A 60,948-nucleotide genomic window follows, 5' to 3' on the forward strand; every position below is an offset into this window, starting at 1 on the left:
TGGAAATATGCAGTTGTCCTTCTGCAACATGACTATGGAGCTTAACATCTTCAACATTGCCAAACAACCTCACGATGCAGATGATGGAATTGTTGATATGGATTTAAAAGAAACAATAGTTGATAACACTTTTCTTTCAAATCTTAGTGATGATCCTTTACAAACATGTTTAACTCACTTTGGTTTTGATTTTGATATTGACAGATCGATTGATGAGGTCAACGCCCTGCTTGACTCAGCACCATCTATGGACACTAATAAATGGAAGTCAAGAGTTGAACAACTAGCACCATCATAGAAGAAACTCATCCCATCATCAGAATCACTACCGAAACTTGAGCTCAAATCATTACCCAACACTCTGGAATATGCATTTTTGGGAGAAGAAAGTACTCTGCCGGTAATCATATCATCACCCCTAAATGACGAACAAAAAGGTAAGTTGTTGGATGTTTTGAAAGAGCACAAAGGGGCATTAGGATGGACCATAGCAGACATAAAAGGTATAAACCCAATAGACTACATGCATTACATTCACCTTGATGAAAATGATAAATCTACTAGGGAAATGCAACGTCGGTTAAATCCTAACATGAAAGAAGTTGTTAGAACTGAAGTCCTTAAGCTATTAGATTCAGGTATCATTTACCCAATTTCTGATAGTTCATGGGTCAGTCCTGTACAAGTTGTCCCCAAAACGTCAGGAGTCACAGTAGTTACGAATGCTGATAATGAATTGATACCCACTAGAGTGACTACAGGATGGCGTGTATGCATTGATTATAGAAAGTTAAATTCTGTCACACGTAAAGACCATTTTCCTTTACCATTTATCGATCAAATGCTTGATAGATTAGCAGGCCATGAATTTTATTGCTTTCTAGATAGCTACTCAGGATACAATCAGATCCCCATAGCACCAAAAGATCAAGAGAAGACAACTTTCACTTGCCCTTTTGGCACATTTGCATATTGGAGAATGCCATTTGGATTATGTAATGCACCTACTACATTTCAACGATGCATGTTAAGCATTTTTTCTGATATGGTTGAACGATTCCTTGAAGTCTTTATGGATGACTTTTCTGTCTTTGGTGATTCGTTTGATCAATGTTTACATCATCTAACACTAGTTCTGCAGAGATGTATCGAGAAGAACTTGGTCTTAAATTGGGAGAAATGTCATTTTATGGTAAAATAAGGTATTGTTCTCGGTCACATTATTTCGAGCAAATGTATTGAGGTTGACAAAGCCAAGGTGGATCTTATTTCTAATCTTCCTTCACCCAAAACAGTCAGAGAAGTAAGATCTTTCCTTGGGCATGCTGATTTTTATAGATGTTTCATTAAAGATTTTAGCAAAGTTTCTAGACCTTTATGCAATTTACTTGCTAAGGATTACCTTTTATCTTTGATGATTCATGTCTTGTGGCATTTGAAAAACTAAAGCAGTTGTTGACATCATCACCCATCATTCAGCCCCCAAACTGGAGCTTACCATTTGAACTCATGTGTGATGCATCTGATTATGCAGTAGGAGCAGTATTAGGACAAAGAGTTGATCGAATTCCCCACGTTATTTACTATCCTAGTATGACATTGAATGATGCACAGTTGAACTATTCAACTACTGAAAAAGAAATATTAGCAGTAGTGTTTGCATTAGAGAAATTTCGATCTTATCTCATTGGTTGTAAAATAATTATATTCACAGATCATGCTGCTCTTAAATATCTTCTCAAAAAGGAAGATGCAAAAGCTAGACTAATTCGTTAGGTGTTACTTTTGCAGGAATTTGACTTGAAATTCAAAGATAAGAAAGGGACAGAAAATGTTATGGCGGACCACCTCTCTCGTCTCCATTTTGACACAATTACAAAGCCATTAATATTGAATGAGTCATTTCCAGATGAACAATTAATGAATGTGGAAGTATTACCTTGGTATGCTGATATAGTTAATTATCTTGTTACAGGTAAACTTCCAGAGTATTGGACCAAGCAAGATAAGGCTAAATTCTTTGCACAGATAAAGAATTTCTTTTGGGATGACCCGTATTTGTTCAAGTATTGTGCTGATCAAATTGTTAGACGATGTGTCCCAGAAAATGAAATTCAGAATATTCTTTCATTCTGTCATGAACAAGCTTGTGGAGGCCATTTCAGTGCTAAAAAAACAGCAACTAAAGTTTTACAATGTGGTTTTTATTGGCCAACTATATTTCGAGATGCTTACACTTTTTGTTCTTCATGTGATAGGTGTCAACGAATGGGGAGCATTACACGAAGGAACATGATGCCACTAAATCTAATTTTAGCGGTTGAGATTTTTTATGTATGAGGTACTGACTTCATGGGACCCTTTCCCCCTTCTTTTGGCCATCAATACATATTGGTTGCTGTTGACTATGTATCGAAATGGGTAGAAGCAATTCCATGCAGAACCAATGATCACAAGGTGGTGATAGGATTTTTGAAAAGTAATATTGTCTTACGCTTTGGATTTCTTCGAGCAATAATCAGTGATGGTGGTGCCCACTTTTGTAACAAAGCATTCAAAACTCTTTTAACAAAGTATTCAATCACTCATAAAGTGGCGACCCTATATCATCCGCAAACCAGTGGCCAAGTTGAGATATCCAATCGAGAAATAAAGTACATATTAGAAAAGATAGTGAGGCCAGACAGAAAAGATTGGTCATTAAGACTTGATGATACATTATGGGCATATAGAACGGCTTTCGAGACCCCGATTGGGAGGTCACTCTACAGGTTAGTGTATGGAAAAGCTTGCCACCTACCTGTGGAACTCGAGCATCGTGCGTATTGGGCCATCAAGAAATTCAACTTTGACATGCAGCATGCCAGCTCAGAAAGAAGATTACAACTGACAGAACTTGAAGAAATTCGCAATGACGCATACGAAAATGCCAAGATTTACAAGCAACGAATGAAAGTCTTCCATGACAAGCAAATTATGAGAAAATCTTTCACTCCAGGTCAGAAAGTGTTTTTATTCAATTCTCGCTTGCACTTATTCCCAGGTAAGTTACGCTCTCGTTGGTCTGGCCCATTTATTGTACATACTGTTTTTCCACATGGGGCAATTGAAATTAAGGACCCAAAGAACGGTGTCACGTTTAAAGTTAATGGTCAAAGATTAAAGTCATATTTAGAGTACAAACCACATGAAAAAGACATCGAAATAAATTTGAGTGACCCACCAGATTTAATTGATTTTTTTTTCTTTTCGGTGATTTGATATTTTTTTTCTTTATATTATTACTTTGCTAATTGAAATTATTTTTGCCTAAGTGTGTTTGTTTAACTATTAAGTTTTCTCTTATCATTTTTAATTATGAGTACCTTACTTAGACCGTTGCTCCTGAACATTCTTAAACCACTTCAACGTGTCAAAACTCATCTCAAAAGACAGATTCAATTGTGTAAAACACATCGCATTTGGGCTCTACAGCCACCAGAGTTAGTAGCCTATGTTGAGGGTTTAGAAAGCCAACTCAGAGACATTGAGAGAAGTGTTTACGACATCCAGTTGGAGCTTGAGGTAAATTCAATAAGAGGACGATTTTAATTTTCTTTGTGTGTTTTAATGTGTTTTTCTGTTTGTGTGCTTTAGTTTGTTACCTCGGTGAAGTGGCGGATAACGGTACTCCGTGACAATCAAGTCGGTTACTTCAGTTTCCCATAATAACTGATATTCTAAAGCGAAGGTATGGACAGAAACGAGACTCTAGCGAAGCGTCACAAGTGATTCCCTTCACTTCCTCAGAATGCCCTCCTTACGATCTATAAAGCTCGGTCCGAACGCATGCGATTACTCATGAGGAATAACATACCTGCTGACATCCGTTTGTTAATCGAGGCTAAAGTACGATCGCCAGGTGAGTTACCTCCAAAATTTATTGCATACATGCCTGGTTGTGGTAAAGGAAATTATGCAAGAAAACGACGAGCTCGAAGAATTTCTATTGCTTGTCATAAGTGTGCCAGAATGAGTTGCAATAAAAACCCATGTTCTTTAGGAATGGTGTCTGATAACAGGGAAGATAAGATTCAATTCATTAGGGATGGCTTGAATAAGGAGTCATTGGATGATATCCTTTTGTCTCTTTAAACGCATCCCAGTGGATATGTGCAAGGAGTGATTCTCCAGTTATGGCCATTATTCCAGAAAGAGCATGCACGATATAGTCTTAGGAATCTGACTATAAACAACCCTGTTTGCCAGTTTATAAGAAAACTGGATAGGAAGCCTATCCTCGACCCATAGAGGGCGTTCAAGCCGTTTCTGTACGTAAAACCAGAGGAAGATGTGAGCCACAGTCGCAACTATTTGTAAATATCCTTTCACTTTAATGTTATTTTATTTCACTATTGTTTTATTGTGTGCATTATTGTCTTTAATAATTTTATTACTGTTTGCTTTTTCCTTATTACTGTTTCCTTTTTGACTCGCGAGCCACATGCTTTACGCGTTATTTGACACTGACATGTTACCTCATACACAATTGTGACCCACTGTCACCAAGACTCTTAAATGTGATTTTTTTTGTCAAGCACTCACAAATTATTTTTTTGATAAGTATCCCAATGGCAGCTACTCCAAATAGACAATTCAAGAACATTTGTGTGCTTTCTGAATTTACCTATGGCAAACATAAAGAGTTCGTTGAGGCAGCCATCGATCTTGGTCGAAGTATAGCAGAGAGAAAATTCACTTGGTGTATGGAGGAGATAACCGAGGGTTATCAAAAATGGTCTCTGAAGCAGCTTTTGTCAGAGGAAGTCAAGTGTTAGGCATCATCCCAAGTAGGGTTGGCAGAAAAGCCCGGGCCGGCCCAGGCCCGGGGGCTTTAAGCCCGGCTTGCAACTTGAAATTAGGGATAAGGGCTCATAATTGACAAAGCCCATAACATATGGGCTCAGTCAAGGCCTGAATGAAAAGCCCAGGCTTTATAATAAATAATATATATTTAAAAAAAACTGTATAATACATTAATACTATAATCTATTAATATATCATAAAATTGAAATTAAAAAAAAAAACTATTTTGTAAGTGTAATAGCAAAACAATTTATAATATTGACAAAATCCCTAAATCGGTAAACGTAAATCCCTCATTCCCTCCCTCACTTCTCACTCACCTCTCAATTCTCACTCACTGTCACGGCGTCATCGTGCTGGCGTCTCACTGTTCTCGCCGCCAGCAGCCAGCAGCAGCGAGCATCTCCAGATTCTAGCAGCGTCCAGCCAGCATCAGCCATCAGCGACCCACCGTCCAGCAGCAGCAGCAACAAATTCCAGCAGCAGCAACATCAGCCACCGCCCAGCGACCCACCGTCCAACCACCCAGCAAGGCAGCAACAACATCTCCCGCGTGTCCAGCAGCGCCTCCTACCCACCAGCACAGCCGCACGATTATCTAATTTTTACAGAAAGCTCTTAAGGTTTTTGTGTTCTTATTTCAAATTTTTACTTCTTCAGATCTTGCTATGTATGAAAGAAGTTGTTCAATGTGGTTAAACTTTGATTTGTGCTTAAATCAGATATGTTTAGCAAAGCAATAACATGTGCACTAGTTTTCGGGGAAACAAAATTTAGGTTGTGGGATTGTGGAGACTGGAGGCTGTATTGAATATATTACCTAATTTATTGGAAATGGTGGTGTTATAATTTTTCACTCTTTTTTTATTTTTGTTCTGTCAAAGTTTTAAGTTACTGAAATGGAATGATTCGGATCAACACATATCTTTACATGCTTGATTTTGTTTTTTTTAAAACAATCATTTGGTGATTTCTGATGATAATTTAATTCACAATTACGAATCATTACAAGATTACAAATTTATTGTCAATTACAAATCATTTGGTGATTTCTGGAGTTCTGGACATTTTAAATTTATTGTCCTGTCACTGCTGTGCTTGTAAATGCAGTATGCGTTTACTGCATTTACACTTAGCTTAATTAATTTATTAATTTAATATTTTATCTCTTTTAATTTTTGTATAGGTTTATAATGGAAAATGTTTCTGAATCATCTAATTTGCCTTCAAATCCATCTGTGGAATCGGAAAATGTTCAAGAAGAAATGCGGACTAATAAAAAAAGAAAACATAGGGTTGTTTCAAATTGTTGGGACCATTTCACAAAACTAAATGTTGGTAGTGTAGCAAAGGCAAAATGCAATCATTGTGGAACGGTTCTTTCTTGTGGATCGGGAACCAGTCATTTGAATAGTCATTTGGATTAGTTTTTTTTTTTATATATTAGTGGTTGATTACTTGATTTGTATGTTGTGTATGGTACTTGTGATGTTAGTATTTTTTTATTTTGTGTTGGCTAATCATGTATCAGAGGATTATGTTTAAGTTTTTAGCCTATTGTAGTATTATGTATTGGATAATTATGTTTTGAACATTTATAGGTTTATTTAAATTTTTTTTGAAAATTCGTAAAAGCCCAGGCCCGGCCCGCCCAAAGCCCAGGCCCGTCAAAGCCCGCCCAATTTGGATGGGCTTTAAGAGGGCCTGGACTTTTTAAACATTATATTGGTCTGGTCCTGGGCTTGGCAAAGCCCAGCCCAGGCCCTTAAATTGCCAACCCTAATCCCAAGAGTCCTAAAACCATTGGACAGTTCGTCTGACTCATCAACTGGAGAAGAGTTAGTCGTCTCAGGTATGCAAGAAAGAATAACTGAAATGCTTAATCATGCTGATGCTTTTATTTTCCTTCCAAGAGATCTTGCAACACTAGAGGCACTTATCACACTAGCATCTTGGGTCCATATGCACATTCACCAGAAACCCATCAGTTTGTTAAATGTCAATAATTTTTATGATCGCTTTATCACATTTCTTAACCATGCAATAAAAAACTATTTTGTTCCTTCCAATGCCAAAAAGCTTTTTATTTGTGCTCACACTGCTAATGAGCTACTTGATCTGTTACAAGCTTATAGACTGGAGCCAGACCCCTGGACCTTTGTGTTGGAGCGTCCAAATAATGACGGTAATAGTAGCTGCAGTAAGAAGTACAAATTAGATTTAACTCTCCGCTTGTAAATATTTTCTTCTGTGTTACACCACACATGTGATGTCTTCTAAACTCTACTTCTTTCCTTTCAAACATTGAGAACAATGTTTCGTTCTGGTTGGGGGAGGGAATAGTCGATAATTGTGGAATCTTAGTTAAGTTTTTACCGATTTTTTGTTGTAGAAACTAACTGTTGCTAACTTTTTGTTTTGAAGATAGCTGAATATGGAGTGTAGTTACTCTAGAAACACATCTTCATCGTTTGAAAAAAAAACAAAAAAAAATTCAAAAAAAAATTTAGACATTTTTTTTCTTTATTAAGTTTTGATGTTCATTTTTCTTCTTCTTTTTAATTTCTCCTTTATAAATATATTCAAATATTTGAGTCGAAGATGGCTGAATATGAAGTGTAGTGCCTCTAGAAACGCATCTTCTTAGTTAAAAAAAAAACATTTCTTTTTCTAATTAATTTTTCTACATCATTTTCACATTTCTGCATGCATATTTTCCTTTCATGTTTAGAATGGGTTGGGGGGTAGAATGTTGTTTAAAAAAAAATTGTGTTATTTGTTTTAACATTAGATGACATGATTAATTTTAAATTTTAGTATTTGTATTATCTTTGATCTTAAGTGATATTACGCTATGTTTGCTATTTTATATGTTGATGTCGGAGACAAATATGAGTTGCTTGAATTGAATGAATGAACATGTCATAAATAAGTGCTAAGTGAGTTTTTGAGCCTATCATTTTTCTTGGAGAGTAACCTTTTGCACATTCTTTATACAGCTTAGCAGTTTATTATTTTATATACGACCTCTAGATTTCTTTTGAGTTAACCCTTAAAAAAAATAATTGTAAAATAAAAAAAAGAAGAAAAAAAATGTGTGTTGCTACATTAGGAGACCCATATAACTAGTAGATATGGATGATTATTTAGAGCCCTAAAAGACGATGGAAATGCCATCTTTGATCCGTTTGAGCCTTTCTAGCCATCCATTTTATTAAATATCCATAGTTACCCCTTTTGAGCCTTTAAAAAAAAAACCTTTTCTTTGTCAACTTATCATCTTGACCCACTCCGATTTGGAGTATTACCCGATGTCTTATAAGTTCCATCACCTATTTATATTTGAGAAAATGTAAATAATTATTTTGTTCAGTGAAGTTATGCCAAATAAAAGCAAAAAAAAAACAACAAAACAAAAGTTATTGTTTCAAAAGAATAAAAATAACAACAATAGGTGAAATACACCTTGCAACTTCAAAAAAAAAATCTCTGCATTTTTCTCAAACATACACTTTATTTTCCTTATTTCTCTTCTGTGTTAGCCATGTCCCTAACCTACGTTACGTCCTAATAAAAGTCTCTCTTGATTTTAGGGAACTATAGTTTGAAGTAGAAGCTAGTTATGTGGGCTAAAAAGATGTAGTGGTCCATAATAATAAAAGAAAAAGAGATAAATAAAATGGGTTTACTAGCATTTTTGTTTGACTTGAGATTGTATTATTTCTAAACTGAGGGCATATTTCTTTCATCTTGGTGAGAGCATGTGATATCACTTCTTTATTATTTTCTCTCAATTACCATTCATTGGAGTGACTATTTTTATTGGGTTTAATTTCTTTATGAGAGTGTCACTATTTTCAGTGAGATTTTGGGGTTTGACATGTCATTCTTGAAAGTAGCTATAATTAAGTCTACTGGGCTGATTCATGTGGATGGTTGATGTGGGTGTGATGTTTCTTTAGACTGGAGATAATGCTTGTACTTTTATTTGATTGCTATCATTAATCTGATTGAATAAACACGAGTGTTCTTAAAAAAAAAATCATTTTGGATTTGAATTTCATTTTCGCTTTATTTGCTAGGAACTAGCAATAAGCTGGTTGGGGGGTGTGTTGAGTGTTAGAAAATGTATATTTATAAAGGAGAAAATCATCATTTTACATTTCAAGTTTTACTAACAACCCTTACTTTTATGTATTTAAGCTTCTTGCAATTTAATTATGTGTGTTTGATTTTAATTAAGTATTTTATGTATTTTAGGGGCATCATGGTCATTTCACAATAAACTAGAGATCAGACGGCAAAACAGACATCACTTTTGAACTCAGGACGGTCGAAAACCTTAGGAGGAGCACAAAAGGAAAAATGGCACTATTCACATGTGCGATACTATTCACGTGTACGGTACTGTCTACGTTACTGTTCATGAAACTGTTCACATAGACGGATCAATGACGTGGCATTGACCGATGATGTGGCATTGACTGATGAGGTGTCACGATCCTGTTGGGTTAAAATTCTTATGTACTGTTGATGGTGACGTGGCAGCATATTAGTGGATGAAAAATCTCGCGTCCGGTACATGCATCACACAGGATTATTGTCAACCAAACTGCGTCATTGTTCAACCTGGGTCATACCGTGTTACTGTTCATCCGCGTGATCAAACCGCAGACTGTTGACTGATAACGTGGCGCAATCCTGAGCGTCCAAACTATTTTTAATCCGATGGCCATGATTTACTCCATGTATCTATAAAAAAAAGGGCCTCTCCCCCCTAATTTGATATCTCTGAATCCATTTTTGGGATCCATTTTCTGTAATTCCTTCTCCATCTTGTATTTTCTACGTATTTTAATAAATTCTCATTTTGCCCCTAGTTCAATTATGAGTGGCTAATTTTCTTTCAAGCTTGGGTTGAAGGTAAAGTCTCAACATGTGTCATGAGCTTTATTTAGTAAATTTATTTTCTATTTCCCTCAAATTTTTGTGGATGTTTTGACTTCTCGTCGATAAATAATACTAATCTTGTCTAGTACCGCCTTGGTTTCACCGGCTCCCTAGTACAAGGTTATTATTATTTGGCACGATAAGCCCTTAGCACCATATTGATTAGAGCGTGGTTCATGAAGTGTGATTCCCCCCTCATGATTAATTGGTATTAATAACGAATATTTAGCCCATGATGCATGTTGATACGAATTCAGATACCCAAGTACGTAATTTCAATAGATTTCTCTTCAATTTATTCTCGTCATTTTAATTCCAATTTTAGAATTTATTCTCGCCATTTTAATTTAAGTTTTAGCATATTCCAAATCATTTCCACCACAAATCCAACCACCCATTTCCAAAATTAATTCTACACACAATTAAAATTCACCTCCTTATGGGATCGACACTCGTCAATATTGATCTATATTACAATAGATTCGTGCACTTACGAGTTCAATAAAATTTGCACAATTGTTTTTTATTCTTTAAAGCTAGTGTCCAGGAAGCTCATTTGATGAAGACTATCTTATCTCTTTATGGGGCTGCCTCGAGTCAGAAGGTTAATTACAACAAATCATCTATTTCATTCAGTGCAAATGTTAAAAATGATATTGCTCACCCGATTTGTAATCTCCTTGGGGATCAGGCCACTGTTGATCATGGCACTTATTTGGGCCTCCCTTCATTTATTGGTAGAAGCAAGTCTGTTGTATTTAATTATATTCATGATAGAGTTTGGCAGCGTTTACAAGGGTGGAATCAAAAATTGTTATCAAGAGCAGGTAAAGAGATTTTGCTTAAGACAGTTGCACAAGCAATGCCCAACTATGCCATGAATATATATGTCTTTCCTATTGATCTTTGTAGAGAGTTAGAAAGGATGATGAATTCTTTTTGGTGGGGCAGTAAGGGGAATGGCAGTGGGGGTATTATTTGGATGAAATGGGATAGGCTATGTAAACCTTAGACTTATGGGGTTATTGGTTTTAAAAGATTGCGTTTCTTTAATGTTGCAATGCTTGGCAAGCAAGGATGGTGTCTCCTAACCAATCTGAATTAAAACATCTTTTGTCGAGGCTCTGCTGGACAGTAATCCTAGTTATGTTTGGAGATCAATTTTGGCTGCACAACCGGCTATTCTACGGGGTAGTCGTGTTTAAATTGGAAGGGAACATCAAATGGTTATTGGCAGTGCCCCTTAGTTACCTAACAATGATAGTGGCTTCATCACTTCTTCTATACTAGAAAATATCCAAACTACAACAGTTGACAGCCTTATGGTTCCTAACCATCGTCGTTGAGACTACGATGTTGTGGATGATATCTTCAACAGCAGGGACCACGATCGTATTTGCCAGATTCTTGTTGGTTCTAAACTTGACAATGATGTTTGGTTTTGGTTGTCTGATTCTAAAGGGTTGTATACGGTTTGAAGCTGCTACCGAATACTAGATACTATGCATTCTCCTCCTACTAGCAGTGCTTGGTGTAAGTTACGGCAACTTCTTGTTCCTGCAAAAGTTAAAAACTTTCTTTGGCGAGCAATGGCTAATATTGTTCCAACTACTGACAATCTTTTACAGCGTTGATCAGAGGTACAAGCTCTCTGCCCCATTTGTAATGCTTCACCTAAAACTGTGTATCATATTTTGGTTACTTGCCCTTTTGCTAAAACTTGCTAGATATCCTCTATGATTGGGTTTAATGGGAGTTGTTTGAGTTTTGTTCACTGGTTGGAGGATTTGTTTATTCGTTGTAATGTTAATCATTGTAGTTTTGCTGCTATAGTTTGTTGGGGACTGTGGTTGAACAGAAATAACAAAGTCTGAAAAGATTTCAATGGGAGGGTCCAATATGTCCTAAATCTTGCTGGGTAGAATTTGTTCCTTTGGAAGCAAGCTCGCAAGAGTGTTTATTTTCCCCAAGTTTCTGGTACAATTGCTCATGGCTTAGTTTGCTGGAATAGGCCTTGTCAAGGGTGGTACAATTGTAATGTTGATGCAGTTATTTTTCGTTCTAGAGGCATGATTAGTAATAGGGCTGTCATCCGGTCTTCTGGGGGTGACTTTATTGCGGCGAAAAGTGACATCCTTCCTGGTAGATTTGAAGCGCGTGAGGCTGAAGCCATCGGTGTAAGGGAAACTCTTAACTGGCTTAAGAAGTTTTCCTTTTATGTCTATTGTTTTAAAGATGGACAGCTTAAAAGTCTTTAATGTTTTACATGATAAGGTTGTTTATCCTAATGGTTTTGGTACTATTATTGTTGATTGTAGAGCTTTAGTTCAATCTCTATGAGAAGTGACATTCTCTTTTGTTCTCAATCTGCGAACGTCACTACCCATACTATTGCTCGAATGGGGGGTTCTATGTCAAGTCGGGATGAGTGGAGAAATGTTCCACCTCCCTCGTTATTTAATGCATTGTCTGATTAATGAGGGGAAATGAAGCCTTCTATTTATAGGCTTCATTTCCTCTTCTTTTTTCAATTAAAAATAATATTATTAATATTTTATTATTTTTCTTCTTTAAAATTGGTGGCTGTCAAAGCCGTGTTCCACCATTTCTCTCTTACACTACTAGAAAAATGGTATTTACTGACTTTAGAATAGTGTTAGAAATTACTTTCACTGACACTTGTTAATTTTGTCAGTAATCCGGGAGTCAAAAATATAGTGACACTTGTAAATGGTGTTAGTGATTACTATTACTACAATATCACTGATATTATGACACCATAGTGTTAGTAGTTATTGATATTTTATTAGTGTCTATGATTATTGTTACCATGGTATCACTAGTTAATTTATTTTTGAAAAATAAAAAATTGAATTGGATCATTGCCTATTGATTTATTGGTAAAATGAAAAGGCACCACAAAATAACAAAAAGAAATTGATTTATATCACAAAAGCTTTCATTTCACATTTAAATATTATTAGTATATATTACAAATTCCAAAACTTCAATAACAAAATATGAGATATCCTACTCTCATAACTAAATAATCCAAATTCAACACATAAAAATTTCTACCATCCAATCAAATGCCTACTACTTGTGGCTAAATTTAATAAATCTAGAAGCTAAATTAAAAAGGATGACTGTCTTTCACTCTTTGAATATGAGTAGTATAGTTGCGTTATCACACCAGCAACTTCTCCATTTAATAGACTATATGGGTTATGATATAAGTGAAGTTGAGGAATAAACACTTCAAACACATTGATCAAATCTGCATATCAATACATGGAAAAGAAAAAAAAATTAGCTGCCAATATTCAGCCATTAGAGAAACAACAATTAACAGAAATAAATTTATTTTGTCCGAAAGAAAAAAATATTCATAAGCTATTTATAAATAAACTCAATTATTCTCTTTTGTTAAAGGTTATATATATAGCAAACTATAGCAGACAAGAAGTTTTCAATGTAATATCTACTTTCAGCACAAGCATGTTACTCTATCTACATATATCAAATGATTTTTGTGCATAGTTAAAAGCTATTACAAATGCTCTATTATAAATAAATCACCACTCATTTCCTCAATTTATTCATTCTAAAAGCTTATTTAACAAGGCAAAAAATAAGTCCTCAAACTGCAGTTTCCTTAAACTGGGCATAAAATAACTATGAATCTCCATATTTATATTAGGCATAATAAAGTTTGGACATAAAATATTTCAATAATTTGAGGGTTCAATCCAAAATTATTACTACTAAAAGAAATAATATTTGCAAACTTAGGTGGCGTTTGTTTTTTTGTCTGAAATCTGAATAGACCTGAATTAGTCTGAATTCTGAATAGGTTTGAATGTCTGAATCTGAATAATATATTTGTTTTTTTGTCTGAATCTCGGAAAATAAGTATTAAGTTGTTTTTTTTTCAACTTAAAAAGCTGAAAATATGTACTTTTACATTTGTATCCTTATTAAATTTGAATGTCAAATAAATAATATATTAAATACCACAATATTTTAACATTTATAAGTAAAACTATATTCAAGTGAATACATAATTATTTTGGAATTTAATATATAAATACCATAAATTTCAAATTTTATCATATATAATATAAGAAAGAAAAAAACATGGATATTTTTATGTGGGGTAAATATCTATAGGTGAGTTTTGGGATAGACATGAAAAATAAATTATAAAACAAGGATATTTTTGACATTAGCAAGTAATTGACTTAATTCAGATTTCTCCATTAAATAAAAAGACAAATAAATTAGCTTATTTTATTAAGTCAAAATTATCTAAAAAGTCTCATTAAGTTATAAAAACAAACACTTCTAATTAATTTAATTAATTAAGTTAAGTCACTTTAAGTCATTAAGTTAAAAAAACAAACGCCACCTTAGTTAAGCCTTTATAAAGTGAGTATGAAATTTATTATACTACTTAAATCTATTCATATGAACCATTTAAAGAATATCACCCTAAATTGTAATTAAGTATTCATTAATTTTGCCTAATTATAAAACTTTAAGAAAATAAAAAAAAGTAGAATAAAAATATAATCATTATATATTTCCACTCACAAGTAATGTTACTTTAACTTGATTGACATCATAATCCAAAATCACTTTAAACATTTTTCCTAAACCTAGAAAGGGAAAATAAAACAAACTTCAAAATATAATTATTATATATTAAGACATGCATATATAACATAACCATTTACTAGAATATTCATGGAATAATCCATAGTTCTTAAATTTAATATGCTACACTAAGTATATATTTGATACAGTAAATTAATTTTCAAACTATTACTCGTATGCTCATCATCCAAAATCATTTCTTGGAAGCCTTCAAAGTCTTAAATTAGGATGTCAAACTCAAATCAATCGCAAACCATAGAAATCAATAATCGGGCTAATATTTAAGTTAAATTAGTTCAATTAAAAAGAATAGCTAACAAGCTCCTAGCTTTCTGGAACCACCATGCTGGTCCTAAAACCATTCATTTTTGGGCTCCAACTACAGTAGTAATTGGTACTTAAATACATATTTATAAAATTTAAGATACTTAATACATTGGATTGATATTTTCCAGTTTTTAACAACACATATGAATGAACAACATATTAAAATTTGAGGTTATTATGATATTATTATGTTGGTGTTTTGTAAGATCAAAAGTTAATAAATAGTTATGTCAAAAGAACTTGCTGCAGAGCAGCAGAGTTTAAAACATCATTAAAAATAACCTGCAAGTTCAATCAACATAAAATTTTTCAGATTTGAAGTATGCATATAGAACTTTAGTTTCTCCTAATTTCAGCTTATTCAAATATGTTTAGACTATCGTTTTGCACCACCAAACATGATACATGAGTAATTTATGAAAGATTGGACAGCAACCAACCATTTTGAAAAAACGATTAAAAATCAGTTATAGACCCAATTCATTCCAAAATTTCCAGAACTGAAACATACACATTTAACTTTAATTATTTCAAACATGTGGTAAAGTTTGGACAAAATATTTCAATAATTTGAGAGTTCATTCCAAAATCATTACTTATAAACAAGTCTTCTGATTTTGGCCATCAATCATATAAATATAAATAAGAAAAATTAAACAACTGAAGTAGATATTGCCTTATTATGAACATAAAAATAAATAAGACAAATCTAATATTCCCTTAGTAATGAACTGAAGAAACAAAATTTTGTTTTGCCCTGTAAACAAATCCATTAAAGAAATGATAAAGACACCTCATTTCTCAACCTAAGCCACATACTTCAAACTTTTCCTTTGTAAAAGCATCTATTTGATAGTTTGTAATAAGTAATCATCCAATGAGACTATTTATAGCAAATAAAAATTGAAATCTATTCGATATGAACAAAATTAAAAAATAACAGCCGAAAAAAAATGAAAAGATTGCTTTTGAAAAAAAAAACTAATAACACATGAACAAATGGTTAACAAGCAATAAGTTATATCAACATCAAACCACTATGAACCAATATAAACCATTAATTTTAGCATAATCATGCTGCTCTTAAGAATTCCTAAATTAGAAAATTTTAGGGTTTTAGTGTAAAAAATGTTTAATGTCGTTCATCAGCGAAATAAAGTTAACCTTATAGTGACGATCACCCTAAACACAATATTTTCCAAAGTAGATATAATGAAGGCTATTTGGTGCCAATAAAAGAAAAAAAAGTAGCAGAGAAAAAAACACAATAAAAGATAAATCTTTACCTTCTTGTTTCTTCCAAGTAGTCAAAGAAACAATACCTTCTAGTTTCTTCCAAGTAGCCAAAGAAACATAGAAACTCTTCTCCAAATCACTTATTTAAACCTAAAAGAACAATTAAAACAAAAAAAAAACTCAAGATCTAATGACAATAAGAGAGACCCGAAATCATAAAATAAGAAAAGAAATAAAAAGTTAGGATTTTGAAGGCAAATGGTGAACCTATGCCACCGGTTTGACAGGATCATGGCTGAGCACTTTTTGACAATTTGGATGTTAGGGATTTTTCAGATCTGGAGAGCTTAGGAGGGAACAAATACTTTGGTAGAGGGAGTTAAAAAGTTATATTTTGGATAAGATAAGACTTGTCCATTTGTTTTGTTTTTATCCACTCAAAAAGCACAACTCTAAAAAAATTAAAAATAATTCGTAACCTAGTGGTCTTTTGATTCAGTGTAGAAGCTTTAGGTTTAAGAGGTCTTGGGTTCGAATTCGGACTAAAACAAAATTAAAATGATAATTTTTAATTGCTGATACCTAAGCGTCATTGATCGCTATTACTAAAGTTATTGATACTTCAGTATTAGTACTTAGTGATACATATCTGTTAAACTCGAAAAATGATCCAAATATATGTATATACTGATACTTTTAAATAAAGTGTCAGAAGATAAGTATCAGTAAAGACCATTTTTCTAGTAGTGCTTAGTAGAGCTTGTGGGAGTTAATTTAGAGAGTTGATACAAGGAATTCAAGAGAGCTCAATGAATAGCTTTGATGAAGTTAAGTATAGCTTTAGCGAGCTTATCTGGGGATCTTACTAGAGATCCTAGGATAACTTAGGTCAGCTCAGATATGAAATGTGATATGGTCATCAAAACCATCATAATAAAAAAAAGCATAAACAATATAGAGCACGTAATTTTTTTTTGTGCTTAGGCCTTTTAGCCTATATTCACGTGAGTAATCATCTCCATTCCACTAGATATGTGAAATATTACATCATTCAATTTATAATATCAAAAAACAATTATTAGAGGTTGTTTATGGTGAATAATAACATCAAGGAGAAGTGTATCTTATAAAGATTAGAGAGTTGGAATAAGGGAAAAGGGTTATTTAAGAGATAAGATGGTCAATATCTTCCTTGAAAGTGTTAAAATAGAGGAAGAAGAAGAAGATAAAACAATCTCTCAAAAAATTAGATCTAAAAAAAACTCCCAAGAGTTGATAGAGCAAAGAGAGAGAGAGAGAGCAAGAGAGAAAGAGAGATTCACATCAAATTTGAACATATAGAGCTTATATAGGAGTGTTTTGAGGATATTTTGGTAACTTTGGCCAGTTGGCGAATTTTCATTATTTTGTCCTCCACAAGTGAGGTTATTTTAGTATTTTTGTCTTTTGTCTTTTGATATTGACATCCATAAGCTTAGGAGGCAAGAAAACCTTTAGCTTTCTTTTAGTCTCCATAATTGGGCACATGGTAGCCTTTTAGCCATGTGGTCGCACTGCTTCTTAGAGGATAGCAAAGGATAACTGACGTGGTTCTCTCCTATTGTTTTCCCTAAAGAATTTTATTCCTACTGGCTCCTTATTCTTAGCTAAAAGAAAGATACTTTATTCTTTCTCATGATAGCATGCATTGTTCACATGCTCATTCTAACCACCAAAATTTGAGTTTTGATAATACTCCTTGATGTTGGGCATATTTACCAAAGTTATCTATTTCCTTAGGGAGCTTATTTTCTGATCATTTAGAGCTATACTATCGTTATGTCAAGTGATCTGACTTTGTTTGGTTGACTTTCTTTACCACGTATCTGGCAGTATTGTTAGGGTATAATAAATTTAAAACCTTACTAATGATATAAACAATTAACAAAACAAGTAAGGGTCGATCTTACGAAGACTATGCTAGTCGTATTTATTATCAATTCTAAAGCAAAGACTTTAAAAAATTAATAATAATAATAATAATAATAAAAGTTATAAATTAATCTAAATAAAAAAATGCTAACCATAAATAAAAGAGGGGTTTATGAATTTTTAACTAAATAGTAAGAAATAAAGAAACTAAAATTATGAAAATAATAATTTAATAGAAACTTTAATTAAAAAAGAAAGAAATAATAATGAAAACTTTTGTCAAGGATCATTCGTCATCACCGAACATGCACATAATCAATATATCAATTCTATCATCAATTTTTCTTGAAACTATCAACCGTAGATAATAATAAGCTCTGTTAATCTTTATCTTTCCTTAATGAGTTGTTAGACAAAACAAGTTTTTTACCTAATCTCTAACTATTAAATAATTTAAAACAAACTCTTTAAATTTAAGATAATTGAAGCATTAAGTAGAGAAAGACATTACGTTGATCTAGGTAAGAAACACATAAGATCTAGCTCGGATAAGTTAACATATGTTATGTTCTCTAATTGAAATCAATTATTCCAATTTGCTACTAATGATTAAAATATCAAGACAATTACAATCAATAATTTTAACCTAGTAATAAAATTTATTAAAATCCTATCTAATTGACTAATTAAATAAGATGAGAATAAAATCATAAACATTAATTACAGAAGAACATAAACAATTTCAATTAAATAAATTGAATAATAGAAATTGAATATTAATCATATGACATATTTTAAATTTTGAATTCACCCTCAACCAAATAGAAAATCTAGCTAACATGATTGAATTGGAAATAAAAGAGTTGACCATGCAATTATTTGCCGAATCCTTATAGGATTCTAATTCATGTTTTAGATTAATTTGCTTTCCATAATATGCAATGTCATGCGCATGCAATTGCCAATTGTTACAAGGCCAAAAAGGGTAAGCCACCAAATTAGATTCAATTTCTTTATTAATCTCCACGTGATAAGCTTTTTTGTCTGTATGTGCATGAATTAATTTTATTGGCTTTGGTTTGATCGGCTTGAATTCCACTTGCACAGCATATATGCTTAATTGCTTCCTAGTGTTCCACTTGAATGCATGCATGATGGGTAGTTAAATTGCATCTTTCTCGATTTGTTTTAATTAAATTTTTTTATTCCTTTCCATTCTAATTCTTTCAAGAATATTTTTTTAATGTTCCCATTTAATTCCACTTTAATCACAGAATATACCTAAAATAATAAAATATAAAAATTAACATAATAAAATATAATTTAACAAAATAACTAAGTAAAAAATTAACTAAAACAATTAGAATATTTAAGACCAAAACAAGAAAAAGATGGAGAAATTAATTATTCAAATACAGAAAAAAAAATATGCACTTATCGATGTCATCAAGTCATTAACCCATGTCAGCATCTAAACTTCCCCTAACATGATTAAATAAGCAAGTTTGGTCACTAGATAAACATACCAAATATGCAGAAAGTCATAGAGTTTGAAAACAACATAGATTTGGATTATATAATGCACATGCTAAACCAAAATGTAAGTATTTTGAAATTCAAATTTGAAATACCTATATTTTATATATTTACTGTTAATTAGGTGTTGTTAAATTCAAATGTGCAATGTTTGTTTCGGGTCTTTGTATTTCATGTATCCCCTATTTATATTAAAAAGGGGTAGGTCAAAGATATTTGGAGTTTAGGTGAATTTATAGTGGTTTGAAAATTTAAAAATTAATAATTTATTAGTCATTTGTTACATCAATACAAAATTAATTAAATTTATAAAAAAAAAGGAATAACACAATTAGAAAATAAAATATTTAAAATGATAGCACTTTGAGATGATGATGACTAATTTTTATACACATTAATTGAGACTTATAAGATGTCAAAATTATTATGATTCTAATCAAAGCTTTTATGATTCTCACTTAAATGTTCTATTAAGTATACATGTTATTGCTTGGTAATTATACATGTTATTATTCACTTTGCGTATATGTAAATTTTAATTATAAAGTTTTTGGAGACTTCTGTAAACAAAATCTTGAAACTTTATATCATTTATTTATAAGAATGCTATTATAGATTTTTCTATAAATTTGGACCTTCTAATATGTGGGGCTTAGGCAATCACCCAATTTCCTTAATGATATAAATAGATCTAGATGAAATTGACATTGAAGCTTTATAGAGAAAGTTGTTTCTTAAATCTGATCAACCCAGCATAAGTAAGGTATGGAAGCTTAGTATTCCTACTTGCTGCTCAAATTTTAATCCACCATCTGAAAGGTTCAATGTCTTTATAGGGTAAAACTAAAGTAGATAACTACATTATTGCAAGAAATTAAAATAGAGAAGGGTTTGGCTAAATTTCAAAAGCAATTCCAAAGAAAGTTATAAGAAAGTCAAACAAAGACTTCTAGCAACCTCTGTGGTCAATGAACCTAAATATTAAAGTAGAGAAAATGATAAGGAGGCAATGCTTTAACCATTATTAAAGGATGCCTTGCAAAGCACATGATAAGGAGACAATATTTAATTATTATTAAAGGATGATTTAATGAGTACTAATGGAGTCTCAGTTCTTCCTATAATAGGTATAGGGGGGTGGGCAAGACAACTTTTGCCTAGCTTGTCCGCAGCGATCTCAAAGTGAAAAATAATTTTGATATTGAAAACTAGATTTGTATTTCTAAAGATTTTGATGTTTTCAGGATAATCAAGACAATTGTACAGTCCATTTCTATCAAGATTGTTCATGATAACAATCTAAATTAACTTCACGTAAAATTGAAAGAGAAGATGTTGCAAAATAAGTTTTTGTTGTTTTAGTCTTTCAGATTATGTATGGAATGAGAATCTAGGTGAGTAGAATGCCCTTTGCTATCCATTTAAAGCTGGCTCACAAGGAAGTAAGATTATTGCTACAACTCGCAATCTAGATGTTTCATTAATGGTAGGTACTCTTCCAGCTTACAAGTTAAAAAAAAAGTTTGTCAGATGATGATCGCTAAGATCAAACTTTAACATGCATGTGCACTTGATGGAAATTAGAAAGAAAATAGTGAAGAAGCACACAAGTTTGGCTTTGGCAATAGAAACACTCGGTAGCCTCTTACATGGAAAAGTAGACCGTAACAATTGGAAAGATGAACTAAACATCAAAGTATGGGATTTACCTGAAGCGAGAAGTGTCATTATACCAGCTCTTAGAATAAGCTACCACTATCTTCCTCCACATTTGAAATGGTGTTTTATTTGCTACTTATTATTTCCAAAGGACTACTAAATTTAAGGAAGAATAGCTTGTCTTGTTGTGGATGGCTCAAGGTTTCTTGAGGCATGAAACTAACGAGAAACCAACCATAGAATTAGGCCCAATAGGCCAGCTCTAGAATAATGGGAACCTTAGATGAAATACTTTTCGGAAAATTATCAATCATTTACTTTCAATTTACTATAATGATTTACTTTATTGGTGTGTTTACTTAATAGAATTAGAATGAGGTGGAATGGGAATGAGATTATAATATTTACTTACCAAAAATAAATGGGAATGAGAATGTGTTAGAATGCCATTGATGTGTTTACTTGGAAAAATAAATGGGAATGAGGAATAAGAATGAAAATCAATTTACCAAACTACCCATATTATTAAATAATGTAATTTTCATTAACTAGATACATGTATAAATATTATTATAAAAATGATATTAATTAAAAAATAAAATTAATAATAATAAATGTTAATAATGATAACATTAATAAAAATAATAATAACAATAATTAATAATAACTAAAATAATAAAGGTAATAAAATTCATTAATAATAATAATAATGACATTTAAAATAATAAGATTAATTGTGATTTGAACGAGAGTAATTCGGGAGATATAAAAAAATTAGAGGGATACAAAAGTCAATTCAGGAATGGGAATCCTCATTCTCAACCCCCCCATGGGAATGAAATTCACATTCCTTATTCCCAAATTGTGTGAGATCCACATATTTTATTTTCATTCCCAAATTACATTTTGCCAAATAAACACAGATTTCATTCTCATTCCCTAAATCCTGAAGTAAACATGCCATAAATTTACAATATTATAAAAAATATTTTAAAAAGTTTGAATTTGTTCAAATTTTCACCCTAAATTTGTAATTTTCACCAATCATCCACTAAAAATGTTAGAAAATTGAGCTTCCTCCCAAGGTCACTCCAAGCAATTTGTCAAGCAACAAATTAACAAAAAAAAAATAAATGAAGAATACATCAATCACACAACACAAGATTTACTTGAAAAACTCCAAATCCAGAGAAAAACAATGGCCATTGTCACAAGACAACCAGAGAAAAATATTCACTATATGAAAAATTATTACAACCACATTCTCAAAAATAATTTTCTCTTACCCAAGCCTCAAATACATAATCCCGCGAAATATCTCTTAACAAAACAAACCCGTAATACTCATATTGAGAAGCCAATTGCTCGTTCAATATAATTATATGCTTAAGAACATTTCTCTCCTATATTGGAAGCTCTTAATGCTTCTCTTACATCCACCAATTGAATGCTCTCAATTGGATTGCTTCTTTCCATGGCCAACATTTCATGACCATTTTCTTGAGCAATGTTGAAGCTTATTGCTTCTCTAGGATTTGGAATGCCAAGCTCTCAAATGAGAGCTTCCTTTTTATAGGCAAAATTTTGCCTAAAATCAAGCCCACCAATCTTGATCAGATCTGATGGCTTAGCCACCAAATTTGATCAACAAATTTGATCAATAAATTTGGTGGTTATGCCACCAAATTTGAAGCCACAATTTTTGACCTTTTTTTAATCACATTTTCAACAAAAAAGACATAATTACTCTTGCAAAATGACAAAATAAAAGTAGAGACAACTTACGTAGTAATTATTTTATAAAGTCATTTTGTCTTTTTAGTACATGGTTGATACAAATTACAAATATTGGGTGAAAAACTAAATAAATTTAAGTTTTTATAGTAATTTTTAAAACATGGTAAATTTAAGGTAGACTAATAATTTCCTTTTTTAATAAGGATTCTTTACATTCCGTAACTTCAACTATCAAAGAAAGATAAAAGAGCTCAAAATTTAATTAATTTTAATTATATCTTGAATTTCAACAATAATCAACAAGACACTGACAAACTTTAGAAAAAAATAGTCAAGAAAATATCTTTCTTATTTCCTTTAGAACCATTATTTTAACAAACTATTTTTTTAACTTCAAAAAATAAGCTAATAAATATATAGAGAAGAGTGCAAAAAATTTTATAATGGTCAATAACTAATTTGTTAAAATTAGAAAGATAAATAATTTAATTTTTTTGGGAAAAGCTAATAATGAATTAAAGATTAGACATATTATTTATTAATTATAGCCCTTTAACAATAAGGTTATCAAATTGATAAAAATCTTAGGATAATTGTTAAAGATTAGGCTGCTTCAACCAAGCAACAAAAAGATGGCTAATAACTTAAGATAAATCTTATTAAAAGGGCATTTATGAAAGCTTCCGCGTCCAATATGCAATATTTACTCTATTGGGTGGTTTTATTTAATTGAATTTTAGCATAGCCGTCGGACAAATGACACATAATCATCCTTTTCTTGGATAGTTGATGGACATGTTGAGTACATAAAGGCACCAGGTCGGCCATGCTACTGGTTCCGCCCCGGCACGGATCGTTTCAGCTATATGGTACGAGCAGAACACGGGGTTAAACAGGAGCCGACCCGAGATGAATGCGACCAGGAAAACATACCGACCAGAAGTATACGTCGAGCCGATACTCATCCCCAGGAAAGCGGGAACACGATCTCACAAAATCGCGGTAGTTGCGCTTCTCCCAGAACGGTTGAAGGACACGCGAGATCCACGTTTGCCCACAATCTAACAATTAGAGTCCCATGAGGGGCTACCACCACCCGAAAAAGGAGGGATAAGGGGCAAACGAAAAACGTGGGACAAAGGGCGGCTATAAAAGAGAAAGACATCGAAGAAGACAGGACAGAAAAAATTAAAAGAGGGAAAACACTGCCAAATTGCAACGAGACTATTTTCTTACAGATCTCGAACAAACTTCTTAAACCCAAATTATATTGTTTTCCCGTAAACACCTTGTGCTAACTTAGGCATCGGAGGGTTTACGCCGGCAAAACCACCGGCGTCTCTGATCCATTTTTGGTGAACGCAGGTCTAGTGAGAGAAAGGAGGGTGATCCCGGCCTTAGTGGTTCGAGCAACAGTCGATAACTTAAGCGTTGGTGAAAGAATCTGGTCGGTCCAAGGACGAGCAGATCTCAGCATCAACAGGACAAACCACACTTTTAAGATACAAAACAATATCAAGGGATTTGTCGGAGAGTGACTTATAAAAAAAACGTGAGTTTTTTTTTTAAATTTTTTTTACCTTTTATTAAAAACTAAAACAGCCACTAATACACCGTTACAAGAATCGGATATATAATATCAGAATAAACTTAAATATAATAATACTTGGGAGAACTTAGGACTCGAGCCCTGCTCACTACAAACTTTTTCTTTATACTCCAAACTAAAAGTAGTTTCACTCTCTATTTTTGCTATTATATCTTTAGTTTAAAACAATAATAGCTATTTGCAAAACAAATGTCTTTAAGAACATAATACCAAAAAAATATATATTCTTCATGTTTAATATCACCAAATAATATACAAAAAATTAACTATTTAATTCTAGGCACCAATATCATTGATTAAAATTTTAGGATTAAAAAAAAGATCATAAAAAGAGAATTACTTACTTGAAAAGACGCAAATGCTCTACAAATTTTACAATAAATATTTAGGAATTTTAGGGTTTGTCATAACTAATTGAAAAGTTAGGGTAATTCTTGAAAATAAATAAATAAAATTAATTGACAAGTGAGGGTTGTTAAGATAAAACCAGTGTATCACTATTCAGCAGTCATAATTTTTCAATCTTTTATTGTTAAGGGAAAAAAACTTTTAAAAAAATAAAAATTCGGCCAGTCCCAACTTGTTGGGCTCAAGCCCATACAAGATAGGCCATGATTTTTCATAGTTTAGGCTATCCAGACAGTTGGACTATTGGCACTCCTCTAATCTCCTCATAAAACCTCATTTTTAGTTATATTCATTTTATTTCTGAAAATGCCCCTTTTTTTAGATACACTTTTCTAAATTTTCAATTTTCATTTGATTTGTTCTATTGTTAAAACTCAAAGTATTATTCTGCTATTTTTTTTCATTATTTTCAATTTTATTATTACCCTACACACAAATTAAAAAATTATATGGGTGACAAGTGTTTGTGGTTGATTTTGAGTTAATAAATAAAAAACCACAAAACCAAGCTAAGAACAAAAAATTTCTTTTTTGTCGAGGAGCGGGGTGCCTCTCTTGTTCGGCGTGTGTGGACTGTTTAGGCTTTTTGTGGAGTGAATGAGGATTGAGATGGCGGTGGATATGGAGGGGGTCTGACTTCAGGTGCGGAGGACTGGCAAAAATCGTCTTAAACCTACAAAACAACCAAAAAAGAGATCAGAGGTGGAGTCGGGGGTGACCAGCGACCACACTCCGACACTCAAGTCAGAGTTGGGTTATCTCAGGTTAGAGAGCTTGCAAGCTCTCAGTAATAGAGGTTTTGAGATTGAAGAAACCTTAGTTTTTCGTGGTCTCTGTGTTAATTTCTTGATAAAAATTAAACCTGAGTATTTATATGGTGTACCCCGGTCATCGTGCCACCTGGCATTATATTATCGGCGTTCCCTACTGTCATATCAGAAATATTCTTATTTTCATGCGTATGGCGGCTTAGGCGTTTCAAAAATATTCGTGGAGAGCAAGTTTGAGGCGTATTCACGTGCTAGGCGTAGTGGAGTGGTCTCGCGTACCTATGCAATTTCGTTGTAATTTTGCAGGTGTGGCAGGAAAGGCTGGTGGTCCCAACTATCATAATATCAAACTTTTGGTCAATTCGCTGGCGTGACAAGCGGTTGTCTCCTCTTTTGTAGCACGATATTTTCTCACCGATTCCTTATTTTTTGACACGTATTCAACAGATCTTTTTTATATTCGAGGCCCACCTATCCCTTGACATTTTTACAAAGACTTTCTATATCCTTACATGGTGTACCCAAGGTACCTAGGGTACCGGGGGTACCCAAGATAAGCTAATTTCTTAAATATTGACACGTAGTGCTTCATCGTTGGCCTCATGTTTCCTTCCCAAACAACATCTCCCTAGTTTCTTTGTGGCAAATGTAATTGAGGCACAATAAACTCTTGAAGGAACTGTGCGTAATACGTAGCGATATTTACTATTTTTTTAACAAACACTGATATGATATATGTCTTCACGTCTCTCTAGCTTCTCTTGGGAAGTGGTAGTCGCCTGACACCTAATTTGAATTTGAAAACACCCCTCTGCAAAATTATTTGACCTCTCCCTTTATGAAGTACGATTTGTCAGGTTTAATTAAAATCTATTTCACTCCTTTTATGTTACCACTTTATTTTGAAAATCATAAAAAATTTCCCATCAAGTTTAATTGCTTCAAGTGGCTTCTTCTTGCTTCCTGGCTTTTCATCTTTTCCTTTGCTTTATTTCCTATTCTTTTTGGCTCCGTCTTTTTCTTTAGCTTCTCATCTTCTCCTAGGCTCTATTAACATTCCATAAACAGGTAAAAAGTCTTCATTTACTTCTCTTTTTCCTTTTTTTTAAATGTCTTTTCATGTCTACTTTTCCCTAGTTTCTTTCTTCTTTTCCATTTCTTTCTCTTTTCTTTTTTCTTCTTTCGGTCTCCTTTTCCTTTTTTTTTCTTCTCTCTCTTTTTTTTTCTTTTTCTTTTCTCTTTCCCTTTTTCCTTCCCTCTCGGCTGCACTTCTTTTTGCGCGTTTCTAGTGGGCTCTTGGAGGTTGCTGCGGCGGTCTCTGGTGCTTGATCTGTCCGGCGCACAGCCATGTCTCGCGGCTTCCAGTGAGATCTCCTTCCAGCAAGTTTGGCGCGGTGCTTCTCTCCCCCACATTGTCTCTTCACTTCTTTTTCCTCTTCTCTCTTTTCTTCCTCTACTCCGTTTTCTTTGGCTTTTTTTTTATCATCCAGACTTTTTTTTTATTATCCTGACTTCTTTTCTTTCTTTCTTTTTATCCATGCTCCCTTTTTTTTTATCATCCAGGCTCCTTTTTTTTATATCATCCATGCTCATTTTTTTTTATCCAGACTTCCCTTTTTTTTTTTATCATCCAGACTCTCCTTCCTTTTTTTTTATCATCCTAACGGCTTCCTTTTTCTTTTTTATTTTTTTGAAATCTCTAATGGATTTCATTGTGCCCATGACAGTCTCTGCACAGCTCCATCTTTTAAGCAATTTCTAGCGATCCGCGATTTCTCTTGGCGATTTATAGTCTATTCATCTCCAAACTCGCTTTTTTTTTTGCGACTAAAATTTGCTACTCTCAGTGAAATCTAGGTATGAATTTTTATACCTATTTTTGGATTCTTTATTTTGAAAAATATTGTTGTGGCTTTGTTTCTGGACTTCATGCAAAGTGTTGGTACTTTTTCTTTTTGTTTATGCTTTTATTGGTGGATGTTGGTGTTTGGCTTGTGATGGATGAGGTTTGAAGTTGTGGGGGCATGTTTTGATGTGGAGATTTTCTTTTCAACTTGTGCCTTGTGTTTTTAGGGGAACGAGATGGGGAGAAAAAGAGTTAGGATAAAGGGTCGAAATATTGTTGATGATTCGGGTGGTGAGGAGGCCCCATGCTCTGGGTCAACCCCTTTTGTGTCCATTAGCGATGACGATGGGTCCCTTTCGGGTAGCCCCAAATTGTCCCGAACTTATCCTCGTAGTAAATCTAAAACTAGGGGGAAGCAACCAGTTAGGGCAGGCTGTCATAAAACCCGTGCAAAAAATTCCAGATCCAAATCTCCTGCCCCTGTCAGTATCCCAGATCCTCCCCTGGTCTCCCCCTCTGTCTCTGTAGCTCGTAGGCTAATTCACTAGGGGGTAGGCCAGCTATTCCAAGAGATTTAGAATGATGTTGTGCAAGTTCGGAACTTCTTTAATGAAGATAGTATGTATTTCTTTCTTTCTCTCTCCCTTTTTTATGTATACATACATTTCTCGCATGAATTTTCTTCTTATTCGTTGTTTCTTGGGACTTTTGTAAACATCACTTGGTCTAAAGGGACATGCCCAGTTCATGAAGTGGGGAGAAAAGTGAGTGGTTTCATAAAGAAGTTCCAGTCTCTGCAGAGTGAGGGCAATGTTATGAGCGCACTACCCGGCTGGCGAGAGCTGGTTTGATTAAAGAGAGCCTTCCATCTTCTTCGGGAGCGATTCACGTATGGCTATGTGGTGTTGCTGGGGTACCCTACCTTCACTGGTTTTGTGGGGTGCCCCCATCATTTGCACAAACTTTTTTTTTTTGCGACCATCTCTTATTTTTTCTTAATGTGTCTTTTTGCCAGTGACGATTCTGATGTTTATTTTTCTGATCCATCTCTTTTTCTCACTTTTTTTTTTGCTTGATGTTGGATAGATAATAGAAGTTACGTATAAAAATAAATATCAAATAATGAATCTTAAAAATTAATAATAAATTAATTAAATAACAAATGTTAAGAACAACCCTACCTTCTTCTTCCCAACCTAAATCGTTTGCAACCGCTATTGCGGGCTTTTCGCTAAACCTGTCAGCCTAAACCAATTTCTTAAATTCATGGTCGGATAAAGTATTTTTTCCAGAAAATAATTTCAAAGTTTAAGTAGATTCATGTACAAAATATAAGAAAATGAACATATTGCTTCTGCTTGATTCTTCATAAGCAACGCTAGAATATGAGACGAGAACTTTATTCAATCCACCGGCAAAGCTTCCAGAAAGGCGAGTCAGCATCTAATTAGAGGAAGCATCTGAGAGTTATTCAATAAGCTTCTTGTCCATTCTTTCCATCACCATGTCCCGCATATCATTACCTACGTGCTTTAGGCGTCCGTGAACGGCTTTGTGAATGTGATACTGAACATTTCCTATAATTGTTAGTATTGCCAGTATGATGCCCAACGGTAGTAATCCTTCAAATATTATCCACAACATGATCTGGGTATGTTTTGTGTTTTTACCTCTATTTTTTTTTGTTTGATTTAGGTATTATGGGTAGTAGCAACCCACCAACAGTTGGTGGTCGATTTTGTAAGCGAAATACGTCAGCCGTTTTTGTGTGTTCAATTCAAATGAAAATTTTAACCCTATGATGTCAGTGATATTTTAACGAGATTATAACAAGAGTGGAATAATGATAACTTTGTAAACTTCACATGGATTGTCGCAAAAAAAAAATATTTTTGATAAAGTATGAAAAATCAGGTAGTCAGTAGATAATTTTCCTTCTATTTTTATATATAAGAATGGAAAAAAATACATTTACATCCCAAAGTTTGAAAAAATAATCATTGAGAACCCCAACTTTTTAAAAAATGACACTAAGACTCCCTTTTGACCATAGTACCCTTTGGCCTTATTATCCCAAAAAATTAACTCGAATGTTTTCGAATAAATAAAAATATAATATTAAAATAAATGTAAAAATATATACATTTTAAAATAATTTCAATATTTAAAAATATTTTAATATTTTAAATCTATTAGATGTATTTTATTATATTAAAGTTAAATTTATAATAAACATAGTATTAAATTAAATGTATTAAAATTTAAATTATTTTGAATATTATGTAAAATAATAACTTTAACAATATTAGTATGTGATATTTTTTTATTGTAAAATGTATTTAACATAAAATTTTATTTAAAATCTCTACAAATAAGTATAAATATTTTTTAATATAAATATAATAATTTGAATATTTTTATTTTATTTAAATATTAAAATATTTAAAAATTGCTAGTCTAGATAGATTACATCATTTATGTAATATTTGGATTTATTAAAAATCTTAAAGTCAATTTTTTATTTACTATATTTAAAGGGTATTATAGACAAAAAAGGATCTTAGTATCATTTTTTTTAAATTTAGGAAATTTATATGACCATTTTCTTAAATCATGGGAGCGCGGATGTTCTTTTCCATAAGAATATATCAACATGATATTCCTTGTTTTATTTTTCGTTTTCTTTCCCTTTTTTATTTTTTCTTTTATGTAATGATGTCATTTTCTACTCTATTATTGCAATGATATGACATAATCTTTATTGCATAATTTAAAACTTTATTGTCATTAAATAAAAAAATAATTTTTTTAATGTTAACAACTCATTATTTATTTGATCTTCAAAAAAAAATTATTACACTTTTAATAAATAAATAAATTATAAAGTCGATCTTTCTAGACGGGAGGATTTATAACGTCATACTCATTGATCAAGTTGTATAAATGGAAACGTTATCCTTAAAGATTCTTTATATTATTTATTTGTAGAATGATTATAGTATCAAGTTTCACGTATTCTTAACGCATGATTCATGAAATATAATTTATAATTTCATCTTATCTGCACAGATATGAGCAAACTTTTTGTTTTGTTCCAAATTTTGATATTTCACTTATAATGTTTAAGTTCCACATGTATATGCGCGTGCCAATTTTTTCAAAATTGAGTAAGATTTGACTTATCACAAACTTAGGTATTTGACTAAGGATAGATAGTATAATAATACTATTATTATTTAATCAAACTAATAAAGTTCTACAAAGTTTAGGGACAATTTAGTAATGTTATAATTTTTAAAATATTTATTATTAGTTGTGGTATAGAAATAATTAACTGTAAATAAAATCATTAAAGTATTGGTAATACTTTTTAAAGTAGTACTGAGAGTTTTAAAAACAATTATATGTGTTTGGTAAATCTTATTGTGAAACTACTGTATGAATATAAATGACTGAAATTTATATAATGTTAAATAGAATTTATTTACACATTTGTAACATTTGTAAACATGTACATAAAATATTTTTTTATTGTGTATATATAATAATTCATAACTAAAATAAAAATTTTAATTATTAACTTTATTTTTTATTTTGTTATCTTATTATAATTGGTGGTGGTGGTGGTGGTAGTAGTAATAGTAATAATAATAATAATCTCTTAAAGTTAATGATTTTATTTTCTAATTAATATGAATAATTTTAGATTTTTATAATATACGTGAGAATATACATAGAATTATATTAAGTATAAAATTGATTATCAAAATAAAATTTTAAAAAACTTATTCTTCTTTATTTTTTATAAATCAATTCTCAAAATCAAATTTTAAAAAGTTATTTTTTCTCTATTTTTTAAATCTATTGTATGATAAGGTGATTTTGTCAAAAATAATTTCTAAAAAAATTTACGAGATATAAAAATTTACTTTTAACTTTTTAAAAGTAATTCTAAATGAACCCTTAATTATAAATATTGAGAATAATTTATAATAAAAGAATTAATAATCCAAGAAGATGATTTTATTGAGATTTTCTCGTAAGCTGGTACACGGGGAATATTTTGATTGTAAACCATCGCCTTTGATTGCTACTAAACATAAAAAGTCAAAAAACTATGATGAAGACGAGACCTCATGACAAACATACCACGTTTCCCCGCACGTTATAAACATCCCTCTTCCACCCTTTTTATTTAATTACTTTTAAAATTTTTAATGGTTTATTTATTTTTAAAAAAAGAGTATTAACAATTTGATCCTTTAATTTTACAAATATCATATATAAAGATAAATTTTATAATCTTTTTCACGTTTCCCTCTTGCCAGGTTCCATTAAAAATCCATTAGTAAAATAAAATCCGTACTAAGATCTGGCTTGAGATTGAAATGCTGTATCTTCTAACATATAACTAAAAATAATTATAACTATAAAATAAAAGTTAATAGCTTGTTGTAAACATAATTTTTAAAAAATAATTTTGATAAAAATATTAATGGTATAATAGATTTTTCGTCATACAAGCAAAAAATCATATCAACATAACTTTTAAGTTACAACAATTAGTATTTATAAATTATTTTAGTATTGTACATTTTAAGTTACAGTTGCCCAACTTTAATTCCAAACAAGGCCTAAATGACTTGTAAATTGTTGACTTCAAACACTATTAGTTTGGGTTCTATTAAGTTACAATTAATATAACTCACTACTCACCCAAACGTGAGGAACATGGTAGTAAAGCCCATCGGGAGGAATTCTAGAATATATTAGAGTTAATACAACTAATTAACGCATGTATGACATTTGTAATTGAATTTAATATAATCACCACTTGTATGATGATTTTTTTTAAAATAAATACACACATATTATATCATTATTTACTTGTTATGTATTTAATATGATACCTCTGATGTATTCTAAGATTTCTTATTCACCTCATGTTTACACTATTTTAAGTGGGCTATAAGTTACATTGGTTGTAATTTAGCAAGACCCATGCTAATGGAGCTACGGAAGTCATAGTTGAGTATAAAATAAATTTTTTTAGAACTCATGATGTGGGCGAACAAGATTCAAATAGTTAATCATAACACTATTAAATATTTGTTAAATTAACAATTTAGAAGTCAAATTCATGTTTTATATTTTACTTTTATGGCACTTATGAATTTTTATCTTTTATTAGAAAACTCAAACTTGATTGCTCTTTTATTTTTAGATTAATCCCATATTTCTTTGTACTTTATTTTGGAATAAAGTACAACTACTTGTAAGTTTAAGAATTTAAATATATTAGGAATTTTTAATATAAAATAGTTCCAAATACTACAAATCATACATTCTTTATTATGTGCATCAACTAGTTTAGTTGATAAATTTTTATTTTTTTTTTAGAAGAGTTGATAAAAATTTTTAAATACAAACAAAAATCAAATGTTTGAACTTGACTCATAAGGATGAGAAGAAAATTAGCCAATCGTATATCATTAGGATATAACTCTAAAAAAATACATTATTTATTAAAAAAATTTTACTATATTACTAATTAATTCAACTACTATGTCTTTAAGATTAAGGGAGGGCAAATGCATGTTTATTCTGATTTTATGAAAAAAATATAACCAAACTAAATTCAAATGGATCATAAAATTGTTGAATCAAATTGAATCTTGAAGAATGAATTGGCTTGACTAACATATTTATGTTAGTTATTCGTGATTCGCATAAACTTTGTGGACTAAATTGTTATTTTCCCAACAAAAAGACGCACCAAACTGGAATAAGGGACAGAGAATGGACATGCCATTGGCCTTCACATTCATCATCTCTCTCTTTCAGCTCAAAAGATTGTAACAAAAACAAAACCAAAACACTCAAATTCCATTTTCCATAATTCCTCAACTTTCTCCCCGTCTCTGACTGAAGCTACAGTAAAATATTCTCTCCCTTCACAACAGTATCATTATTACTACTCTGTTTCCGTTTCCATTTTCCCTTTTCCCAAAAAAATTAAAAAAAAAAATTGAAAGTTTAATATTAATTCCAATTATAATTCTCTCCCACTCAGCGTTGTTTCAGATTCTTTGCTTTGCCTTCAAATCTCTCCAAACTCAAATCCCTCCCTGTTCTTTATAAATCACTCTGTTTTTCTTCACCCCAATTCTTCAAGCTTTCTTCTTCTTCTTCTTCTTCTTCTTCTTCTTCTTTAATCCCCATATTTATATACATACACACACACACACATACGCACACACATATACAACATAAACACCAAAAAAAAAAACACAAAAAAGGAAAGAAAATGGAGAAGTATGAGCTTATGAAGGACATAGGATCTGGGAATTTTGGGGTGGCTAGGCTTATGAGAAACAAAAACACCAAAGAACTCGTTGCCATGAAGTACATCGAGCGTGGCCACAAGGTTTTTCCATTTTTTTAAAATTTTTGATTAAACCCATTTTACTTCTTGCATGCATGTACCTGTTGATGAATGAAAGTTTTGATTTTTGATTTTTAATTTTGAGTTATGTTTTTGTTTATCTAATTTTTGGAATTACTGTATTTCAGATTGATGCAAATGTGGCCAGGGAGATTATTAATCACAAACAACTTCGCCACCCAAATATTATTCGCTTCAAGGAGGTTATTTTTTGTTTTTTATTTTGTGGGTTTGGTTTTTGTTTAGGTGAATTTTTGTTTGTTAAAATAGTTTTAATTTGAGAATCAATGTTGCATATATGTTTATTTTTCAAAATTTTGATTGGGGCGTTTGAGTTTTGCAGGTGGTTTTGACTCCAACACACCTGGCAATTGTGATGGAGTATGCAGCTGGGGGTGAGCTCTTTGAGCGAATTTGTAATGCTGGAAGGTTCAGTGAAGATGAAGTATGATTTATATTAGCTCTTCATAACTTTGACTTGCTTAGTATCAGTGGCCCATTGTGAAAAGAGAAAAAAATATTGTTAATTTGATTATGTTGTTTGAAATGCGATGAAGAAAGAAAGAGGTTCTATATTATTGATGTTGTCACACATTTGTATTTGTGCAGGCCAGATATTTTTTTCAGCAGCTTATCTCAGGTGTCAGCTACTGTCATTCCATGGTAAAAATCACTTTAAAATATCAGAAAGATGTTCTTTCTGATTTATTGGTGAATTTCTCTCATTTTTGCTTTATTTGTTTTTTCTTTATCTGCAGCAAATATGCCACAGAGATTTGAAGCTGGAAAACACTTTGTTGGATGGAAGCCCAGCACCTCGCCTGAAAATATGTGATTTTGGTTACTCAAAGGTTTGATATTATAAACAGATCAGGGTTATAAGCTCTGTTTAATTTGATGAAGTTATTCTAAAATTTTAATCTTTTGACATTCTTTATTTGTGTAGTCATCTTTGTTGCATTCAAGGCCCAAATCAACAGTTGGGACTCCGGCATATATTGCCCCAGAGGTTCTTTCTAGGAGAGAATATGATGGCAAGGTGACATTGCTCATGTTTATTGGATGACTTATTCGTATTGCATACTAAGTAAATGCTTATCTATAATGTACCTAATTATTTTGGTTTCCAATCTATATCTGTGAATTAAAGTTCATAGATGATTCCCGTCACGCCCTTGGCTGTTGAATGGAAATCTGGGGCAACAGGGTTCATGGTTGCAAACATCTCTACGATGTTTTATTTCTTTCTCTCTCTTGGGTGGATCAAAGGTTAAGGTTGAGGTTTCCTGTGAAATAGTATATATTGCTGTTCTATTGTGGTTCCTACATCACCGTGTACATCCATTCAGCATTTTTTTTTTCTTTTTGTTTCCCATCTTCTATCTTGAGTTGATTTGGGAAGGCCAGTTCCTTGGTTTTCAATTTGGTCAATCAATGATTTATTTCTGATTGGCTAGTGAATAATATACAAGGATGAGACCTTTGGTGTGAAGCAATTACTAATCAAAATTGCCGCCGGCCGAACTAAAGGGCAGCAATTCTTATATCTATCATATGTTTTTACTTTTTATTGTTTTCTTCATATAGTTTTGGTATCCACTCCTATCATGTCTTCTTTACATGTGACTTTAGTTTCACATATCCAGATCTCCATGGAGCATCTAAAGTATCCACATCAATTATGTTATGGTTGATTACTGTCATTTTTCTGGCAAGAACATGAAACATATAACCTATAGTCTTCACTTTTAGAAGCCATTAAAAAATTTTCACCTTGCAGGTTCAGTTAATACTGATTTTTGTTTGTTCAGTTGGCGGATGTATGGTCTTGTGGGGTTACTCTTTATGTTATGCTAGTGGGAGCTTACCCGTTTGAAGACCAGGAGGACCCGAAGAATTTCAGGAAGACCATTAGTGTAAGACACCTTGACATTAATCTCTCATCTATTCACGAAAGCATTTGTTTTACATTCTTCTTTACATCTTTCTCAATTTTTCTGCAGAGAATAATGGCTGTTCAATACAAGATCCCAGACTATGTTCACATATCTCAAGACTGTAGAAATCTTCTTTCTCGCATTTTTGTTGCCAATCCATCGAGGGTATGTATGATTATATCGACTCTGCTAGGGAATCTCAATTTATTTATATTATGAGTGGCTTAACGTAGAGGGTGACACACACACACATACTTGTTCTCTAACACTGTGTGGGATGTTTAGGTTGAGATTCTGATGCTGAAAGTAAAAATGATTAAAAAGAGTAAAATTAGAGAAAAACAAGGTCTGCGAACAATGTTTTAATTTGACGGGAGACCTGATGACATATGTGGTCTTATTTAGTCTTCATCATTCTAAGTTTTTTTATTACTTTAGCTTGGTATGATGTTTGGTGTGGATTATTACAACTTTTCTTAGACATTACGAGTCAGATAGTTTGCAATTGTGAGATTTGCTTTACATTCTGTGACTGGCCACTAGGTTTTGTTTTCTATATCATTATGTCGGTGTCATTGTGGGGGGTTAATGAGCCAAAGTTCATTAGTTTTAGTTGAGTCTTGTTTCTGTTTAGGCTGGAAATCAAAGAAGAAATTATATTTATTTACCATTCTCAATTTTCATGGACTGTAGTTTATAGAATTTCCACTTGTTTTAACTTCTGTTGGAACTATATAATTCACCTGTAGGCCAAGGTATTATGCCAAGGGAGCTTGAGTGCAATGCCTTGGGAATTGTAGATGTTTTGTAATTGCCAAAAGAAATCATGTGGACTATTTATGAGGGTGATATTTGACTGGTGGAGGGTCAATGAAAGTGTCAATATGACAAGGTGGCCTATGAAACTGTTGTTGTGAGATGTGCCACAACATCTTTGAGATGTGGAAAAAGCAAGCAACTCCTTCTATTTCTTTTCACTGTATTTAGTCTCAGGGAAATATGGGTCATCATTTGAAAACTCCAGCTACTTCCACATGCTTGGACTATGTCTACAAGCTTCTGTGGCATCATGCCTTGTATGTATCCATGGTAGGTAGTATTCTGACCATGTCCCAAAAATCATATGGTTAAAGGAAAAATGTTTGTTGGAGTTTAGCCAGGTAGGCCATTCTACTTCCACTAATAGATGTCATTAATGTGAAAATGAAGTCAGCTAGATCATGGACAGTTAGTTATTTACTGACTCTTCAGGAGTAGAAACTAAATTTTGCTTCTTTCTGGATGCTGTTTGCTCCCTTGAGTAGAAAAGATAAAGACATAATCATTGCCTCCTGTAACCAGAACTCAATTCATTGAGCCACATGCTAGTTACATTCTAGAAATTTAGAATTTCAGGTCAGATACAGGTCAGATACTACAATGTGGCTGATATCTTTTGTGGGGATGGGCCTTTTGACATGGCAGATTTACAGCTTCTAGGATTGAATCTGTTATATTTAGCCTAGATTATATTTAACATCCGGTACTGAGACATTATACATTTCCATATCCTTACAAATATACTCTATTTTTGAAATGTCAGAGACATAGAACTCAATGTTATAAAATTTGTCATAATTATAAAATTTATTGTAATTTCTATAATACTTTTCATGACATGCAGAAATGGAGTGTATGAGAAGTTTGGCATTTGAACCATATTGTGATTGAGGAGTCATTTTTAGCAGTCGGCCATTATTAGCTTTTTATGATCCTATTTTCACTACTTGCAGCGTCCTGATTATGAACAACTTTAACTATGTAATTACTTTTTATATCTTTCTTTGTTTTACAGAGAATCACCATTAAAGAAATCAAGAGCCATCCATGGTTTCTAAAGAACTTGCCCAGGGAACTCACAGAGACAGCTCAAGCCATCTACTATAGGAAAGAAAACCCAACCTTTTCCCTCCAAAGTGTTGAAGAGATCACAAAAATTGTGGAAGAGGCCAAAGTTCCTCCTCCTGTGTCTCGATCAATCGGAGGCTTTGGCTGGGGAGGAGAAGAAGATGGTGATGAGAAGGAAGAGGAAACTGATGCAGAGGAAGAAGACGAGTATGAGAAGACCGTCAAGGAGGCTCAGCAAAGTGGAGAAGTTAGCATCAGTTAAGAATTAATTTATCCCTCTTCCAAATATTTGAGTCAAGGATTTTGCCTCTGGGATTACCTGTACTTAAGCATGCTTTCTAGTTTCATGTTTGTATAGAGTCAGTTTTCGATTTAGGACCTGGTGGTGAATAAATGTTCTGTATATTAGTGTGTATAGATGGCGAGGGAGTTTCAAGTATTTCAACTATAAGACAACATTAGGGCGTGTTCCTTCTTGATCTTGGAAATATTAGGATTTAAGATTATTTTAGATTTCTCTTTGCTGGGGTTGATATTAGCATCGTAATTGAAGGTTTTTGTTTGGTCTAGGTACAGTCAAAACAACATGGTTCTTGTAAGGAGTTTTAATCATAAAGTTGATATGTACGGAGTTTCTGAAAGTATGTCATTATTGTGTGGTCTATCTTTTTGTTTTTGAGGTGCAATAAGAAAATGACATTTCAGCAACTTGAAACACAAAATTTGTAACATGGATGCTTCCGATTATAATGACACTTCAGCAACTTGAAATGCAAAATTTGTGACACGAAAGGCTACAGATTATTGCTTGAAGTTTTTCCTATTAAGTTTTACGTTACAGATTATAAAATTCTTATATCTGTATCTGTATAAAAAAACTGATTGTTGATTGATCAGGTTAACTAATATAGTTAAGCTTTAGTATCCTTTCATTATAGCTTTTCGGATTTTGTATTGTGTGTTTACTGACAATGTTTGTTAGTTAATGTTAATTTTCTTTTAGATTCTTAAAGTCGTATTTTGCTAGGAGAAGATGCTTCTATAGGAGAGAATGTTAATCTACAATGAAAATGCAGTGTTTTGAATTTGTCCTATTCTACCAGAATTGAAAATGTACAGTGGATTTGGGTTTGCTTTTGTGGCACCATCACTGTCACCTGTGGACCTTTTAAAAAAAAAAAAAATTTATCATGCTAAATATATTTGTGTTTGTAAAAACCAATTGCTTTGTAGGGACAAAGAGACCAAATCAATGATAGAGAAAGAATACAAGATTTTGTGCTTTAATTTTTAAATTTAGTTAAAGAGAGAAGAATGATCCTGTGAGAATCTTACATAAGGTCAAGAAAAAGAACTGAAGAATATTTTACGCTAAATGTTTTATGCAATGTCAAAGAATCAATGATAAAGAAAGAAAAGACATTCTAAGGATTTTACTTGGATATTTTTTAGGATCATGCATGCATGCATATGTCACCTATCCTATGTACATCAAATATTTGAATGAGTTGTCAAAATTTGACACGACCCAATTATTCAACACAAACACGACTCGTATAAATAATTATGGGTCATCAAATTTGACACGATTATTAAATAGGTTGGATCTGGATCGATATAATTTTTTTTTTAATATCGGGTTAGGGTTAAAGTTCTTACTTCTTAACCCATTTACCTTGATATTATATTTTTTATTCTAAATTAATTTGTAAATTCATGTCAGCAATATTTCACTTATAAAATTTTATATAGATACAGAACTTCAATAATGTAAATGCATAGTATTTCGGTAGATATATATATATAATATTGATAAATTATATATGTGTGTATATGTGTGTGTATGTGTGTGAAATAATGTGCAAATATTTTATGTAAATTTTGTTAAATATATAGATATTAAACGGATCATTGGGTAATCCATTTATTTTTCGTGTTGAATTAAGGTTTCAATATTTTGATATAATTATTAAATGGGCCGTATTTAGGTCAATTTAAATTTGATACGACATGAGAACGACATTGCAACCCATTTTTCAGCTCAAATTTCAACTAACATCCATGATAGCTTTAGAAAAAACATAAAATTTGATTGAAATTAACACATTTTAAATATTGTGACATGTTTATCAAACTTCTTCTCTAATATTAGCTGGAGTGAATATTTTCTGTTTGGTTTTTTATGGAAAGGTGGACAAAGTCGATAAGTTTAGCAAATTGCCTTCTTAAATTAGAATATTATAAATTTAGGAAACTGGCTAAACTCATCGTTTTTTTAAATTGGAAGAGGAAAAAAGAAAGGTTTGCTGCTGCAAAATAAATCAATTTAAAAATGAAATAACATACTTAATAAGGTATAATAAGGTATGAATTCGAGTATCATAAGGGTTTTCTTGTAAGAATGTCCACGAATTTGATTACTTATAGAAATATCACTAGATATTTCAACCCATCTTTTTATTTTCGATTACGAAAAAGAATTACCCATCACATTAGTTCATGAATCTTTATGACTTTATGTCACTAGAATGATCTTCAAAACTCTTAAAAAGAATGAATAGAGTGATGCTAGCAAAAGCCACAATTGCTGGAAGTTTCTGTTCTTTTTTTTTTCTGTTCCTCAAGAATGTAAAACGAGTTGGGAGAAAAATTGGAGTTTCTTGATCTGCTTTTAACTTTATTCCTTGTAGTGGGCTGGTGGGTCTTTCGTTTGGTTCATTATTTGTTCCATTCTTTCAGATGCCATATGTTACTTCATTTTTCTTTCTAGGCAAACAAACAAGGCAGAACCACTCGACAAATTCGCCTTTGTTTCTTTTAACTGTAGCATTGCATATTTCCAATTTAATTTTAATAAAAGCATTCGCAAAAGGTGATCCTAACTAAAATGACATGGCTGATGAATGTTCTTTTTCCTTAAAAAACGACTCTCTTTGATAAAGCAGCTTAATAGTTTAGTTTAATTTTGAAAGAAAAGTGCTTCCCGCGTCGGACTTTTTCTTCAAGTCGGTGGGCCTTTCTTATTTCATGAGTTGTCGTTGTGATGCTTTTTCAAATCCACTTGGATCATTGCTTTTGACAAAAGTGAATCTATGGGGTTTAGGGTTTCCTTAGTCACTTACGTGATGACATGCCGTGTTAGACATCGATCCCATTTAAATGAGAAAGGGCCCATGTGGAATTAATGTTGGGAACTTGAAAAGTGACACTGTGAAGTAAAAAAAAAGTTAGGGTTTAGGTAATTTCTACGTACTTTTTTCTTGAGAAAAAAGTTAAGTAGATTGAATATATAAAAATTTATATAAAGTGAACAAGAGATCCACAAGCTCTAAAACCAGTCTAAAAATTTATAAGTAAAAAATATTTTTTAAATGAAAGTTTTTAATTTAGAAGAACTACAACAGTAACATAATGAACATATGAAATAAAGGCAAAAATAATTTCAAAAGACGAAAGCTATTTAACTTGTTTCTATATAGTAGTGTATCTAATTATTTCTAAGGGTGGTTATTTGAATTCATCAAATTTCTCTCTACACGTATTTAAAAAATAAATTCATTATTAAAAATTAAAAATTTAAAAATCTTAAAATTACCCTTCACTAATCACTTTCTATCTCTACCTTACAATTGCATATTTTCTCCAATCTCATATTTTGTAAACTAAATACTCAATTTCACTCTATTTTAAATCCATATTTTTGACTTTTCGTAGTATATCATCATCTATAGTGATACCAATTATTTACAGTTAAAAGAATATATTTGAATGAATTAATTATAAATTGTGAAATTGAGATGAGAAAGGAAAGAAAAGATTGATTAATAAATTTTTAAAAAAATTATCTAGATAATAAAATCCTAAATTAAAAAGGTGTAAAGAATAAATTTGTGGGTTCAAATAGTTCTACCCTATTTCTAAACCACCGAAGATAATTATTTTAAAAGTTGTTACGTTACTTAACCCACCCAAAGTCCGCAGCTGCCACAGTGCAACACTTCGACACAAGCCTTTAGGGTAACAGTAATATAGTAACATCATTTTGTCATTAGTGCGTTTATTGAATAATTTTCGGTCCGACAGAGGCCAAAATATATATAGGTTGCAAACTTCAAAGGATTTGTTGACATTCCTTCATTAATCTTATAAAACTTCTCATTCTTGCTATTATAATAAAGGACAAAATACAATCTAAATATATCTTTATGTTTTGTTTTTTTTTAAAACCTAAGTCTTCTCTTACAAAACTCTTTACCCGCACCAAAACCCAGACAAAAGCATCATACACTTTTTTCATTTTTTTTTTGGCTTTTGGTCAGAGAAATTGTTATTTTAAATTAGGGTATTTTTGAAATTAAGATGAATGTTAATAGGGGTTTTTTTTTAGTATTGTTTAATGGAGCTTACTTAAAGATCAGATTTCCGTTTAATCACTTCTGAACTTTTTTTTTAATCAGAGATCCCTCACCGTTCGCCATAGAATAAATACAGAGAGAAAAATTCACTTCTTACCAGCAGAAAAAATGAGAAGGAATATGAGAACATCAAAATAATCAATTCTTCATCTCCTAAATCCTTAAAATTTGCCTCCTAATTACTCAATTTTCATTTTACCCTTTGTACTGCATCCATCAGCACAGCGTGCAACTTCTTGCTCTCGGGCAAGATACATTCCCTATCAAAAAGAGCTGACACAACGGCAACACCTTTAAGATTTGATACACCAATTTTCATCACGTCAGATGCATTTGAAATGCCGATGCCACCAATTGCAACCACAGGTAACTTGGAAGCCAAACAAACAGTTTTCAATCCATCCAAACCGACAGTGAGATTATTTGCCTTTGTGTTAGTTGGATATACTCCACCACAACCAATGTAATTGGCACCATCAATCCAAGCTTGATGGGCTTCTTCAGGTGTTTTGCATGATACGCCAATGATCTTATCAGGACCAAGAAGAGCACGGGCAGTACGAGCAGGCATGTCAGACTGACCTAGATGCACACCATCAGCATCACAAGCAAGGGCAATATCGATGCGGTCATTAATCAGCAGAGGTACTCCATGGACACAACAAATTTGAAGACATGCTTTCGCTGCTTCGAGAAAGCCCCTTGTGTCAGCATCTTTCTCTCTGCAAAAGCAAGTAAAAATGAAATCAACATCACACTGAGTACTTTTATTTGCACATAAATACACATCGCAGATGCTATTAAGAGCTAATGCAGCTAAAAAGGTGATGAACTTTCAGAGACAAGGCAACGTCTCAAGCATTGAGAAACGAGTGTGCACAAAAAGAGAATAGTTTTACTCCACTGATGATCCTACTTATTTCTGTTTGAAAAGAAAAATAGAACTAAAGTGTCAGATATTTCAGCAATGTAAAACATGTTTTGTTTTAAGCTAAAAGAGAAATATGAAGGTTGTTTCAAGATGGGAAGTATTATCTAATTTCTGATTAAAAATCACGATGTCATAAGGAGGGCATTATTATTCGAGGGTAAAATTAAGCATGTACTCTCTCTAGCCAAATAAATGCACATTATATTGTTAACAGTAAGGGGCACAGAAACAGCAAGTCATATGAATCGTGTGAAAATTTTAAATATACAATGCTAGGTAAAAACGTAGGAATACAATCTAGCCAGCATATGATAAAACCTATGATCAATTAAAAGTCAATGGCCACAGAGTGTAGATCTTGCAGATCTCTTCGATTATTTGGGTGAAACATAAACTTAACAGGCATAATCTTGGAACTAAGAGAAGCCTGAATGAGAGAGCATTTCTATAGGAACAAACCTTAATTGAATAATGGTAGCACCTCCTTCTAAGGCAGCTTTAACTGCATCCGTTATAGAACGGCCCCACTTCTTGTTCGTCCCTGAATCTGTGACAGCATACAAAAATAGGTCACTTGGATTGAATGCCTCCGCTCTATGAGACTGGTGAGAAGTACTTTTAAGTCTCAGCAGGTGGTCAAAGGGCCCTTGAGGCCCACTTCCAATTACAATGTCTTTGCTGTAATCCAAGGCTGTTTCAACGAAACATTTAGCCACCTGTCAAAAGTCAAATATATGAGAATTGACATGCTGAGTTTCATCATTTCAAAAAGAAATTAAAAATGAAACAGAAATACATGGAGAGAGATAGAGATGGAATTAGGAACATGATTGGTCACATAAATAGACTGTTACGTGAATCTTAGTGGTTCACGCAAAAAGACATCATGTGTTGGATCATCAAAGCACATGTGTTGGAGCAAACTACAATAAAGTGCTAAAATATCCAGGCATAAAATTATGACAGAAGAGTGCATCCAGTATGTAATTTGCCCAAGGGTAGGCAAGAAGAAAACTTTAAAAAATTTCAGGAAACATCAAACAAAAAATACATGCTATCGGAGCCAAATATGAATTCATGTTAACTTTTTATCATAAAATTGTAATAAAACTAAGACTTCAAAAAATATATTTATAGACCCACAGTATATGACAGCATTCATACAGATTTGATAAACGTGTAATTTCTAGGTTCCAGTTTAGAGCAGTTGTCTGACCGTCCAAAAGTTTGCAAGTAGAAGCTAAAAACACATTATTTGACCATTTACTTCCACTGTCTTATAGTGAATAGTAAGGGATCCTATGTACAGCAACAACAAAGCTACTTTTGTCATTTCTCCCTACATACTTAACTATTCGAGGTTAGAAGAGAATTAAGAAGACATTTACAGAAACAATTACCTTAACAGCTGATAGCATTGGAGAACCTTTTGCTAGCTCAGCTGCTATACACGACGCCAAAGTGCAACCAGTACCATGAGTGTTACGAGTGTTTACACGAGAAGAACGCAGCTCGTGGAAGTCCTCACCTACAATAATCGAAAATATTTGAGACTGCTGTTAACATTAACCTTTCACAAACACACATAAATACAAGGAATCTGATTTTGGCATTCCTCAAGAATTAAATTGGGCGTAAGCTTACCGTCAAAGAAAATATCAACAGCATCGGATGAATCAGGCAGGTCACCACCTTTGACAAGCACAGTTCTGGAAAGTAAAAATCAACAGTACGTTTAAGCACATTGCCTGTTTATCTAGGACCATATTTTCTAATTTTTATTTTATTGTGTTCATTCAAATATAATGTATAGTTATTCCAACAAAGATTCAGCCCATGAAGCGGAATCAGAAACACAAATGCATAAGAAACTATAGACTTTAATGTCCTAGAGGAACTGAAAATTTATGACAATCAGGGTAATGTGTAAAGTAACATGCTTTAGAAAATATCTATATACAACACGGCTACCCCCTTCCCCCTATTCTTTTTCTGAAGTACTTAAAATTAGTGAAAATTAGATATTATTTTGACAGCAGCTGCATCACTTTGGCCATTTGAAAGAAAGCTGCAACATAACTTAAAATGACATATTCTGTGTCCTATTAATTAAAACAACTTGAGAAAATATAAACACCAATTGTACTACGAAGGCGAATTTTATCATTTAAAATTTATTATATCCCAACTAGATTGCATCTGGTAAACCATAAATCAAATGCAATGCTCAACTATGATACTAATGCAAGAAAGAAGGGGGAAAAAAATGTACATGTCAAACATTAAGCTCATTGATCAATTGTAAAACTAAGCAATCTAATTTGATAAATATTAGCAGAAAATTACCCCTTTTTTCAAATAAAAAAATAAATAAAGAAAAAAAATTTTTTTTTTGGTTTCGCAATTAAATTTATCGTAGTGACCCCAAGGATGAAATTCAGAGAGAGGGGAGTGTATGAGGTGGCATTAAAGGCTTAAAGTCATACATTCTATAACTTCTGCAAGCTTCAACAAACTACTTGGAGAATGATGTTTCTGAAATGTTAAACGATCTTTGTAATGCATATGAAAGAAATTGGTATTGATAAGAAATAATTCCATTACTAGCAATTTATCTTGGACAGTAATCACCAAAGCAATTACCAAAACTGATAGTAGCTACTCCATTTGTAATGAACAATTTGAAATTTTGTATATAGATAGCTCTGTAACCTAAATGAATCCAAGATCAATGCCTACACGACTTATTATTGGAGAGAAATATAATAAAAAAAATTTGCACTAACCGTGGGCCCAAATTGTGTAACAACTTTGCAGCAGAACACATGTCTGCAACAGTAACCACTTGCATACCACCAAGTAAAGCAGATGCCTCTTTTACATTAGGGGTTACTATGTCAGCCATGGGAAGAAGATTCTCACTGCATTCAGAAATAAGAAGGCAACAATTACCAGGCCTTTTCCATACGGTTTCATATGGACATGTTCAGCTATTAAAAACTAAAAAAGAAAAATAGCAAGATTAAAATAGCTGCTGCAGTGTGTATACAGAGCAATATTGACAAATAATTCTTTTGGTAGGCATAAATGCAAGTTATGCCATTGTGATAGTGAAAAAGGTTGCTTTTCAAAGAAGACCTCAAAAGCTACTGCAGTGTTTCTTCTGTGGCACATTAGTCAAGGTAGTTTTGACTGAAGATAAAATTTTTGACGGGAACAGCAAGGAATGCAGCGACAGAGAAAGGCGCTTGAAAGGAGCAATGGTTGAAGAAAGTAGGAAGGGGTCCTTAAATTTTATAAAGATAGGAACTAGACATATTTGATAAAAAGAAAAATGTTCCGACTAAATGAGTTAAAATCTACAAACATCAAAAGTAAACAGAAAAATGTCCAAGTCGCTGCTGAGTTAAAACAACTAAGTATACACAATTGGCCTGGCCGTGAGTGTTAAGTGTTATGAAGAAAAAGAAGATTTTACATACCGAAGCCCAGTGATAGTGGAAGGGCCAGCCAGCACGTCCCCACTCGTAGATACCATAACAGGATCAACCACCAAAGCTGCCTTCAATTATATGACGAAGTTAACTTAAAAAGCAACAAAAATTGCAATCACGAAAACAAACCATTCAATTTTACAGCATACCTCGAACTGGAAACTCACTAAGACTCTGAAGAAGAACCTTGACTAGGTCAGTAGAAGGTAGCATGCCTGTTTTCACCTAGAAACGGTTCATAGTTAGAAGAAAAAACAAGCAATGAGTTATGTCTTCAGCATTCATATAATATTTCAACCAATTCAAATAACTGAACCATAATAATTACGACTTATTTCAAGCAATAACTTATATTCTTCTTCCTTTCTATTTAACTGTACTAACCGAGAAACTGATTAATCAATTTAAAAAAATATAATTACAGCAATCAATTATTTGAATTACCACATCAACTTGCATATCAGAGAGCACGGACTTCAACTGAGCCGCGACAAAATCTTCAGGCACAATATTTACACCCTGGCAATCAGTAAAATATAATCAGAAGAAAATTATCAAATTAACTGCCATAAAATTGGAGAATAATAAATAAATAAATGAAGCTTTTTTAAAATAATAGAAGAAAGAGAAAGCAAAACCTGAACACCAGCAGTGTTCTGAGCGGTAACGGCAGTGATAACGGTAGAACAATAAACTCCACGAGCGGCGCACGCTTTGAGATCGGCTTGAATTCCGGCGCCAGCGCCGGAATCGGAGCCGGCGACAGTCAGAACGTGTGGAATTTTCATCTTATACTGTTCTGTCGTCGTCGCCGAAGCAGCACCGCAATCGTCTTGCATTGCGACAAACGTCAGCGTTCCGTAACTTGAATTTGTCAACTGCAAAGCTCTCAAAAGTCAAAACTCTAGAATCCTGAAAAATTTAGAAAATAAAATAAAAAAATTAAAAGTTTAAAAAGGTAATAAAAGATAAGAATATTGATAAGATTCTATCGATGATATATATTGAGCGACTGCTAGAGTCTTTATTTAACATTTTAGAAAATAAAAATTATTATTGTTATTATTATTATCACTGTTATTATAATTTTTTTTTTTCCATTTACCTTGTGGAAGAAGAAGAGACTGGAAGGGACAATAGAGCAGGCCATGTGAAGCTCGAAAATGAGAGCTTTTTCAGCTTTCAAATGCGTTTGGTCAAAGCAGAGAGATAGATTTGCTATTCCAAGGGTAAAATGGTAAATTAAGCATTGCGTTAAACAGCCTTCGATAAAAAAAATGATGGAGGACTTAATTAATTGATAATAAAAATTTCTGCTAAATAGTATTTTTATTGAAACAACAAGAATTTTAACGTAAATGATCTAAATTTTAGGATTTTTTTTCATTTGGCTTTGTGAGAAGAAATTTAGACCGAAAGTTTTAAGAATATATTACTTAAATTCTTATTAATTATTTTTGATTCATTCAAGTTCTTAACTTAATTTGATAAAAGCATTATGAGGAATTGCATGATTTTTTTTTAATTTCAAATTCTAATTCACTTAATTAGAATTAAATCGAGTTGAATAAATGAATACTAACAAACCTTCTTAGTTTTAATAAAGTGATATTTATTACTAAATGAAGAGGTAAATTGAAAATTTTAAAGATAACAATAAATTTTTTTTGATAAGACAAAAAAAGGCATTGATAATTTTTTTTTATTTTTTAACTCGATAATTATTTTTTCAAAAACGAGACCCAAAAAAAAGAATATACGTTGTCGTTTTAACACAATTGAGTACAAGCCCGTGATTTCAATCCTTTAAGCGCAAATAAGGCAAAATTGTCCCGCCACTCGAGACCGCGCAATGTAAATTTTGAAAACCTGATACTCACTCACTATTAACACACTCTCTCTTTCTCTCTTTTCGCACGCCGCCGGTCACCGAACGTCACACGCTATTGCCGGAGCATATCGTCTACAATGCCAAATTCAAAGGTCAGTTAAAATCCATTTTGAATCAATTCTATCACTTGCTGCTTAACCAAAAACCAAAACAAAAAAAAAATTCATTTCTAGGGTTTCATTAGGGCGCGTTCGGGTTTTTGTTTTTGTTTTTTCTTTTTGAGTTGCTAACATGCATGTAACTGACGGTGCTTATAATATAGTTGTTCAATTTTGTATGCTTTTATCAATAATGTATTTGATTAATAAGTATGACAATTGTGCTTGAGTTGTGTACAAAAAGCGTAAGATTTTTTTTTTCTTTTTTTGGTTCTGTTTTGATTTGAATGTTATCTGTTGTTTTGTTACTTAACATATTGTCTTTAGTTATATTTTCATATTGTTAAATTCTTATCTAAAACTCAGAAGTTTGGGTGTTAAATACTTTTAGAGTCAGTTTGATGAAGGGATTTTAATGCGTTTATGCTTGTATTTGTATCTTCATTTCTGGTTGTTTGGGTGTACATTAAGCATTATTAGGTTAGTTTCTTACCAAAACGCTTACAAACTTTTGATTGTAGTGTAATTAACAGATGTTTTCAAATTTTCCTTGTTTTTGATGTCTCTCTATTTTCCTGCTTGGTGTTGAGAAAGTTTTGTGTAGCAGGTTTCTTGACACGGAAATGGCTTTTCAGCCAAGAATTTGTTGAGCTATGACTGGGTGAAAACATGAGGTTAAAGCAGCATTCGTCTTCTATCTATTTCTAGTGCCCTGTACCGATCATTACTATTATTATTTTTTTCATTGACTAATTATTTGTAGTTGATATGAAGTTGGAGCAATTTCGGTGATGGTTACAATTGCGGTGCCAAGCTTCCTAAAGTTAATTGGTTGCAACATGCCAACGCACATGAAAATTTTTCACACCAAAATAAGTTCTTGACTTCAAATTTTCTTTTCTCCTTAGAAACACAAAAACCACGTGCTGAAGGAGCAATGGGTGCAAGGTCTGTTATAATCATATACATGAGAATTTTCATTGTATGGAATTAGTTCCTTTTATTCCTTTTGTTTCTTTTTTGTCCATTTCATAGTTCATGGCATACATTTATTTTGCTATATACTGGAGTTGAATGGGTTTCATTGAGAACCACAAATTAATGTGCTGAAACTTGGCTGTAGATGTTGGATCCTAGGTCAGTCAGTGATTTTGATTAAATGGAGAAAATGCTGTCCAATATAGTAACTCAATCTCATGATTGATTATCATCTATAATTCGTTGTTGCAAACTCATTATCACGCCCACTTTGCTTCATAACTTATCAGAGAATGATATCGTCGTCTAAGAAACAGCCACTTACCATTTTTCTTGAATTTGGAATTGCTATTTCTTTTCTTGCTAGCTTGGCACCTTTTGTCTTTTAGCAATTGATTCAAGAATTACAGAAAAATAATCTTTACTGGATATGTCATGCTTAAAGGGATATCAATCTGTTCATATTTATTTTTATTTTTATTCATATTTAACCACACAATTCATTCTTCTGACTGAAGGCTTTTTGTCTTTAAGGTTAATGACAGGTCAAATTCAGAATTTTCCTAGATTACACAGTGCTGAAGTTGAAAAGGTAAAATTATGCCACGTCATTCTTCAGCAGTAGTTTATACTTTTTGTCTTTCATGGGTTCCAATTCCAACCATATTGCTTCTTGATACTTGTCAATGTGCTACCATTTTCAAATTCAATGGCAGTAGTATCTTTTTTACTACATTTTCTACTACCATAAGCTTTCTCTGCCCTGCTTTTTTTTTTTCCCTCGATCAAATTTCCTATAAATGATGTGTACTCAAAATAATGAATAGTCATATAAATATGTATGTTGAAACTTGTATCCAGTTCGTAGAGATTCAGAGGTAGATTTTACTGTAATTTTATCGATTTAAATGTTGCTTTTTGCAGGCTTGGCACACTCTTTCCAGTCTTCAAATATCTCGCAGGAACTACATAAGACCTGGACTAAGTACTCCAGTTGAGCATTCTGATAATGATGCATCACATAATGTCAGCAGAAGAGCTTCTTTACAAAGCTCATCTGATGGCAGTAAATTTTCTGAACCCATGAATAACCGTCAAAAGGGCAGTCAAATCAATTTCAATGTCAATGAACCTGCAAGGTGTACGGGCAGTTTTCATCTGTCTAATAATGTCAGAGACGCAGGGGCTGGAAAGGGTCTTAGGGGGCAAAATGAGATTAAAGCATCAGTTGTAGCCAACGCTCATTTTAAATTTTCTGATGGATTCGGCAATCACACTACAGAGGCTGGCCAAATAGATGAGTCTGCAGAAGTTTTGGCTAATAAAATAGACGATGATGAAATACTCGAGGTAACTCATATTACTTGAGTATAGAATTAGGCAATGGGGTAATGCAAAGTACAAACCGATGGAGTCAGTTTGACTTTATCAGAAGCCATTCTGATTGGAATGGTTAAGTATCTGGATGTAGTCAACCAGAAATAGTTTTTTACTTTGTGAATGCGTTCTGGTTGATTGTACTGGAAAATTGTATTACTATGTTTCAACTTGTATATACTGTTTTCTTATTGCACTTCATTTAATCAGTTTGGAGCCTTTCTTGTTCATTTCGGCTTTAAATTTGATAAAATTGAGCAATCCTTCTGGATAAATTATGGAGGTGCTATGTTTTGATCCAGTCCAAAGTCAAATTTATGTTGTAGTTTTCTTCAAATGGATGTTGATTTTTCTGCATGCATCTATCATATGCATTAATTTCGTGTTTTTGTTTCAGACTATCGATGTAGACCAAATTGTCATGGAACACTACCACTCTAGTTGCACCCCTAAGCCGTCGATTTCTAGGCTTCCGCCCATAACCCCCAATGCAGGTAATGACAAATTTGCTAGGCAAGATGAGACTTGTTTACCTCCTGAATTATGCTCGATCTGTAATCATGGATGTAAGGTATGTATGTTTTTTGAATAGTTCCTATTGTAATTCTAAGACTGCTGTTAGTTTTATATGCCTGATTTTGGAGATTAATACAGCTAGGACTATGCCCAGAAACATCTAGTCATATACAAGATATGAAGGACATGTTGATTGCCATATCAAATGAACTGCTTGACAATGCAACCAACCTGAGTCCAGCGCAGACAGAGAAGCTTCGCCAGGAGAGGTTTCAGGCATCCTTTGTCTTTGTGCACTCTTCTTTCATTGTCTTTGTTTTTCTTTTTTGAATGTTTAATTTTGATATTTTCAGTGGAAAAAATTATAACTATAAAATTTATAGTGAAAAAAGAGAAGGAAAAGAGTAGGCAATCAGAACCCATAGATCAGAAAGTGCTGTTGGATATTGTACATTTCAAGCATAGTCTTATTTGTAAAATTACTCTGCAACTTGAGGGGTTAGAATTGTGTTTTATGCCTGGGCATATAATCGCTGTTAGGTTGCAGCTGAGCAAGCAGATTCAGCTGCTCGAGGGGTACCGTCAGGCTGAGGAAAGACAAAAGTCGCATTTTTCTGCATCAACAACTCGCACTTATCAATATGAAACCCCTCAGCCAGCTGTGCTCAAGATAGATCCCATTAGATTTGATACCCAGGTTCATCTATATAATGAATCAGAAGGGTATGGAAACTGGAATTCCTCGTCAGTTTCATTCTCTTCTGTGGACAGGCTTGGTGTTTCATCATATCCTGTTGAGAGGGAACCATTCATACCTAAAATTATTAAGGTTAATTATATTGAAGGCTCAAATGACCAAAAGTGGAGCAGTCGGGATTTCCCATGGACAAAAAAGCTGGAGGTATGTCTCTGAATTATTGTTATCTTCTCTCTACATTATTTGTCTTGATTGTGGTTTGCCTGCTTCAACTTTTAGGCCAACAACAAAAAAGTTTTTGGAAACCACTCATTCCGCCCCAATCAGAGAGAGATCATAAATGCCACCATGAGCGGACATGATGTTTTTGTTCTAATGCCAACTGGAGGGGGGAAGAGTCTGACGTATCAGGTGAATTAGCTTATCTTCTGTTATGTTCTTCTTGTTTGGACATCATTTACTAGCTTTATTACCTATCTCTATAGCTTTTTCTGTCTCAGTTTACAGTTGTATTCAGTTATACACTTAGCTTGTTGACCAGCTTGGTGACTAGAAGAACTATCAGTGCCTTACAGCATTCTTTAGAATAGTCTTAGACTAACAGGACAATGATTTTTGTTTTTTTGGGAAAAAATTTTCTAAGTTCTACTTTTATTGGAAAAATTTTCTTTAGAGTTTGATACTTCATTAATACCAGGATATAGACCTTTTTATATTTGAAACTATAAGATTTTACACATTTGTTCTTTTCGTCTTGCAGCTTCCTGCTCTTATATGTCCAGGTATAACGTTGGTAATTTCTCCTCTGGTGTCACTTATTCAAGATCAAATAATGCATCTGTTGCAGGTAATATTTGCTGCGTTAGTGTTGTAAATCACTTTTTTATCATTAGCTTCTTATCTGGCGACACATTATTCCCATTGGTTTGCACTATAGGCAAATATACCTGCTACTTTCCTAAGTGGCAATATGGAGTGGACTGAACAACAGGAAATTCTTAGAGAACTTAACTCTGATTATTGCAAATACAAGCTGTTATATGTCACTCCAGAGAAAGTTGCAAAGTAAGTGTTACCTATATCAATTATGATGCTGCAAATGCTGTTCATTAAGTCTAATAATTACTTCTGCACCATTACTTGTATTATATTGCTTTGAAACCAGAGAAGCACCAGATGTGTACAACTTTATTATATTTATAGCTGACTAATGCAGAGTAAATAGACGTTTATAGTAGTGCCAGATGATAAATATAATATATCTAAGAGCAGATGAGTAGTAGCTGGTTTAGAGCTTATTTTGGGAATGAAGTGCTGCAAATGTTTTTTTTTTCCCCTTTTCTTCTTCTTCTTCTTATCATTATTCATTTTTGCTTTATGCGTACATAATTCTAGAGATCTCTTATGTATTTAGCAAGCAAACTCTATATAATCTGCAGCCTCATGTAACTTGTATCAAGGAAATATACTTTTGTCTTTTCAACAGCTTGTACTCTAATTGGCCCCATCTGTATTTGAGCTGGCTGGCTTGTCAAATATTACTCTGTTATAAGTTTATCTGATGAACTTGTTAGGCAGTTGAGTAAGGAAGGTATGATACAAGATTGATCTTGGATGTCATTTTGCCAGAATACATTAATCTTGAATTTCCTCTTCCCTTCATAAACCAACCCCTAGGCCCTAAGCCTTTTAACATGTGGACTTTGAAACTCGATCGTATAAATTGACTTGTGCCGTTCTTGCATACTAGTAGTTCAATGGGATCATGAAAAGCTGATATTGGTTATGTTTGATCTTTTCCAACTACCAACTCATATGACATGTTCTGTGGTTTGACTGCAGAAGTGATGTTCTATTGCGACAATTGGAGAGTTTAAATGCCCGTGAGTTGCTTGCGAGGATTGTTATTGATGAAGCCCATTGTGTGAGTCAGTGGGGACATGATTTTAGACCAGACTACCAGGTTTTGGTTTGAACTTTAAAATCCTATTCCATTTTATGCCATAGATTATTAGCTGTTTTACGGCAACCAATCTTGTTAAATGTCCAGGGTCTTGGTATCTTGAAACAGAAGTTTCCAAATACTCCAGTGTTAGCTTTGACAGCTACTGCAACAGCCAGTGTAAAAGAAGATGTTGTGCAAGCTCTTGGTCTTGTTAACTGCATTATTTTCCGCCAAAGTTTCAATCGCCCTAATCTATGGTAAGTTTTCAATGAAGATGATCTGTCCTTGGATTCTGATATCATCACTCATTCTGGAGAATCACAGGTTTTCAGTAATACCCAAGACAAAGAAATGTCTGGATGACATTGACAAGTTTATTAAAGAAAACCACTTTGATGAATGTGGAATTATTTATTGTCTTTCAAGGATGGACTGTGAAAAAGTTGCTGAAAGGTTACAGGTTGGTCTTTCTTATGGTCACTTTTTCCTTCTTAAGGAGTTTTATGTTGTCTCATTAGTAAGTGGTTTTCCAAAGCTTATCATGATTGCTTACTATTTGTTAGTAAAGGTCCCTTTTAGTTTCCTGCATCTATGCTAGTAGCGTGAGATGCTAAACTCTTAGTTTCCTACATCTATGCTAGTAGTGTGAGATGCTAAACTAGATTGATGTTCAAGAGGAGCATTGTTATTTGTCAAAATTGAATCAAGAATCTCATTTTCAATATGTAATATCTTTCTCAACTTTCTAGTTAGAGCTTTGGTGGTCGTCAAATGTGCACGCTATATATCGTATAATAGATTGCATGTTATTATGTAGCTACTAAATGTGGAATTTTGAAATAGACAAAAGTAAGATGTTTGTAATTCCTGGTATTATGATAAGCCAAGATACGGATGCAATTTTCTAATGCCAGAGGAAATATCTTAATATTCCTGCTGTTTCTCCTTAATTTTGTATGAGTTCTGCCTGGACGTTGATAGTAGTCTTGTTGTGCACATGATTTCTGCTCTTGTTGCTGTTTAATAAACTTTTAGTAAAAGTTCTGCTGACTGATGTGCTTGCTTTCTTGGATCTGTTTTCCTTGATTAGTTAATTGTTAGTGATTAGGTGGAGTTGCTATTATCTTGCCCTTGTACATATATAAACTTCTTAAAGAGTGACTTCGTGTACTTCTTGTGGTGTGAGTAGATTCCATCTATGTTCATTGACTGATAAGCATCAGCATTAGAAATATAAGCAACTAAAAAAGTAGCTAGAACTTCAAGATCTATGATCTATATGATTGCATGGTGATATAAGAAAAATGATACTTTGGTTGTTGATGAGTTGTTAACCATCTGATTGGATTTCATGCAATTGTTTATATGCTAAGGGTTAATGTTTTCACCATGCATGTTTGTAAGCACGTGCACTAACAAGGGCTCAGATGGATGAGTGCACAGATATATGTGTCCAAATGTTCTTCAAGTCAGTAGTTGGTATAGATTATTTGTCCTCTATTGCTTTAAAAAATTGGAAATTGCTTTATTTAATTTTTAATTGACAATTGTTGGGATTCAAATAGTTAATGTTGAATGGCTCAGATTACTTTTCTTAGGGCCTGAGATGTTGAATGCCTCAGATCACCTTTGTTGTTTCATTTTCTACATAATTTGCTTGAACTTAAATTTTTTGTCATCAATTTTAACTCAGATGTAATGGTGTTCGTTATTTGCCTTTCATTTTCCATTTTTATGTTCGTATTCAGATGCAAATTGTTTGACATTGTCTTGGCATCTTTCTTTCTTTCTTTTATTTTCTGTTCATTTTCCTTTCATTATACTTCAAACATATGTTTGCTTAAGATAATGCATGCATTGTTCAGGAATGTGGACACAAAGCAGCTTTCTACCATGGTAGCATAGATCCTGCACAACGTGCCTTTGTTCAAAAACAATGGAGCAAAGACGAGATCAATATAATTTGTGCTACAGTTGCATTTGGAATGGGTATCATTGATGGCTGTTGACTGATGCTTCTATTGGTTGATTTATGAAAATCATTAGTTACTAATACATGTATTTTACAGGTATCAATAAACCAGATGTTCGCTTTGTAATTCATCATTCTCTACCAAAATCTATTGAAGGTTACCATCAGGTAATTACTGAGATAGGTCATTGTTACCTTCGAAAACTGGTATTTTTGAGTCAATACTTGATAATTAATATATTGCTGAGTAACAAAGTACTGAAATTATCATGATCATTCATTATGAGTATTATGCTTTTACCATGTTTCAGGAGTGCGGTCGGGCTGGTCGAGATGGTCAGCGTTCTTCTTGTGTGTTGTATTACAGTTACAGTGACTTTGTAAGTCAGTCCAACCTTGCTAGTGCATCTTGTTGTTTCTTGCTAACACTTCAGTTTGATGGATGTATGTTAGTTTTCATTTGGACATTTGATAATGCCAAACATGCTGACAGCAGCAACTTCTATTTTATTTATTTATTTTCCTTTTTGCTCTCTAATTGTTTGTTCTATTCTTCACTTTATTGCTTGCTTATACATTTCCATCATTTTGCAGATAAGAGTCAAGCATATGATTAGCCAAGGAGTGGCTGAGCAAAGTCCATTTACCCCTGGACATAATCGTTTCAATGTGGCAAATTCTGGGAGGGTACTGGAAACAAATACCGAAAATCTTCTAAGAATGGTAAATGATATAAAACTTGTTGCAATTTCCATCATTGTCATCCTTCTAATTTGAATCAGATATGTAATGAATAATGGTTTTAACGTTTCAGGTCAGTTATTGTGAAAATGATGTTGACTGTCGACGTCTACTTCAGCTTGTGCATTTTGGAGAAAAATTTGATAGTGCACATTGCAAAAAAACATGCGACAATTGTTCCAAGATTAAAAGTTTTATTGAGAAGGATGTAACTGATACTGCAAAGAAATTGGTTTGATACATTCTTTCTCATTTCCTTTTCATGTAGGAACAATTTATATTGGATTTGAGTTATTTTAACATTCAGTTGTAATGCTTTTCCAATCACACTTTCTGTACATGTTTATTAGGTTGAACTGGTGAAATTAACAGGGCAGCAGTTCTCATCATCTCATATTTTAGAAGTCTTCAGAGGTTCCTTGAACCAATTTGTACGTCTAAAGAATAAATTATATGCTTGGTACTGTTCTTTCAGTTACATACAACACCAATTCCAATCTGCCCCACCTCAAATTAAACATATTCCCCACTGCAAGAGTTAAGCTAACTGAGCCATCCTTTGGGGATATTATATCCTTGACGCTTGGCTTGTTTTCTTTCTTGTAGTGTTGTCTTCCTTACATCTTTTTATGCCAAAACTAGGTCAAGAAACACAGACATGAGACTTTGAGCCTGCATGGAGCAGGAAAACATCTTGCCAAAAGTGAAGCTTCCCGCATATTGCGTCATCTTGTCATTGAGGATTTTCTTATGGAGGAGGTGAAGAAAAGTGATGTCTATGGATCTGTATCATCAGTATTAAAGGTACTTCTAGTTGCTCCACATTTTTCGGCACTATATTGTGAAAAGTGATCATTGTAGTTGAGAACAGGGGGAAAAAATGCTTTGCTGATCTTTTATTTGTTTTTAGGTGAATCAATCCAAGGCCCACAATCTCATCATTGGCAGGCAGAATGTTGTATTAAGGTTCAAACTTTTTGTCGACTCATTCCTTGCTTTATACTGAAATTACAGTGATGAATTTCACTACTCATGCAAATATTTTACTGGAATTGTATATAAGATTCCTTCCTCTCAATGGAGGTTCAAATGCCTTTTCCTAACCCTTGATTCTTTTGTCTTTCTTAAAGTCTACTTTTTTTTGTCCCCTGAAACAGCATAAGGCTTTTCCTTTTCCTTTTTTTTTTAACTATAATGTTTAGACTTGACATCGGGAAATAGCAACCAATTTTAACTCTGCACTTGGTTCAATCAAATTCTTTAATCTATTATCATTGGAATTATATCAGTAGCAAAAGCTTTTAGTTTTCCAGTCAGATATCATAGCTGCCATGCACGCTTGGTTTTGATACTGATATCTGATGTACTTTGCAGGTTCCCTTCTGCCATAAACTCAACTAAGTTGAGCAAATCTGATGTGACCCCTGCAAAAGGCTCGCTTCTGTCTGGGAAGCTAAGTCCTTCAAGGAATGACACTCCTTCCCAACCCCAAAATGAAGTAGATTTGGTATGTTGTCATTTGTATCTTATTATTAACTGCTTCATGAGATCTATTTGCCCCAGACTGCCTACTCCAACTTTTTTTTTTTGGCTTGATATGACAACAGAATCTCTCTGCCAAATTATATTCTTCTTTGCGAATGCTCCGGACTCTTCTTGTGAAAGAAGCTGGGGAGGGGGTCATGGCATACCACATCTTTGGGTGAGCTCTAAGCTATTCTTTGATCATTTTCACTTTCTGAATATGTTGAGATGTACATGTTACAAAAGTTTGAATATTTTTCCTGGTATTATTTTCTTGTAAGTAGCTATTTTTCTTTGATATGCCTTGATGTTTGCATTCTCTCTTGCTCAGGAATGCTACACTGCAGCATTTAAGCAAAAGGGTACCCAGAACAGAGGAAGAACTACTTGAGATCAATGGCATTGGAAAGTAAGTTCTGCAATTGGGTTATGTTAATAGCTCAAACAAACTACTAATTTACTATTTTGGCTTCATTCAGAGCGAAGGTAAGCAAGTACGGTGTTCGGTTGTTGGAAACCATTGAATCTACCATCAAGGAATTCTACAAGACCGACAAAAACGGTAGTAGTAGCAATGACAGCAATGATTCAGGAAAGAGGAGAAGAGATGAAAACGAGGCTCCGAACGCAAACAAAGGTGATGATGATGACTTCACTAAATCCACTGCTCGATCAAAGAAAAGGGCATCTAAGAGTCAAAACAAAACTGTTGAGGTTATCAATCATAACGAGCCAGATTCTTATGAGTGCGTAGATGACCTGGATTTTGATGAATATGAATATGTTTATGAAATGAATGGCTCGACAACAAAGCCTGATCAAAACAATGGAGGAAGAGTCCTACCTCGGTGGTCAATGTTTTCAGAAAATAGGTAATCCTGGGATCATAATATGTTTGAAGAATTTATCTTGAAGAATGGTTGCAATGTTTGTCACCATGCACAGCTTCTTTTAGTTACATCCTTTTGTCTTTGAACTCAAAGAAAAAAAAAATTGTTGGCCAATTTGGAATTAGGGTATCATCTTTGTCAAGATAACAGATGATATCTTCTTTTGTTTACATTTCTAAGTTGTTAAATGTAAATGAAAAAGGCTTCATTTTTTCTGTGAAGTGTCTTGTAGCAAGTAGCTATGCCTTCTGTAACAAAAAACGGGAAACTTCAATTTCTTTTCCTTTGCCCAATGGGTGAAAAATGAAATGACAATTTCCTTACAAGATTTCTTACAAGAGTTTATATTTCTAAAAACCCAAGTTCATATGGAAACAAAGCAATGATGAAGCAATGCATAGGTTGATTTAGAAACTGAAAATTATCCTGAATTCTTGTTAATAAATTGTTTTTGATTGTTAATTCGTAAAACGTAATTACCTTCGTGTAAGCTTTTTTAAAATAATTGTATTTCCGATTATGTGGTACTTTTGTAATAATTTGAGGGAATTGCAGCAGATACACCTTCATACTTTAAAAATGATCTCTGTACCCTAAAATTTGATTTTGCCAAAATTTTCATCAATACCCTTTAAAAGTTGATAGGAAATTATTAAGTTATCCTCATTTTAAAACACTTCAACTCAACCGACAGAACCTCTCCCTCCTTTTATTGAGTCTACTCAAACAAACAAACACTCATATCTACTGCAATTCTTTCAATTATCTTTACTTAAACAAACAAACACTCATATCTACTGCAATTCTTTCAATTACATTTACTCAAACAAACAAACACTCATCCTCTATTCTCATACATGCTAAATCGAATATCAACCAGTATCATCTCTGCAATTCCCTCACCAGTATCACCTCTACTTAAACAAACATCCATTCTCCATACATGCTAAATCGAACTTCAACACGAGCAAACTCAACTTGAGAAGGGGAAGCTGCCACAATTGAGAAAGAGAAGCCTAGTTCATTGCTACATAATCACCAGCGAGAGCTGATCCTTTACTGCAAAATGGTCAGAATATAACTAGTTGAGGTAAGTAATTCTCTGTAATTAGTTTTCTTATTGATATTCAGGGAAAAAAAACAAAAAGTTAGGGATTTATATTGAAAAAATGGATTACTTAGTTGCGGGTCTCTCATAACATGTTTGAAAACAAATTTCTAGTTGTTTTGCTGCATGCAAATTGTGAAAAATTGATGGACTGTGCCGATTATAATTTTGTCATGTAACACACGATTTGGTCGTGCAAGGTTATGTAAAATTCAAGGTTATATATTACACGACCTTCATGTATTGCACGATTACATAACCTTCATGTATTGCACGATTATATGACCTTTATGTATTACACAATTACATGACCTTCATGTATTACATGACCTCAAAATTACGCGATTTTTTTTCATTATTGTTAATTCATTAGAATAACTTAGTTGTTTAAAGACTTAATTTTTGCTAAAAATTTATATTTGTTGCTATGCAGAAAATGTTAACGAAAAGTATTCAGGAAAAAATGAGGTGTAGGTTGTCTATCCACCGAAACTACCGAAATTGATCTACGTTCAAAAGTAATGCAGAGCGGGTTTCTAAACTCCATTCCACTAGCTACTTCCTCTAAGAAAAATTCTACATTATCATTGGTTTGAATTGTAACTGGTGGCA

At 32.9% G+C, this 60,948-nt stretch overlaps 3 protein-coding genes and 1 long non-coding RNA gene across 13 annotated transcripts; 2 read left to right on the plus strand and 2 right to left on the minus strand.

Moving 5' to 3' along the window:
* Positions 1-12,781: 12,781 nt before the first annotated feature.
* LOC102627048 (uncharacterized) lies at positions 12,782-16,407 on the minus strand. Its single transcript, XR_008054650.1, has 3 exons — positions 16,282-16,407; positions 16,065-16,164; positions 12,782-13,072 (listed from the first exon to the last, which is right to left on the minus strand). It is a non-coding gene; the product is annotated as an uncharacterized LOC102627048 (long non-coding RNA).
* Positions 16,408-33,330: 16,923 nt separating this feature from the next.
* LOC102609931 (serine/threonine-protein kinase SRK2A) lies at positions 33,331-38,403 on the plus strand. The gene is made up of 9 exons (XM_006470952.4): positions 33,331-33,917; positions 34,064-34,138; positions 34,279-34,380; positions 34,545-34,598; positions 34,694-34,786; positions 34,882-34,974; positions 35,747-35,851; positions 35,939-36,037; positions 37,707-38,403. The coding sequence occupies exons 1-9, from the start codon at positions 33,798-33,800 to the stop codon at positions 38,019-38,021; spliced, it is 1,056 nt and encodes a 351-aa protein (XP_006471015.2). The 5' UTR covers positions 33,331-33,797; the 3' UTR covers positions 38,022-38,403.
* A 3,775-nt stretch (positions 38,404-42,178) lies between these two features.
* On the minus strand, positions 42,179-47,862 carry LOC102610242 (thiamine biosynthetic bifunctional enzyme TH1, chloroplastic). Of its 2 annotated transcripts, none has more exons than XM_006470953.3 (10): positions 47,705-47,862; positions 47,238-47,477; positions 47,044-47,118; positions 46,749-46,824; positions 46,588-46,663; positions 45,892-46,026; positions 44,750-44,814; positions 44,506-44,633; positions 43,565-43,821; positions 42,179-42,896 (listed from the first exon to the last, which is right to left on the minus strand). In XM_006470953.3, the coding sequence occupies exons 1-10, from the start codon at positions 47,747-47,749 to the stop codon at positions 42,365-42,367; spliced, it is 1,629 nt and encodes a 542-aa protein (XP_006471016.2). In that variant the 5' UTR covers positions 47,750-47,862; the 3' UTR covers positions 42,179-42,364. The 2 variants fall into 2 exon arrangements, with proteins under 2 accessions (XP_006471016.2, XP_006471017.2); XM_006470954.4 differs by having other exon boundaries at positions 47,238-47,511; positions 47,705-47,836.
* A 265-nt stretch (positions 47,863-48,127) lies between these two features.
* LOC102610752 (ATP-dependent DNA helicase Q-like 4A) lies at positions 48,128-59,554 on the plus strand. Of its 9 annotated transcripts, none has more exons than XM_006470956.4 (26): positions 48,128-48,582; positions 49,183-49,262; positions 49,363-49,536; positions 50,101-50,158; positions 50,491-50,916; positions 51,341-51,514; positions 51,598-51,728; positions 52,000-52,360; positions 52,436-52,567; positions 52,917-53,003; positions 53,094-53,221; positions 53,999-54,119; positions 54,207-54,358; positions 54,426-54,561; positions 55,967-56,090; positions 56,171-56,241; positions 56,385-56,453; positions 56,668-56,796; positions 56,888-57,046; positions 57,165-57,245; positions 57,457-57,618; positions 57,725-57,780; positions 58,189-58,321; positions 58,422-58,516; positions 58,670-58,747; positions 58,818-59,554. In XM_006470956.4, exons 2-26 carry the CDS (start codon positions 49,258-49,260, stop codon positions 59,212-59,214), a joined length of 3,639 nt encoding a protein of 1,212 aa, XP_006471019.2. In that variant the 5' UTR covers positions 48,128-48,582; positions 49,183-49,257; the 3' UTR covers positions 59,215-59,554. The 9 variants fall into 9 exon arrangements, with proteins under 9 accessions (XP_006471019.2, XP_024951635.2, XP_052297975.1 ...); XM_025095867.2 differs by having other exon boundaries at positions 49,193-49,262; XM_052442015.1 differs by having other exon boundaries at positions 48,129-48,582; positions 49,352-49,536.
* Positions 59,555-60,948: the final 1,394 nt, after the last annotated feature.

The sequence above is a fragment of the Citrus sinensis genome, chromosome 5 (genome assembly GCF_022201045.2).
Source record: "Citrus sinensis cultivar Valencia sweet orange chromosome 5, DVS_A1.0, whole genome shotgun sequence".
NCBI lineage: Eukaryota > Viridiplantae > Streptophyta > Magnoliopsida > Sapindales > Rutaceae > Citrus > Citrus sinensis.

What these genes read in the sequence shown, in the direction of transcription:
- LOC102609931 (XM_006470952.4), top strand. Translation starts at nt 33,798, where the DNA reads ATGGAGAAGTATGAGCTTATGAAGGACATAGGATCTGGGAATTTTGGG. An exon ending in ATATTATTCGCTTCAAGGAG is followed by an intron (nt 34,139 to 34,278) that starts GTTATTTTTTGT and finishes TGAGTTTTGCAG; the next exon opens with GTGGTTTTGACTCCAACACA. An exon ending in ATTTCAGGAAGACCATTAGT is followed by an intron (nt 35,852 to 35,938) that starts GTAAGACACCTT and finishes ATTTTTCTGCAG; the next exon opens with AGAATAATGGCTGTTCAATA.
- LOC102610242 (XM_006470953.3), bottom strand. Translation starts at nt 47,749, where the DNA reads ATGGCCTGCTCTATTGTCCCTTCCAGTCTCTTCTTCTTCCACAAG. An exon ending in TAGTGAGTTTCCAGTTCGAG is followed by an intron (nt 46,664 to 46,748) that starts GTATGCTGTAAA and finishes AATTGAAGGCAG; the next exon opens with CTTTGGTGGTTGATCCTGTT. An exon ending in TTACACAATTTGGGCCCACG is followed by an intron (nt 44,815 to 45,891) that starts GTTAGTGCAAAT and finishes TTTACTTTCCAG; the next exon opens with AACTGTGCTTGTCAAAGGTG.
- LOC102610752 (XM_006470956.4), top strand. An exon ending in CTGTATCATCAGTATTAAAG is followed by an intron (nt 57,619 to 57,724) that starts GTACTTCTAGTT and finishes ATTTGTTTTTAG; the next exon opens with GTGAATCAATCCAAGGCCCA. An exon ending in AGGCAGAATGTTGTATTAAG is followed by an intron (nt 57,781 to 58,188) that starts GTTCAAACTTTT and finishes TGTACTTTGCAG; the next exon opens with GTTCCCTTCTGCCATAAACT.